Source organism: Perognathus longimembris, chromosome 15, assembly GCF_023159225.1.
Source record: "Perognathus longimembris pacificus isolate PPM17 chromosome 15, ASM2315922v1, whole genome shotgun sequence".
In the NCBI taxonomy this organism is placed as follows: Eukaryota; Metazoa; Chordata; class Mammalia; order Rodentia; family Heteromyidae; genus Perognathus; species Perognathus longimembris.
This window is the reverse complement of record NC_063175.1, coordinates 27,042,478-27,114,566: the sequence shown is the minus strand read 5'-3', so window position 1 is coordinate 27,114,566 and position 72,089 is coordinate 27,042,478.

Genomic DNA, 72,089 nt, shown 5'->3' with positions numbered 1-72,089 from the left:
CTAGCCCCACCTGGGTGATGGCTGAAGTAAAGGTATCCAGCATCTTCTGTCTTGTAATCTCCTTAGCCTTCTGTGGTACCCATGTCCTTCAGGATGGACAGATCTCAAGACCTCAGAATTCCTTTTATGCGTGGAATCCATCTGACTTCCAACAACCAAAAGAATGACTCTGTAAGAAGAATGTGTAAACCTTTAGAATATTGTCATTGTAAAAAATCTTGTAAGAAATTATCTAGAGTGCAGAAGGAGATGTGAAGTATAAAATCTAGCTTCCAAGACGAAGGAATTCTACAGAATAGTAAGCAACCGTTGAAGGTGCTCTCCATGCAGAAGAATATTGTAACAAATTAGTAGAGTTACGAAGGATGGAGCTAAGGAAACTAAAGAACAATTTCAAACAAAAATGATTTACTTATAAACCAGAGTCTTGTAGGTAAAGATTTAAAATACTGGTAGTTCCAAACCATATCATCATAAATATGTCGAGTTGCGGAGAAATGGAAGGCATGAGTACAACAGAAATTTTTAACATATAATAGTACAAAAATGGCTGTAAATGATAAAATATCATCAATGCAAAGAATGTAACAAATATCTGGAGTTGAGTACAAGAGCATGGGACATTTAGTAAGGACTGATTTCAACCCAAGAAAGTTACTTCTAATTATAGCATGATATGAAAACTTTGAAAATACTCTAAATCCAAAAGATTGTGCTAAGAAATATCTTCTATCTAGAGAGGGAAGGAGACATGAAAACTAAGGTCTGACTTCCATAGGTGGTCAGTCCAGGTCTCCTGATGCACACTGAGGGTGCTCACCTATACTTGGGTTTGGTAAGCAGGTTAGGGAGTGAAGAGGCCTATGCTTTTTCAGAGACATCACATCTGGGATACCAGCCCATGAATGTTAAAATATCATACTAATGTGCATGAACCAGCATTGTGGCTTTCACCTGGCACCACTGTGCTCATCAAAGACTCAGGCCTAGGTGTCTGGGGACAGTTCAATCAGTCTTTGCCAAAAAGACTCCACATACCATTCAGGTCCTCTGCACAAGAGCTGCACATTGGAGCATCACACAGTGCCGCAGGACCAGGCTTGGACTATCCAAACCCGGAGAAGCAGGTTTACTTCGAAAGGAGCAGGGGGATGAGTAAAGAGGTGGAATAGGAAGCAGCCCATGGGATTCTGCCTGCTTCAGAAGCCCCTGTCGTTCAGGGAGGGTCTTTCCCTGGTTCTGTCAGGAGGTCTTGAGTCACCAATTTGAAATGATAGAGAAGGCTGGAAATGAACACTCCGAATGCTGTGCAGGAGAAAGTGGAGCAGCACCTATCAGGATAAAGCAAGATTCAGGGTCATTAGTAGTGAAAGCACACAAGACGGGATCTTTGAGGATAATGCAGGAAGACAGAATAAAGGGGATCCTTAAAGAGGCAGAGGAAGAACACCACTTCTTTTCTTTTCTTTTCTTTTTTGGTACAATAATGCTTTTATTATCAGAATGTATCAAAAACTGAGCTTTTTATAAATGTGCAATATTTCAGCAGATTCCCAGTTTAACAATATTTAAGAATAAGTGAGGTTGTGTTGCAGTTTTTCAGTACAAAATAAAATCTTTAGCTTTCATGGTTCAGATCAAATGAGAAACAACATGTCTACCTCAGCCTGAGTTTCACATAGGCACAAAAGAGCATGAAGAATGAATTCACCCCAAGCACACTGTCAGAGCAGTCCAAGGACCTCACTAGACTCCCAAAAAAGTAAGCTTCAAAAATGAAAGAACTGACCAAGTTCACGTGGGTTAATTTAACTCAAAAAATCAAAGTAAATAGTCATTTCCCAGTCTTTATCGTGAGACTCACACCAAGGTCTACCAAGACTATGGAAAGTAAGTCATCATGGCATTTGAGAAGAAACACACCTCTGGGGACCTATCACCCCAACATGCTTTGTTAGAGACAGTATGTTAGAAAATTAGCAATCACAAGGGCTCAGTGCTGCCTTCACATTCCCAAAGTGTCATGAATTGATCGCTTAGATTGACGATACAGAGACACTCACTTCTTAAAGTAATTGTTAGCAGGTAAATTTAGTTATACATCTTTGTCCCAACCCATGAAATATGTACATCAGAAACCCAAGCTCCAGCAGAGCTTCCCCACCGTATAGCTCCAGAGACGATGGGAGGAGCCACTCACCATATTCTGTACTACACAAAAACATAGGAGAGCCAATGAACAACATGGACTGTTGCTGCTGAAATTCTCCTGCCTCACCTGGATTTCTGATGATGCAGGGAATCGGCTTCTGTCCTGGGATCTGTGAGTTCTCGAGGTGCCCACTTCCTCCAGAAGTGACAGGGCACAAGCTGCTAACTCTATCCCAGCCGGTTGAAGCCAGAGGTCCAGGTTCGGTTTGCTTTGTGCAGCTCCAGAGTGTGCGAGGCTCTTCCTGGTAGGTTTTGGGGTCAGAGGAGGGATGTTTGTTTGGGAGAAGGGAATGGGAGGGGCTGGGGATTACTTTATGCTAGTGTACTGCCATTGGGCCTCCGGTCCCTGGGGAGCCACACCAATGGCAAGACATGGGGCTGCGAACCCCGAAGGCCCAAGTCTCCTGAAGCCTTGGGTGGGTTTGCAGAAGCTACAACAGAGAGTCTGCTGGCAACCATAGGTAAATGGGATGGAGACTGGGACACTGAATGCTACAGAAGAGGAGCTGGTGCCTGGGGCAGCCACACTGAATCCAAAGCCTCGGGTGCCAGCTGAGGCCTCTCAGCAAACCGAGAGCAAAGGGGCCTCTGAGAAGCTGGCAAACCTGGAACCCACAGTGCTGGTGTCCTTGGCCTGAGAGGTGGTCCCACAGCCCGTGTTGAGGAGGCGGCCGAGGGAGGGCTGCTTGCTGGCAGGGGCCACAAAGGTGGAGGCTGGGCCCCCCTGACAGCTCAAAGTGGCCGGTGTAGAGTAGCCCAGAGCCATCTGGCCTGTTACTGTGGCTGGCACAAGCTCTGCATGGGTTTGTGTGGCCTGAGCTTTCCCTAGCATTAAGGAGGAGCCAAGGCGTGCAGGAAGGACTGGCTTCTTGTCCTCAAAGGCCAGCTTGGTGCGGACTCTTGGGGGGACACGCAAAGTCGGCATGGTGCGGGAGGCAGAGGGAAATTTAAAGGCAGGCCTTGCTGTGTGGTGGAAGCTTAAGCTGGCCTCTCTGGTGGCAGAGGCAGGTGAGGGGCTGCGAGAGCTGGGGAAGCCAGGGGAACTAGAGCAGGTGGCTGCAACCGAACTGGGCGAAGCCTGGATCTTGGACAGAGGGCTCTTGCCATCCATGCTAACAAGGGAGCTACCAGCAAAGGCCAGCGGAGCCCCTACAATGCCCCTTGGAGCTGTAAAGTAGGTGGGAATGGCCTTGCTCTGAGGAGGATTTGTGCCTGGGTCTGTGGCTGAGGGGACTGAAGCCCTAGGGGAGCTGGCAGTGTCCAATGCACAAAATCTCTGCCTCTTGATGCCTGGAGCAGCTGGCTGTGTGGAAAAGCCAGATAGTGGTCCTGAGTTTGGGGACCCTATGCTGCCCATGCCAGGCTCAGTGGCTGTAGCCTGGGTGCAGCTGGAGGTAGCCATGGTGGTATGTTTGGCCCTAGGTGGCAGGAAGCTTTGGCCGTGGCCTTCAGGTGGAACTGGAACAGTGGCGGGCACATAAGACTCAGCAGAGGTTGCACAGGAAGGCTGGCTGTGGTGGATCTGAAACTGCACCCTACGTTTGGGGCACGGGTTGCTGGTAGGGCAGCTGTGGACTTTGTTAGAGGCCTCCCCATGGTTGTCTGCTGATACCTCGGTGTCAAGGGGCACTGCAGCTGCTGAAGACCTGGACTGACAAGGCACCAAGTCTTCCCTGACTTTCTTGGACAACCTCTCTTCCAGCAAGGGGAAAGACACAGGCCCTGGCCTCTTGCACAGCTCAGCCATGGCAAGCGAGGAACCCAGTCCAAAAGAGAGGTCGTCCAGGCTGGAGCCGGGCTTGCCAGCGCTGTCCATGCTTGCCAGGGACCTCCCAGAGGGGGGGCACAGTTTCTCCTCCAAGGACTGATGGGAGCCCCTAGCAGGGAACCCTACCTTGGGGGCCTGAGACATCAGCACTGGCGAGGACCTTGGGACCTTCAGCGGTGGCTTTCCAGCCCCAGGACTGTCAGGGTGCTGTCTCTTGTGTTGTGGACCACAGACGGACCCTTGCTTGTCTCCAGCCACCTTGGTGCTTTCGTCTTGGAGGCCGTTGGCCAGTGGCTCCCCTGCCTTGGAATTTGGGACGTTCCTGGAGGGCGGAGCCTGTGGGCAGGAGCTGGTGGTCTGCTCCTGCCCCGAAGGCAAAGCTGTGCCCTTCCGGAGGTGGATTCTCGGGGTCACCCTGCTGCACAGTCTCCTGCTGAGAGCCTTCATCTGATGGGTCTTCCAGCACCCAGCAGCCAGCGGGCCTAGGAGGAAATGGCGGGCCTGCTGGAGCAGATAGCGTCTTCGAGGAGTGGAGAGAAGATGCCTGGTGAAAGGGGCAAGCGGGCCTCGCGATCCCCTCTTGCTGGCTCTCAGGAGAGAGATGGGGAGCCAGGAGGAGAGCAGAGGGATGCTCTTGGAGGCCGAGGGTCGTCCACAGCCTGCAGGCGCTTGGCGCTTAGACCCCTTGTGTTCCGGGTTGGCCGCAGGCAGGCAAAGGCCAGTCTTGCCCAGATGGGCGCCCATGGCAATGGTTCACAGTGGTTGGGGCTCTGCGATCAGAGTCCTTGGCAATGACAGTTCGCTTTCCCGCCAACTCGGTGAGTCGCAGGCAACGCGAATGAGCAACGTTCACTGAAGGCTCGTGCGGGAGCCACTGATGACGTGAAAGGTTCTCGTGAGCGGGAAGCACGCAGGGGCCTCGAGTCTTGGGCATCTCCCCACGAGGCCCAGGGCCTCCACAACAAGGGTAGTGCCAGAAGTACCAGGTACCGCTCTACTCATACCAGCATCTCATTTTTAGCTACTATTCAAAAAAATGTTTTGTGAATTTCTTGTCCCCCGTTTTAAAAGATTTGACAGTAGAAAAATTCAATGTATTTCTTTTTCATGTTGTAGGAAGACTCGAAACATTTCTTATATTTATTGTTATCGTAAAGGTGATGTACAGAGAGGTTACAGTTTCATACATTAGGCACTGGATACATTTCTTGTACTGTTTGTTACCTTGTCCCCCATAACCCCCTCCTCCCTCCCCCTTACCCCTTCCCCCCCTGAGGTGTTCAGTTTACTTACACCAAACAGTTTTGCAAGTATTGCTTTTGTTGTTTTTCGTCTTATTTTACCTTTTGTCTCTCAATTTTGGTATTCCCTTTCAATTTCCTAATTCTAATACCAGTATACACGGTTTCCAATATACTCAGATAAGATTACAGAAATAGTGTAGATACAATCACAAAAAGGTGATACAAGAACATCATCAATTGTAGAAACTACAGATACACATGGGATGTTGAAAGTAGTTACAACTGTGACATGACAATCATTTCCATAAAATGGAGTTCATTTCACTTAGCATCATCTTATGTGATCATAATGGTATAGCTATTGGGCTCTTGTGATCCTCTGCTTTGACTTGCCTAAACCTGTGCTAATTATTCCCAATAAGGGAGACCATAGAGTTCATGTTTCTTCGGGTCTGGCTCACTTCACTTAGTATAATTTTTTCCAAGCCCTTCCATATCCTTACAAATGGGACAATGTCATTCTTTCTGATAGAGGCATGAAATTCCATTGTGTATATGTACCACATTTTCCTGATCCATTCGTCTATGGAGGGGCATCTGGGTTGGTTCCAGATTCTCGCTATGACAAATTGTGCTGCGATGAACATTGTTGTGCTGGTGGCTTTACTGTGATTTTGTTTGTGGTTTTTTGGATAGATACCCAAAAGTGGGGTTGCTGGGTCAATAGGGGACTTCTACATTTAGCCTTCTGAGGAATCTCCATACTGCTCGCCACAGTGGCTGAACCAGTTTACATTCCCACCAATAATGAAGTAGGGTTCCCTTCTGGCCATATCCCCTCCAACAATTGTTATTGTTAGTTTTCTTGATATATCACCTTCTTACGGGGGTGAGATGGAATCTCAATGTTGTTTTGATTTGCATTTCTTTTTGGCCAGTGATGTAGAGCACTTTTTCATATGTCTCATGGCCATTCTCATTCCCTCATTAGAGAAGTCTCTTTGTAGCTCTTTAGCCCACTTGATGAGCAGGCTATTGGTTCTTTGCGGTTTTGTTTTCGAAGAAGGTAATTTTTTTCGTTCTGCATATATTTTAGAGATGAGGCCTTTGTCCGTTGAATGGCCGGTAAAGATCTTCTCCCAGTCTGTGGGCTTTCTGTTTATCTTGCAAGCTATGTCCTTTGCCGTGCAGAAGCTCTGCAGTTTGATGCAGTCCCATTTGTCCAACCTTTCTTTGATTTATAGCCTTTCTGGGTCTTTGTAAAGGAAGTTCCGTCCTGCGCCTAGGAGCCCAAGTGTTTCTCTTACTTCTTCCTTCAGTGTTTTCAGGGTGTCTGTTTTGATTTTGAGGTCTTTAATCCATTTGGAACTGATTTTGATGCAGGGTGATATATAAGGATCAAGTTTTAGTTTGTTGCATGTGTTGAGCCAGTTTTTCCAGCACAATTTGTTAAAGAGGCTATCTTTGTTACAAACTATTGTTTTAGCCCCTTTATCAAAGATTAAGTAGGCGTAGTTCTGTGGGTTCATTCCCGGGTCTTCACTTCTATTCCATTGTTCTTCAGGCCTGTTCCGGTGCCAATACCAAGCTGTTTTTATTACTATAGCTTTATAGTACAACTTGAAGTTGGGTATTGTAATTCCTCCAGCACTGTTCTTTCTGCTTAGGATTGTTTTTCCTATTCTAGGTCTTTTATTATTCCACATGAATTTCTGGATTTCTTCCTCTATTTCATGAAAAAATGGTGTTGGGATTTTAATGGGTATTGCATTGAATTCGTAGATAGCCTTTGGCAATATTGCCATTTTGATTATATTAATCCTCCCAATCCAGGAGCATGGGAGGTTTTGCCATTTCCTTAGTTCTGAGTTAATTTCGTTTTTCAAGCTTTTAAAGTTCTCCTCAAAGTGGTCTTTCACTTCTTTGGTTAAGGTTATTCCTAGGTATTTTATGTTTTGGGGGGCTATTGCAAAGGGCGTTGCTTTCCTGATTTCAGCCTCGGTCTTCGGGTCGTTAGCATAGAGAAAGGCCGTTGATTTTTGAAGGTTTATTTTATATCCTGCAACTCTCCCAAAGTTTTGGATCAGTTCTAGTAGCTTGGGGGTAGAGTCTATGGGATTCTTTAGGTATAGGATCATGTCATCTGCAAAGAGAGAGCGTGTAACTTCATCTTTACATACTTGCATCCCCTTTATATTTTCTTCTTGCCTGATTGCTCTGGCTAGGAATTCTAGTACTGTGTTGAAGAGCAGGGGAGAGAGTGGACATCCCTGCCTTGTTCCTGATTTTAAAGGGAATGGCTTTACTTTTTCCCCGTTTAGAGTTATGCTTGCTGTTGCTTTGTCATAGACTGCCTTGATTCTATTCAGGAATATTCCCTGGAATCCCAGTTTTTCCAGGGCTTTTAGCATAAATGGGTGCTGGATTTTATCAAACGCTTTTTCCGCATCCAGAGATAAAACCATGTGGTTCTTTAGCTTGCTCAGGTTGATGTGGTGGATTACATTAATTGACTTGCGTATATTAAACCAACTTTGCATCCCTGGGATGAATCCAGTTTGATCGTGGTGTATGATTTTTTTGATGACCTGTTGAAGTCGATTGGCCAGAATTTTGTTGAGAATTTTTGCATCTATGTTCATCAGGGAGATAGGTCTATAGTCCTCCTTCCGTGATGAGTCGCTGCCTGGTTTTGGGATGAGGGTTATACTGGCTCCATAGAATGAGTCTGGAAGTGAACGTTCTCTTTCAATTTCATTGAAGAGTTTGAGAAATATTGGTGTGAGTTCTGTTTTGAAGGTCTTGTAGAATTCTGCAGTGAATCCGTCTGGACCTGGGCTTTTCTTGGATGGGAGATCATTTATTGCCATTTCTATTTCAGTACGGGATATGGGTCTGTTTAGGAGGTTTAAATCTTCATGGTTCAGTTTGGGGATATGAATTTTTTCTAGAAAATCATCCATTTCTTCCAAGTTCTCGAATTTGTTGGCATAAAGGTTTGCAAAATAGTCCCTTATTATTTTCTGAATATCGGTTATTTCTGTGGTGATGTCACCTGTTTTATCTCTTATTTTGTTTATTTGAGTGTGCTGCCTTTGTTTTTTGGTCAGGTTTGCCAGGGGTCTTTCTTGTTGATTTTTTCAAAGAACCAACTCTTTGTTTTGTGGATTCTTTAGATGGTTTTTTCGTCTCTAATTGACTTAATTCTGATTTGATTTTAATTATTTGCTTCCGTCTATTGATTTGGGGTTTGGCTTGTTGTTCTCTCTCAAGGAAATTAAGGTTCTTCCTTAAATTATTGAGTTGCTGTTTCTCCAGTTTGTTGATGTATACACTCAGAGATATAAATTTTCCTCTGAGTACTGCCTTTGCTGTGTCCCAAAGGAGCTGGTACTTTGTGTCCTCAACTTGGTTGAATTCCATAAACATTTGAATTTCCTTTTTAATTTCTTCAATGACCCTCTGATGGTTCAGCAGAGTGTTGTTTAGTCTCCATGAATTTTAGCAATTTCTGTGGTGGCTGTTTGAGTTGAGCTCTAATTTTATTCCGTTGTGGTCTGAGAGAATGCAGGGAATGGTTTTGATACTTCTGAATTTGTACAGATTTTCTTTGTGCCCTAAGATGTGATCTATTTTGGAGAATGTTCCATGTGCTGCCGAAAAGAATGTGTATTCTGTCCTTGCTGGGTGGTATATTCTGTAGATGTCGATTAAGTCTAGTTGGTCTATGCAATTGTTTAGTTCTGTGGTTTCTTTGTTCAGTTTTTGGCGTGTTGATCTGTCCAGAGGCGATAGTGGAGTTTTAAAGTCCCCAACTATCAATGTGTTTGGGTCTATGAGTGTTTTTAGAGCCAGTAGTGTTTGTTTGATGAAGTTGGGTGCTCCTGCATTTGGTGTGTAGATATTTAGAAATGTTATTTCTTCCTGTAGGAGAGATCCTTTTACTATTATGTAGTAACCTTCTTTGTCTCTTCTTACCTTTTTAAATTTGAAGTCAATTTTGTCTGATAGTAGGATTGCAACTCCAGCCTGCTTATGGGGGCCATTTGCTTGATAGATTTGTTTCCAGCCTTTCACTTTTAGAAGATGTTTACTTTTGCTGGAGAGATGTGTCTCTTGGAGGCAGCAGAAAGATGGATCTTGATTTTGGATCCAACTCATGAACCTATGTCGTTTGATTGGAGAATTAAGTCCATTAATGTTGACAGTTAGGATTGAGAGATGATCGTTTGTTCCTTTCATTATCACTGTCTTGTTTAAAGCTGTGTCTTCCCATTTCTTGATCTGATGTTTACTAATTAGGGTTCATTTCTCTGTCTGTATTGGGATCTTGATTATTATGCCTGTATAGTACATCTTTGAAGACTTTCTGTAAAGCTGGTTTGGTGGAGATATTATTGTTTCACTTTTTCCTTATTGTGGAAGACTTTTATTTGACCTTCGGCTATGAAGGAGAGTTTGGCTGGGTACAGGATTCTTGGTTGATAGTTATGTTTATTTAGAGTTTGGTATACTTCATTCCAGGCTCTCCTTGCTTTCATGGTCTCTGCTGAGAAGTCTGGGGTAATTCTGATTGCTTTTCCTTTATATGTGATTGTTTTCTTTGCCCTAACAGCTTTGAGTATTTTTTCCTTGTACTCTGCTGAAGCTGTTTTGATCACAATGTGTCAGTGGGATGTCCTATTCTGGTCTGGTCAATTTGGGGTTCTAAATGCTTCTTGTATCTGTATAGGCCTTTCCTTCTGGATATTTGGGAAGTTCTCAGCTAATATTCTGTTAAATATGTTGCCTATCCCATTAACCTCTTTCTCCAGGTTTTCCTCAATACCTATTATCCTTAAATTGGGCTTCCTGATCGTGTCTTGAATCTCCTGTAGCAATCTGTTTTGTTGATTGGACTGGATTTGTATTGATTTTTGATCTTTCTCCATAGAATCTAAGGAATCTTCAGCTCCTGAAATTCGATCCTCTGCTTCAGTTAGTCGGGACTGTAGGCTAGTTACTTGATTTTGAATCTCTTTTGCTTCTGACTGGTCTTTCCTGATAATTTCCATGTCATTTCTTAGGTCTTGTATGGACGTCTTTACTTCATTAACTTCATTACTTTGGTTTTGAGAGTTGTCTCTCAAATCTTTAAGCTGGTTAGCTATCTTTTCATTTGACTCTTGAAGTTCATTTATCTTTCTATTTGTGGATGCCATGAAATTCTCCATTAATTTTTGCTTTGCCTCCTCACGCTCTAGAATAATTGACTGAAGAGATTCGAACTTTTCATTTATCATGTTAATCAGTAGACTTTGTAGAGCATTTTGAGGGTTCTCTTCTATGTCTTTGATTGACTGCTCTGCTTCCTGCTTGTTTTGAGTGGGGGATAAGACTTCATTGTTTGCCATCTTTCTTGTGTTTCTTCTGCCCATTTGAATTGGGGATGCCAGTCTACCAGCACCTGTGAGCACTGTTTAGAGACCCAACGCAGCCCTTACCAAGCACTGTTGTGTAAATCTTACAAGTTCACAATTATGTACAGATACCCTGTATACCTGTCTATAAAATTAGATTTGGTGTTCCTAAAGAATTCAATTTCAATATAAGAACTGATGCTGGGCCCCGTATTCAGTAGTTACTTATTTACTGTTACAACCCTATACACAATTCTTGTTTTTATATTAAGTTCTTTTAGGACTGGCTTTCTCTATGAACCCCTTTGATTCACTTGGATTAAGCTGGGATACCCTCTATCCAATAACCAGGAGTCATTGGAGACTGCAGGTACAGGCAGTAAGTCAGCAGGGTAAGTTGGAGGTAGTAAAGAGAATAGAGTAAAATGTATTGGGGAGGGGAGGTGGTGATTTTGGTTTAGTTTCAGTGACGTAGAAGAGTAGAATCAGTAGAAAGAATAAGGTTGCAATGATAGATAATGGAGAGTTAGCAGAAAAGAGTGGAGGTGTTCTTCATAGGAAAGTAAGTTTTAAAGAAAGAGAACGCAAAGAGAGAGATAATGTAAAAGTAGTGGGAGACAGATGCACACAACAGAGAAAAATTATTTTAAAAAATGATAAAATAAAAAAGAAAAAAAATTTAAAAAAATCAGAAAAGGAACAACCCAAACAAAAAGAAAAGAAAACAAAAACTTGATAAAACAAACAGGTAAAAGTAGAAAACATGGAAATAAAAAACGACGACGTTTCAGAATTGAAAAATATATATTTTTTTTAAAGTTGAAGAAATGTTGAAAAGATAAAGAAAAAAAAATGGAGTCTTCCTTGTTTGGGTGGTCTTTCCCCAGTCTCTGGTTTCCTTGTGATGGTCTGCAGTCTATATTCCTGATTTTCTGGGTTTGGCAGAATTCAGCTTGCTCCTCTGTCTACTGCAGGGCCGCAGCCTTTAATGCCTGCCTTTGAATAGGCTGTGGACTGAGCAGGGCGGGGCGCCTCTGGCCTGTTTTACCTGGCTGAGAGGTGCTTGCCTGTGCAAGGCTTCTGCCTCCTGCCCTGGGCGGCCTCCTTGGCGGAGGTGGCTTTGGAAAGCAGCTCTTTTTCAGGCTGGGAATTAGGCTTCCTCTGTGACGGGACCATTTAACTGTCTCAGGTTCCTCCGTCTGGTGTTTTTTTGCTGCCGGGATCTGCTGGCTGTTTTCGCGTTAAATTTAGAAGTTCCGGCGGGCAGGGTGGGGCACCTCTGACTAAGCTGAGGCCCAGGGCACGCCTCCCACCAGGGCAGGGGGGCGTTCTCCTGGGCGGAGTTGGCTCTCACTAATGGGTCCCTCTTGCCCTTTTCAAAGATGGCTAATTTGGCCTTTGTTTTCCCAGGCCCGCTTTAGTTCCAATCTGGTCTGACCCTATGCCAGTGGCAAAGGTGGCACTTTGCTCTGGCGGTGGGGGAAGGGCTGCCTTGCCGAAGTTGCTCTGTGGGCCCGAGTGAAAATATCTTTCGTGGGTACTCACGCTTTCTCTGCGATTTCAGGTCGTCCGTGCTCAGCCGCCACCTGGTCTCCGCTGTGTGCGTTACCTCCATAGAGTGCGGGTTGCTGTGATGGGCACTGTGCTGGCGCCACCGACACTGGTGTGGCGGTGGGATACCGCCCAGAGCTCGAATCTGTGTTTTCAGATGTGCAAAGTCGATTATTCCTTCCTGGGAGAATCCCTGTACTGTTACAACTTATGCTGGTTGTATTTCTAGTGGTGAAAGTTTCTATGGGGTGAGAAAACTGAGGTGCTGGAGGGAACTGAGCTAGTGCCCTGCAGCTGCTCTGCTGTCTTCCCGGAAGTTCAGTACATTTCTTTTTGAACAGTGTCATCTCTACCAATTTTTCTCCCAGGTTTTCCTTCCTGACATCGCAATTCTCCACAAATTGTATGCATTTCAATATTCTACAACAAAGGAATTATTGTAAGACCATTTGTTAGAGCAGAATTTTGTTAGGAGGGCATGATTCTCTGAGGTCTTAAGTAACCCATGAATTATTGAAAAACTAATTCCTAAAATTCCATTAAAAGCTCTCAAAAACACATATACACATACACACCCCCACACACACATACCCCACATATATAAGAAATAAATGAGTGAGTGTGGTGGCTTCTACATCCTGGATTGCCCAATTTAAAGTATACGACCCCCATGTCAACCCCAAAAGCCTGGGTGCTATGTAATCCCAGGCATATAGGAAGCATAAGCCAAATGATGGCAGTCCAGGGTAGTCTGGGCAATAAGTGAGACCCTATCTCAAAAAATGCCAGACTAAAAGTCTCAGATGGTAGATTACCTGCCTACCAAATACAAGGTCCTCAGTTCAAACCCCACTACTGTTTTTTGTTTTGTTTTGGTTTGGTTTTTGCCAGTCCTGGGAACTCAGGGCCTGAGCAGTGTCCCAGGCTTCTTTCTGCTCAAGGCAAGCACTCTGCCACTTCCTGCTTTTCTTTTTCTATATATGTGGAGCTGATCAATCGTACCCAAGGCTTTATGAATATGAGACGAGTACTTGACCACTAGGCCATACTCCCACCACCCTCACTACTGTTAATAGGTGAATTAATTAACGTCTATAGAGTCATAAATCATCATCGTGAAGGGTTAAATGAAAAGTGCTCTCTTCTGAGGTGTTAACCCCTTTGTTGTCTACATCAAAATCTAAATGACCCTGAGCATGCTTAAGTTTCAGGAACTGGTTTGTTTGTGCTAAAGCTGTTAAGCTGCAAATTCTTTAACAACCTTAAAGCCAGACTCCCTACAGCACTTGTAAATTCCTAGAACAAAGCTATCTACAAGTTAAAGAAGCTACTGTGTGCTGTGCCTGCCCTTGGCAAGGATTGCACAAAGTACAAGATAAAAGGACAGCTAGGAAACACCTTTGGTAACCTTTGACCATCCTAGAATGCCCCTAGCCCCGAGCCAATCAGCCTTCAGTCCATACCCAAATTCTGCCTAAACACCTGCTTGCTGTAAATTTCGTATTTTTTGCCTTTATAAGCCCTGTAAAAATCCAGCTCAGGGCTTCCTCCCTATCTCCACTGCGTCGGTGTAAGGGACGAGGCCTGAGTTGCAACTCGCCTGATTAAAGCCTTTCTTTTGCATTTCGGAACGTCTGGCTCTCGGTGGTCTTCTTGGTGGGTTTCTCTCGACTTGGGCATTACAATTGCTGCTCTCAAATTACAATAGACGGTAGAAAGTGGCTTGGAAGACTTGTGTAGCAAGGGCAAAAGGGCGAAAATCATGAGTGCAATGGCTGCTGAGCCCAGGTCAAAGTGGCTATAGTGCTGGGCTTCACAGAGCTGCTGCCCTGCAGGCATTCATACACCATGAGGGGGAGGATCTGCTTCTCAGGACAGCTGGGGCCCTAGTTGTCTAAAAGTAGGAACTGAATCTCACTTCTGCCCAGCTCTTGCTGGGTGTGTTGCCTCAGCATACTGGTACCTGCAAAGGGGAGGAGGCAGAAGGGAACAACATTGAGTGACAACACAGGAAGGGAGGAAAGCCAATGAGGAGCTTAGGGTAGAAGAAGCTCTACTGTTCCTTCACTTTCTGTGTAATTCATAATGTGTGATCACTGAAATCTGTCTAGTGACTTTGACTAAAAAGGTTAAACAGTAGAGGATCTGCTCTGGACACTTTATTGTCATGATGATTAATGTGTCACCAAATGTGTGTGGTTTACACAACATGCCAGGAAGTTATGTGTGAGTTGACAACTTGCACTTTAGAGAGGAAATGGGGTTTGGGAGCTTATTGAGGGAGAGGTAAGAAAGGAGGAGGGAGAAGGGAGGAAGGAGACCGGCTTGCTGTGTCCTTTCATTCCACATGGGCCCTCAGACGATGGGATGGCACCGGTCATCTTCAAGTCATATATATATATATGTATATTTACCTCTAAGAATTTCTTTATACTCTTCATGTACATTTTGTTTCATGTACTTTTTTTCACGAACGTTTCATGTACTTTTTTCATGTATTTTTAAGGAAAAGTAGCCCATAGCACATCAGCTTTGTAAGTCCAACATAAAATGTAGCTTGTGTTACTGATCTACGTGTGGCTTCAGGCTGAACAGTCATGAGTTATTTTAGTATTAAAATGTTGAAAAATTCTATATTTAGATTATTTATAGGCCTAGTTTTAGACTAGAACTAAAATTTTAGAGCATAAAGATGAAAGGATGGATTTATTTATTAATTCAGATAATTAGACTATACAAAAAGAAACCAAGTATACTAATTTATGAAGTCAGTTTAGATATTGAAGGTATTTAACTTAAAAACTGGATGCAACGTTTTGAATGATCCTCTGGAAATCACCTAAAATTATTTGTCACATATGAAATCCCATAATAAAGATAAATTAAGAAAAACGTGGGGATGATATTTGAAGCTTTTCTAAAACAAACCCAATTTTTTAAAATGGAATAGTCTTCTGAGCAGGCTTTTCAAGATTGTCCTGGGCCAGGAATGGTGGCTCCCTTGTATAATTTTGGAATGAAGAGAATATAGGTCAAGGCCAGGCTGGGCAAAAAGGTACCAAGACCCTGTCTCAACAGGCAACTTAGATATTGTGGGTTAAGCATGTAATCACGGCTACATGGGAGGCATAGGTATTAGGACCAAAGTCTGAGAATGGCCCTAGACCCATAGGAAAGCCATACTAAAAAACAAACAAACAAAATCTCTATCATTGCTTTGTAGAGTCAAAGTTTAGTACTTGTAATTAAGAAATAATCTATAAAGTAAGGATGTATGATAGTGCATACAGAGTGCCGGGAGAGAGTAATACTAATAAATGTTATTTAAGTGAAATTATTGTTTTATTGTTGGCATATTTAATAATTTAGGAAATACCTACTGTGATTATTGTACTTAGGAATGCTTTGACTGCCTAGATAAAAAGACAAAATTATTTCCACAGCTTTGTGGAAAACAACTTCCTACTGTGTGTGTGTGTGTGTGTGTGTGTGTTCTGAAGACTGATTTCGGAGGTTTGGTGTTTTCCCTTATATTTTTCACTCAAGACTGGTGCTCTATCACTTAAACAACGGTTAATTTGAGTCTCTTAGGTATTCCTGCCTGTGCTTGCTTTGAATTGTGATTCTTAGATTTCAGCCTCTTGACAAACTAAGATTACCAGTGCCTGGCCCTGCTACCATTTAGAGTTTTTCAGACAATGTGTTTTCCCAAAGACATTATAAGGAACAATGTCTACAGTGAACCTCATTTTATAAATGCCTTTCACAAGTGATATTGGAAAAACTAATGGGAGACAAAACAACAGCTACAGAAGAAAAGCTTGCAGCTATCTGTATAATGTATCTCAATAGTTAGCTCTGCTTCCTTTCCTGGTGGATTATTTTCCATTTTTCAGTGGTTCCAGGTGGAATGTCAGCGATGGAGAAGCTGAAGGGTGCGCTGTTGGGGAAGCCATCCCGGTCCAGCGCTGTCACGTTCACTTGGGGGCCACGTCCACACACACACACACTCTGCACGGGCTCCACCAGTGTGGGGAAGTTGTTATTGATGTCCTCAACGGTGATAATGACTGTGCCCGTGATGGTCTTGCTAGATTGATCTTAAACATATAAGCAGGAGGACTTCTTGCACACCCTCATCCTATAGCCAACAACAGACAGGCACAGTGTGTATTCTCTTACAGAGTTGGTAAGGACCACGCACTGTCCACTTAACTACAATTTCTGGTCTACACAGATCACGGCTGAGACCAAATCATGCCTCTTGTCACTAAAGAAGTCAAAAGAGCTGGGTGCCCGTGGCTCAGGCTTGCTTATAATCCTAGCTACTCAGGTGGCTGAGATCTGAGGACTACGGTTCTAGCCCTGACAGGAAGCTAGCCCTGACAGGAAAGTCCATGCCATTGTGGAGCGGCTGTCATCCATGGGAGTATAGAGATGGTTCACCCCTGAAATAAGGTGGGGGTACCCCCCGAAGTCAAGGTCAGTTCATCACATATCAATGCCACTTGCTCTAATTTCCTGGTTTTAAATTAAGAGGATTTTAGAGATGCTTTCGTCCATGAGACAATAATGCAATGGTGCCATTGCTGTTTGTTCCCAATAACCTAAAATACTTGGAATCTCCAGAATGACAGTGTCTTGGAGATTGAGCCCTCAACTTGTGACATCTCATACCACGTCCAGGTTGATAGGGTCAGGCTTACGATGTGCTTGACTTGGAAGACAATGCAGCCATGCCTGCTGCAGAAGTGGTCTTGCACTTGCTAGTGGAGGGAGATCCCCTCACATTGGGAGTCTGTGTCAACTGTTGTGGTATGAGAGCAGGGAGCAAAGGCAGCCTCCCTTTTCAACAGTAGTCATTTCAGACTCCCTGCCCAGGCCTTTGTTAAGCAAAGGGCACAAGTGACAGCCTATTTTGTCTTGGTTACCACAACAGAGTTGATACAGTGTTGCTGCAAGGTGATACGTTGTTGTTAGGTAGAGCGATAGGTAGAGCATGGATCAAGATATGGCCCAGAGAATGGCAAGGGATTTTAGGATGGTATTTGGTGCCATTGTTCAATGCACATTCTTTCCCTGTCATGAACGACTCTATTTCCATTTCCCTTGCAACACTCCTCCCTTCTTGTTTTTCCTCCATTGCTGAGTCCCATTTCCATCCTGCACACAAAGGCTCTGCTCCTCACAGGTGGGGACTCCCAGCTGGAAGATGAGTGAACTGCACTTTAAGCATATTTTCTACAAGTTACTTTGATAACTTCTGCTGGATTCACACCCATCAGATCCAAGAGACTATGTCCAGTGGCAGCTGAGTCTTAGAAATCCATTCTTTCATTTTGTGTGTATGTGTGTGTGTGCTGGTCTTGGGGCTTGAACTCAGGGCTGTCACTGAGCTTTTTTTGCTCAAAACTCATGTTCTACCACTTGAGCCACAGCTCTCCTTCTGACTTTTGGGTAGTTAATTGATCCTTGTCCACTTTAATCCTGCACCCAGCAATCTTGGTCATGCATATATTGCTTGCTTTTGATTGGGAAAGAATTCAAATTTAGCAGAAAGATCACAAATCAAACCTCAGTATCTTCTGCCCACAAAGCATTTGTCAGAAAATGTGCAAGAAGTATAGACATTTTGAATTCCTGAATAGTGTACCTAGATTTCACCTAATTTTTAGTATTTCTCTATATCTGCCATTTATTTTTCCATTGTTTTACATGTACTACATGCACACGTGTATATATGTAGGAAAACACACATAATAAATATATGGCAAGAACACACATACACATGCATGCCTATGCCTATGTGCACACATGTTCAGATGTATGCACACACGCACATCCATGCATAGTTGCACACAATATCTACAGTTCCATATAGTGCCATTCACAAATTTACCAACTTTTTTTTTTGCCAGTCCTGGGGCTACAACTCAGGGCCTGTTCACTGTCCCTGGCTTCTTTTTGCTCAAGGCAAGCACTCCATCACTTGAGTCACAGCACCACACCTGCCATTTTCTGTTTATGTGGTGCTGAGGAATCCAACCCAGGGCTTCCTGCATGCTAGGCCAGCACTCTACCACTAAGCCACATTCCCAGCCCATATTTAGAAACTTAAAATTGGCACATGCTATATATGATTTCTGCCAATTATAGGATTGCATTTCTATCCATGATCCTGTTCACATCCTTTATTAGATTTACTTGTCATGGCCATTTATTCTCCATCAATATAAAAGCCCTCCTTCCTTTCTTTGTTTAATTTGCTTATATTCATAGATTTCAATCTGATGCATACATGTATATGTACTTTGATTATACCACCACCTTTGGGTGCTCGATTTTTTTTTTCTTTTTTTTGGCCAGTCCTGGGCCTTGGACTCAGGGCCTGAGCACTGTCCCTGGCTTCTTCCCGCTCAAGGCTAGCACTCTGCCACTTCAGCCACAGCGCCGCTTCTGGCCGTTTTCTGTATATGTGGTGCTGGGGAATCGAACCTAGGGCCTCGTGTATCCGAGGCAGGCACTCTTGCCACTAGGCTATATCCCCAGCCCGATTTTTTTTTTTCTTGGTGCTGAAGTCTTGCATTTGCCAGTCAAGTGTTCTACTTCTTCAGCCAGGCCTTCAGCTCATCTTCACATTTGAGGTACTTTATTTTTAGATAAGATCTTGCGTTGCCTGACTTACTATAGCTAGGCCAGCTGACTTGTTGAGATGGGATCCTACTGATGTTTGCCCAGGCTGTCCTCCAATTTTGATTCTCCTGATTTCCATCTCACAAGTAGCTTTGACTATAGTCATGAGCCAGGTTTGGCAGATCTCCACAGAGTGTGTCCCTATCACCACACCTTCAAGGTGTTCGCAATCACCTGGAAATGACAGTTCACAAGCAAAGGCCATGGGAGTAAAATGGAGATGTCTAGGAAGCTGGAAGGACAAGAATGAAGGAGGAGGGAAGAGGGATAAAGTAATAGAGAGATAAAAAGGATCCAAGTGCATTATATGTACGTATGGAAATGCTATGATGGAACTACTTCCCGTGTATGCCTTACTAGACATTAATACAAATAAGTACGATGGTGTGTTGCAGACACAAGTAAGTATGTGAATGTTACATCTTTGAACACACCAAAATCTCCTACTCCTATTTCACTGTCATTCAAATCATCTCGTATTACTGATTTTTTAAGTCTAATTTTATTTATTAGCTACTGAAAAATGAACTGTTACAATATCCTACCCATTGGGGTTTTGTTTATATGCTTGATTCTTTCTAACATTACTTCCTGAATTATAAGCATTCATATCATGTTATTAGTAACCTTTGAAACTACGTGGAATATCTCTCCCTCTGGTGATTGTGAAATCTGGTTTAGCGGACAATAAAATGAAATAACTTTCTTTTTCTGCTTCTTTTCTGTTGGTTTTGTTGCTGCTGTTGTCACTGTTTTTGCTGCTTGGCAAATTGAACATAGGGACTCGGGTTTACTAGGCAAGTACTGAACCTACTTCAGCCATTTTTCCAGTCCCATGTTTAGGGTTTTTACTATTTTCAGCTAGAGCCTCACACTTTTGCAGGTCTGGCCTTGGAACATGACCCTCCGTCATCTACCTCCTAAGTAAGTGCGATTACAGATATGCACTACCATGCCTAGACTCAGCTTTCTTCTGTTTGGCACTTTCACAGTTTAACTTTTTCTTTCTTTTCTTTCCCACCTGTCTCTAGCCTGTGATGATGTCTCAATTCCCCAAGGTAGGCTTCCCTTCTTGGGGCTCCCATCAGTCCTTGGAGGATGGTGCATCTTATGCTGAGGATAATGTGCCGGTCACGCCGAGGCCCACTGTTCCAGTTCTACCTGAAGGCCACGGCCACAGCTCCCTGCCACCTAGGGCCACACACACCTCCGTGTCTCCCTCCAGCTGCACCCAGGCTGCAGCCACTGAGCCTCTTCTGGACAGCACAGGATCCCCATACTCAGGGCCACTATCTGGCTTTTCCACACAGCCAGCTGCTCTAGACAACAAAACGCAGGTCTTTAGTGTACTGGACACTGCCAGCTCCCCTAGGGCTTCTGTCACCTCTGCCACAGACCCAAGCACAAATCCTCCTCAGAGCAAGTCCATTCCTACCTACTTTACCCCTCCCAGGGGCATTGTAGGGGCTCTCCTGGCCTCTGCTGGTGGCTCCATGGTGAGCATGGATGACAAGAGCCCTCTGTCCAAGATCAAGGCTTCGCCCAGTTCGGTAGCAGCCACCTGCTCTAGTTCCCCTGGATTCCCCAGCTCTCCCAGCCCCTCGCCTGCCTCTGCCACCAGAGAGGCCAGCTTAAGCTTCCACCACACAGCAAGGCCTGCCTTCCAATTTTCCTCTGCCTCCCACAACAAGCCGGCTTTCTCTGTCCATCCAAGAGTCCACACCAAGCTGGCCTTTGAGGACCAGAAGCCAGTCCTTGCTCCCGGCATTGGCTGCTCCTTGATGCTAGGAGAGGCACAGGCCACACACACCCCTGCAGAGCCTGGGCCTCCCTCAGTAGTAGGCCCGAGGGCTCTGGGCTACTCTAGGCAGGCCACTTTGAGCTGTCAGGGGGTCACAGCTTCCACCATTGTGGCCCCTGTCAGCAAGCAGCCGTCCCTCAGCTGCCTCCACCCCACGGGCTGTGGGACCACCTCTCAGGCCAAGGCCACCGGCACTGTGGGCACCAGGATTGCCAGCTTGTCCCAGGCCCCTTTTTTCTCAGGTTGCTGGGAGGCCTCAGCTGGCACCTGTGGCTTTGGATTCAGTGTGGCTGCCCCAGCTACCAGCTCTTCTTCTGGAGCATTCTGTGTCCCAGTCTCCATCCCCGTTACCCATGGTTGCCAGCATAATCTCTGTTGGAGCTTCTGCAGAACCACCCAAGGCTTCAGGGGATTTGGGCCTTTGGGGTTCGCAGCCCCTGTCTTGCCATTGGTGTGGCTCCACAGGGACTGGAGACCCAATGGCAGCACACTAGCAAAAAGTAATCCCCACCCCCTCCCATTCCCTTTTCCCAAACAAACATCCCTCGTCTGAATCTGACCCCAAAACCTACCAGGAAGAGCCTCGCACACTCTGGAGCTGCACAAAGCAAACCTAACCTGGACCTCTGGCTTCAGCTGGCTGGGATAGAGTTAGCAGCCTGTGCCCTGTCACTTCTGGAGGAAGTGGGCACCTCGAGTACTCACAGGTCCCAGGACAGAAGCCGATTCCCTGCATCATCAGAAATCCAGGTGAGGCAGGAGAACTACAGCAGCATCTGTCCATCTTGTTCATTGGCTCTCTTGCATTATTGTGTAAGGCACAACATGGTGAGTGGCTCCTCCTTCAACCTCGGAGCTACACGATGGAGAAGCTGTGCTGCAGTTTGGGTTTCCGACATGCATTTCTTGGTTTCGGACAGAGGAAGTATTCCTACATTTACCTGCTAATACTTACTTTAAGATGTGAGAGTCTCTTTTATCCACTATCTACGTGATCAATTCATGACACTATGGGAATGTGGAGGCAGCATTGAGTCCTTGTGATTGTTGTATTTCTAAAATACTGTCTGAAACAAAGCATGTTGGGGTGATGGGTCCTCAGTGATGTGATCCTTCTTCATTTTTTTCATTGACAATATTATATCATTTAGAGCCTTTCTGTAGTTATTATAAGTTAATAGTTTCTGTTGTATTCATGTCTTCCAGTTGTTCTCAACTCGACATGCCACGATGACTCACTTTCTATACACATCTTAGACCTTGGTGTGAGTCTCACGATAAAGACTGGGATATGACTATTTACTTTTTTTTTTTTAAATGAACATAAGTTAACATGTTCAATTCTTTCATTTTTGAAGTTTACTTTTTTGGGAATCTAGTGAGGTCTTTGGAGTGCTCTGACAGTGTGCTTGGTGTGAATTCATCCTTCTTGCTCTTTTGTAGCTATGTGAATCTCAGGCTGAAGTAGACAGGTTTCTTCCCATTAGATCTGACCCACCAAAGCTAAAGATTTTATTCTATTCTGAAAAACTGCAATACAATCACACTTATTCTTAAATGTTGTGAAACTGGGAATGTGCCACGATATTGCAGAACTATATAAAGATCAGTCTTTGATACATTCTGGTAATAAAAGCATTATAAGTCCAAAAAACAAAAGAATAAAAGAAGTGGGGTTCTTCCTCTGCCTCGTTAAGGATCCCTTTTCCTCTGTCTTCTTACTTCTTTGTCCTCCTCGAGTCCCTATTTTGTCTATCCACTTCTAATATCCCTGAATCCGGCTTTGTCCTGCTAGGTGCAGCTCCACTTTCTCCTGCACAGCATTAGGAGAGTTCATCTCCAGCCTTCTCTACCATTTCAAATTGGTGACTCAAGACCCAATCTCAAGGACAGAGTCTTCTGAAGCAGGCAGAATCCCAGGGGCTGCTTCTTGTTCCTCCTCTTTTCCCAGCCGCCTATTCCTTTTGAAGCAAACTTGCCTCTCCGGGTTTGGATAGTCCAAGCCTGGTCCTGCGGCACTGTGTGATGCTCCAGTGTGCGGCTCTTGTGCAGAGGACCTGAATGGTATGTGGGGTCTTTTTGGCAAAGCCAGATTGAACTATCTCCAGACACCTAGGCCTGGTTCATTGATGTGCAATTTTGTGCCAGGTGAAAGCCACAATTCTGGCTCCTGCACATTCAAATGATTTTGTAAGACATATGGGCTGGTATCCCAGATGTGATGTCTCTTAAATAGTATAGGCCCCCCTCCTGCTTAACCCAGCTATAAGCGAGCACCCCAGTGCGATTATGAGACCCCGAGTGACCAAGTATGGAAGTCAGACCTTAGGTGTCATGTCTCCTTCATTCTCAATATAAATAGAAGATATTTGTTAGGACAATCTTTTGGATTTAGACTATTTTAAAAGTTTTCATATCATGCTATAATTAGAAGTCACTATATTGGGTTGAAAATCAGACCTTACTAGATTTCACATGTGCTAGTTCTCAACTTTAGATATTTGTTCCTTTTTTTTCATTGACAATGTTTTATCATTTAGAGCCTTTTCTGTAGTTATTATAAGTTAATAGTTTCTGTTGTACTCATGTCTTCCATTTGTTCTCAACTCGACATATTTATGATGGTATGCTTTGGAACTGCTAGTATTTTAAATCTTTACATAAAGCTCTCTGGTTTATAAGTAAATCCTTTTTGTTTGAAATTGGCCTTTAGTTTCCTTAGCTCTATCCTTTGTAACTCTACTAATTTCTTACAATATTCTTCTGCATGGAGAGCATCTTAAGTGGTTGCTTACTATTCTATAGAATTCCTTTGTCTTGGAAGCTAGATTTTATACTTCACATCTCCTTTTGCACTGTAGATAATTTCTTACAGGATTTTTTACAATGACAATATTTTAAAGGTTGACACATTTTTCTTTCACTTACAGAGTCTTTCTTTTTGTTGTTGGAAGTCAGATGGATTCCGTACATAGGACTCAGTCTGAGGTCTGGAGATATGTCCATGCTGGAGGACATGGGCACCACGAGAAGGCGAAGGAGGTTACAAGACAGAAGATGCCGGACATCTTCACTTCAGCCATCACCCAGGTGAGGCTAGAGAGCTTAGGTACATTTGCACATAGTGGTCACATGCACTTCTGACTTTCTGTGTAGTGCAGAACTCAGTTAGGTGGGTCTCTTCATTTTCTCAAAAGCTGCAAGTTAGGGAAGCTTTGCTGGGCTGTGTGTGTGATGAGCATTTCATGGGGTGGGACAAGTCAAGCATTCCTAAGCTTAACCTGCTGTGATTGACTGGAAGTAGTGGTTCTCTCCCTCTCTCTTATTCACTGATACAATACTCTTGTATTTTGCTGCTTTGTGATCATCGATTTCCTATTGCCTTCACCCTTGCAATGACAATGAATCTTGCTTTTTCCCAGTAGGTGCAGCTCCATGAGCACAGTAGTATTCATCTGCACTCCTCTGTACCAGTTCAGAACCTGTAGGTTACTTGGTGACTCAAGACATCCAGACAGAACTAGGGAGAGAAACTTCCTTAAGGACAGAAGACGTGGAATCAGGCAGGTTGCCATGAGCTGCTTCCAGTTGCTCCTCTTGATTCAACCACCTGCTGTGGTGCGGACAATATCTGCCTCTCTGGGTTTTCATTGTGCTAGCTGTGTCCAGTGGCACAGTGTGATACTCACATGTGCTGGTCCTTTGCAGATAGAGTGAATGGTATGTGTGGAGGCCTGTTGGAAGTGCAATGTTTAACTGCCTCCAGTGTCCTAGGATTGACTAATGCGGAAAGAGGTGCCATATGAACACCAAAGTGTTGGCTATAAATTTTGGAGTGCCGCTTTGACTTATATGCTCTGGTAACCATGCTATGGTGTTCCTGAGAAAGCAATGCTCTTCCCCTCACCCCACCCCACCCCCACACATATTACCTGGTTACTCAACCTAGCTATAGTTGATATCTCCCAATGTCTAATGGGGAACCTCTACTGACCCCATTTGGAACTCAGACCTGATTCGTTTTCGTATTCTTTGGTATATACAATATTTTAAAAATTTGTATACGATGCTATAATAACAAGTAACCATTTGGGGTTGGAAATCAGTCCTTACTAGATTGCTCAGGCCCTCATTCTAAACTTGAGATATTTGTTACCATGTTTTTGCATTGGCAATAACTCATTATTTCCATATTGTTCTGTAGTAAATATTTTGTTGGAAAATAAACTTTTACATTATACATTGCCTTCAGTATTAACTCTGGAAATTTGTTACAAAAATCTTTTACACTGACAGCATTTTCAATATTTGACCACTCTTTCAAGCATTTAAGTCCTTCATGTTGGAGGTCAGAATTTAGACATCACATATTCTTTGCTCTCAGCTCTATATGTTTGTTACAGTAATTTTTCGCATTTGAAATATTTTACAATTTGGGTACTATTCTATAAGTATAAGCAAATACTTTGGTTTTGCTCTCGAATACCCGGAATAATGTAATGCCACAAAAAAGTTTAGTATGTTGACCAGTGGGCACAAGATGCATTGTAGATGGCATAGAGACTGATAGGAAATAGGATGCAACCTATAGTATGAACGCTCACTCTACCTCCATAGTCTCACAGACTATCTTTTCTCCTCGGTTCCTGGACATGCTGTAAACTTGACTGTTGAACCTGGGTAACTGCAGTCGAAATCAGGACACGGGGGATGCAAGGCGAGTGAACCAATCCATACTTTATTCCAAGAGGGCCAGGGTTTATATAGGGTTAGAAACCAATATTACAATTACAGGGTAAAAGATCAATACAGCATGACATTTGTCTCAAATACAGAAGTGGAGGAAATTTCCTACTGTGAGGGCAGGAACTTGATACAAATGCCTTTCTAATTACAGGAGGTAGTGACTACAAAGATTATTGATATCAAAACAAGGAACTGTATACAACCGAGGTAGAACTATAATTATCTCCTAGCTACTATCTCCTTAAGGCTAGATAACATCAATCTTGACTTCTCCAAATACTTGTGAAGTAACAGTGAGGAGACTTTCCTGTTTACAGTGAGAATCTAACACTAAAGGCAGCTGGTCTAGCAAGTCTCCTCAGGGAGACTTGCTAAGTAGGGGGAAAAAGGAGATTCTCACAACAACTGGTGGCTTCCTTTGGCCCACAAACACCAGAAATTCCTTACTGGGAATGAGTTCCCAAGGGCCTATTAGTGTGCTAATGAGGCATCGGAGTAACCGTGCCAGGGCTAAATTTTTCCACTGGTTGGAGACTTTAATTCTCCAACAATTCCCCCTTTTTTATTAATTTTATTAATTTTATTAATTTTCCACAGCCGCTTCTCTAGAAAGTTTAAGGGCAGTGAGTAAAACATCAGAGGAATTATTTCTAGTGTAACGCTTCATTATAGCTATGATAGAACAATATCCTAAGAAAAAGACACATATCATAAGTATTAAGGCAATAAAAGCACTTCCAACACTATGGGTAATACTTTGCCACCACCCCCTAGGGTCTAGTCCTTCTAAGGTCTGAGCTAGTCCTTGGGCTATGTCATCAATAGAGGAGGCATCTGGCAATTCCTTTTGAAAAGCTTCAAAAACCTCCCTATACAAGCTTTGTTCACTTAACGTACCATTTAGTAGGGCTCCATCTATAAGCATTTGTATATCATTCCATTCACATTCAGAGGCATTATATTTATAAGGTGTTACACAGACATGACTAGAATTCCAATCACAAGTCAAAAACAATCGTTGCTGCAAAGCCAGATATTTCTGTCCAAGCCAAAACACTCCTCCTTTAACAGCTTCTATCTCATCTTGAAGTTGGGCATTTACTTCCAGCTGGTGTTGCCACAGATTGTGGGAGTCCTGGTGCCACTGCACCATAAAGTCATGAGTTTGTACAGATTGTCGCAATGCGGCTCCGGATACTGCTGCAGTTGTAGCAATGGCAATCAGTCCAACGAGTCCTGCAATAATCAGTTCAATGGCACGACGACTCCTCTTCAGAAGCCGCTTAAAAAAACTGCATTACTAATCCTTGTACAGGTCCTCCAGCCCAGGGACGATGCATACGAACAGGAACCCAAAGTGAGTTGCGCTGGGTTAAAATCATGATCCTATCTTGACTAAAATTAAAGGTGACATTGTTATTCAAGCAAGTATACAATTTACAATTTATGCAGGTAATGGCATTCTTAGTTATGTTTATGGGGCCTACCATCAGTACTTGTGGAAAATGAACACAAGCAGAGATATTATAGGTCTTTACAACTGTGAAGTTGTAGGAGGCGGAGGATCCTTTAGTTCCTGAGTAAGTTCCATTGGCCAGCAATACAGGAGCCTGAGAAGCTGCTAATTTCCAGAGATGACGTTGTGGAGGAAATAGCCTGCTTCCATGGGCAAGAGCAGGCCGGGGGGCACTAAAGCCTGCCCCAAACCACCCTAAAAGCTGTTTAGCAGACATGGCATTGGACATGTTCATAGATAAAGTAGGGTCACAAGATGAGTTATATTCAGTGCAGTTTTTCAACCACACACCAAAAGGTCCCCAATCATACCAAGTATGCTGGGATGTATTCCAAATAGTTGGAAAAATTCCTCGACAACTTTCCCAATGTCTTTCAGTAAAGTTTAGGTTCAGATAAGTAAAATTGTCACATTTAGGCAGGCCAGCAGGGCTAGGATAATTATCTAATTTATAGGTATGAGATCCCACAGACCAGGAAGACAGTCTAATCAGCCGAGTTCTACTGGAGTTATATGAACCTCCATGCTGAATCCAATATTGATATCTAAAAGGGTAACATGGGGAACGGCCTTGACAGATAGCTTTAGAGAACTGAGAATAAGAGAAGTTAAATGATCTTTCCTCTTCCATAGGAAAGACTGGAATGCCAGACCCATAGAGGGAGAGAGTAAATTAAGAATAGATGTAAAAACAGAGACAGGGGCTTTTGTCCATAAATATGGACATAAAGGAGGGTTAGAAATATAGGCCCAATACATTACCTCTGATGTAGCCCCTACAGGTTACCAGTGCACACCTGTCCATTAGAATGGCCTTATCACTTGGATGAGAATGTTTCACCCCCTAGATGGACAGAGGGGTGTTTGTTGCTGGATCCACTGGAGCAGGTGCTAGAAAGATGGGCTGTCTTCTGTAGAAACATAAGCATACCCTCGCCCCTGGGTTAACAACTCCCCGGGGACCCAATCTAGCCCAACCCCCAATCTATTCCAAACTGGCTGGGGTTTGTTTAGCATAGGTGGAGCTAGGAAGTGTCCCTCAGCTCTTGCTAAAACATCTTCTTGAGGCAAATTTAAAAAGTTAAGGACAAATAATGCTTCTGCAATAACAGCTCGGGCTGTTTTATAAATACTTTTCATAGAAGTTGCATATCCCTCAGTACTATCCATACTCCCCCTCTTTAGTTTTGTAATTTGTGTTTTTAATGTATAATGAGTTCTTTCTACTATACCTTGACCTTGAGGATTGTATTCAATTCCTGTAACATGAAAAATGTTATGAAATTCTAAAAATTTTCGTACTTGTTTACTGGAATAAGCTGGTGCATTGTCAGTTTTTATTTGAGAAGGAATCCCCATGACTGCGAATGTTTCTAGTAAATGTTGAATGACATGAGTCCCTTTTTCCCCTGGTAGAGGTGTTGCCCAAATAAAAGAATGTGTATCAATGGATACATGCGCATATTGTAAGCGGCCAAGTTCAGGGATGTGTGTTACATCCATTTGCCAAATTTTATTAGGAGCAGTTCCTGACGTGTCAATTAATTTTTGAGGGCTATATAAATCCGAATCTCCTTGAAGAATGGAAAATAGGTTAGGAATTCTGGGAATTCCTAAGGAAGGGCAAAGCCAATTGATGTCCCTAGTAACTTTTGAAAATTATTAAGAGTTTTAAACTCTTCAGTACGAATTTTTATTAATTGGGGGGTAATTACTTGTCTTCTAACTAAATATCCCAGATACTTAAATGGTTCTTTTGTTTAAATGAATTTTATCAGGGGCAATTATTAAATTATACTGTTGAAAGTCTAAAGGCAAAATTTGTAACAATTTTGATACAATATTTTTATCAGGTGCAGCAAATAATAAATCATTTTATTGAAAACCTGTAAAACAAACTGGAGTAGTAATTAAACAATCATCTTGATAGCCATCGTTTTCCTATATCCAACTTAAAACAAACATTTTAAATTTCATATCTCAGAATACATTTTTGATCTCAAGTCTTTTACCAAGCCTGGTTGTATTAAAAGAAATCTGGAGCCTAGGTATCACCCATTGCTTCATGCTGCTTGTTTTTCACTTCCAAATTTCTTATCTAGAAAGGCATTCTAAAACCTTTTAAAGTAGAGGCTTTCACACCTTTACCTTAGCCTGTATTTGCATAGAAAAACTGAAGCCCAGGGGGCACATTGCCTCCTGGTTGTCTGCTTTAAAAGAGCCATTTTCCTATATACAGAGAGTTAATGAAAGTTGTGTACTTCTATCCCCCATTAGTTTATATACTTTAAAATATTTACCTGATTATATGTGACTTAAGATAGTTAATCTTACTATTACAGTACAGTTTACACTTAAAAAACTTAGTACCTGATTCATTAAAGTGATACCCAAAACAATTGTAACAAGAGTACACTTAGCAGTGTGCCCCAGAATTATAACCATGAGATTTCAGAGTTAGCATATTTGCCTTTTTGATACATCCAAATTGCAAACCTGTACAGAAATTGAGTTATATCAGGTAAATAAACTTTTAACTCTCCTTTAAGATATTCCAATTTTAATCCATCCTAAGGGGCAGTTTTAGAAGTATCAGTCAAATCATACATTTTACCCTGAGGTTTCCAATGTTTACCTGAAAACAAAAGAAATAAAAGAAAGGCCTCCATTGGCCTGTCCTATAGAATGGGCCTATCTCCATCCTACTCCTTAGAGCTTGATGAACTGCCTTGTGGCCAGCTTGCCCTCTCCCACTATGAATGGACGACACCCTACGGCTGTCCCATCACGTGGATCGGCTAAACTGCACTTTTGTCACTTTACCCCTCACTACTGAGGATAGGTTCAAGGGCCCATGCTAAGTTCTTATTTATTTATTTATTTATTTATTTATTTTTAACCATGAATTAAAGAATTTTTTAACTATAGTTCCTTTTAAAATAAAGTAATAATCCTTTAAAGCTTTTTTTTTTGGCCAGTCCTGGGCCTTGGACTCAGGGCCTGAGCACTGTCCCTGGCTTCTTCCCGCTCAAGGCTAGCACTCTGCCACTTGAGCCACAGCGCCGCTTCTGGCCGTTTTCTGTATATGTGGTGCTGGGGAATCGAACCTAGGGCCTCGTGTATCCGAGGCAGGCACTCTTGCCACTAGGCTATATCCCCAGCCCCGCTTTAAAGCTTTTGGTAAAGCCCAAACTCGATGATCTTTTGAAGTTTAAAGTTAAACTAACCTATTTTTACATCATACATTTTTAATCTTGAACACATTCACACCCACATACATTTGTGCGTGCGCACACACACATACATACATTCACATATGTAGGTATTAATGTAAACAGAACTTAAAAGCAGTCCAAACAACTATCAGCCGTACATTTTTTAGTGGCAAAAGGTATATTTTCCAATCTTACTCTTGTAATGACCAAAACTTAAAACAAAACCTTTAGAATGATTTTAGCATTGTTTAGTCTTATTCGCTAGGGCCTATTAGTTTTAGCAAAGTATCTTAGCATACTAAACACTGAAGATAACTGGGTTGGGGTCCCCTGGAGTATTACCTAGCACTTGACTCTTACTCTCAGGCTAAGATTAGCCTAGCCAGCTGTTTGAACTCAGCTCTTAGCAGCCTGTACTTTTTCTGCCTTCTTGCAGAAGGAGACACAGTACCTAGTAAATGTTTTGCCCATAGACATGTAAATGGACAACAGAAATAAGGGAAACAAAAGTTTATGTTTAAAACTGGTGCCAATCTCAAAGACAAAACTAGTCAAGACAAAACAGAACATAGAAACAGAGGCTTTTACGCCTTGGATGGCATGTCCAGCGTCCACAAGCTGCCAGCCAGAGTGATGGAAAGTCCATAGGGCCCTGAAAATTCTCAGGGGGATCCTCCCCAGTGGAGATTTCCATCCCCTGGCAATCAACCTGCCGAGGCCGCCCACCAGAGGACTTCTTTCCCAATTTAGCACCCCACACGAAACACAACTAATCAAACAAGGACAAAGACACATGAAACATGTAGCGCAGGCGCAAATTAAAAGTGTAATTGCAGTAAAAATTCTCTTGAGAAGTAAAAGAAAAATCACTAGTCCTTCCCCAATTCCAGGCTGATGGACTAAAACAGGGAGTGTCAGCTCCCCTGCTAGTGCCTGGTTGTAAAGAAAAGATGATGGGGAAGCCTCCTTCACTGGAAGGGAGCCATGAGACGGCCCTGTATTACAGCTGTCCTAAATTGAGTGAATCTGGTCAATATCTTGATAATGACGGGGCTGTGCCACACCTCTGGTTGGAGGGGGTTCAATGACAGGAAAAGTTTGATAGCAAGAGAGAGAAGCAGAACCATAGGACTTAGATTAATTAAAGTAAAAGTGGGCTCCGCGGCCGCAATTATTTGTTCTTTACTTTCACCTTCCTGACTGCCCCTGGCAGATCGAAAGAGCATCTGTAGCACTTTGACTGCACTGCTGAGCTGCCTAAATTAGCATCATTCTCTGAAGGAGCATAGGTAGAGGCTGAAGGCTTATTTGATGTTAATTTTTCTTTAACAAAACTGACAGGAGATAGTTCAGGTGTTGCCATGTCTTTTAGCTCCTGCCCAATTTGAGTTTTTACCTCCCCGGACAAATTATAAGCCTTCATAGCTTTTTCCACATCAGCCTCTGGCTCAGCAGCTGATGTTACGGCTGTATGTATTAATGCCCAAACAGACCAAAATGTAACTGGAACCTTGTCTCCATACCGATATTCATTTTCCATATTATTCTCTACTCGTTCCCAGACTTCTAAATCTAAAGTATCTCCCTCTGGGAACCATAGATTATACTCCACTACCTGTACACACTCATCTCTTTGTGAACACGAGACCATAGCTCCGTCCCGTTTCAATACATGGTGGATAAAATTAGAAAATGGAGTTGGTTTAGCTTGTCCCATAACCCCGTAATTTTTTAAGAATAGGAGCTCACCACACAGATCCCTTGTCTCCTGTGAATTACACACAGATCCCTTGTCTCCTGTGAATTAAAAATATCTCTCACCTCACTCGAGAGCTCGGCAGTTCCGCAATCTCCTGTGGATCAATGGTCAGGTCCCTGGGTCCGGACGCCAGATGTTGAACCTGGGTAACTGCAGTCGAAATCAGGACACGGGGGATGCAAGGCGAGTGAACCAATGCATACTTTATTCCAAGAGGGCCAGGGTTTATATAGGGTTAGAAACCAATATTACAATTACAGGGTAAAAGATCAATACAGCATGACATTTGTCTCAAATACAGAAGTGGAGGAAATTTCCTACTGTGAGGGCAGGAACTTGATACAAATGCCTTTCTAATTACAGGAGGTAGTGACTACAAAGATTATTGATATCAAAACAAGGAACTGTATACAACCGAGGTAGAACTATAATTATCTCCTAGCTACTATCTCCTTAAGGCTAGATAACATCAATCTTGACTTCTCCAAATACTTGTGAAGTAACAGTGAGGAGACTTTCCTGTTTACAGTGAGAATCTAACACTAAAGGCAGCTGGTCTAGCAAGTCTCCTCAGGGAGACTTGCTAAGTAGGGGGAAAAAGGAGATTCTCACAACAACTGGTGGCTTCCTTTGGCCCACAAACACCAGAAATTCCTTACTGGGAATGAGTGTGCTAATGAGGCATCAGAGTAACCATGCCAGGGCTAAATTTTTCCACTGGTTGGAGACTTTAATTCTCCAACACTTGACACTGATATAATAAATTATAACCTATTTTACATGTTTTGTTTAAATTGTATTTTCCATTGTGTAGGAATGAAGTTTTCATTTTTATAGTTTAGGGAAAGAGTTTCCCTTTCATTTGTCTGTGTTTTTATTTATTTACTTACCTATTTTTGTAGTCCTGGGGCATGAAGTCAGGGCCTGAGCATTATTCCTGCTTCTTTTGGCTCAAGGCTAGGACTCTACCACTTGAGCCACAGTGCCAATTCTGACTTTTTCTGTTTATGTGGTGCTGAGGAATCAAATTCAGGGCTTCATGCATGCTAGGCAAGTACTCTACCACTAAAGCCACATTCCCAGCCTCTTTTCTTCTCTTTCCTTTTCTTTTTTTTGCTTCTTTATTGTCAAAGTGATGTACAGAGGGGTTATAGTTTCATATGTGAGGACATGAGTACATTTCTTTTACAATTTGTTACCTCCTTCCTCATTCCCTCCTCTCTCCCCCCTTTTCGCTCTCCCCCCAACAGTTGTTTATTTGGTCACACCAAATGGTTTGGCAAGTATTGCTTTTGGTGCTGGTTGACTTTTTAATTTTTTCTTGTCAAACTGATGTACAGAGAGGTTACAGTTTCATATGTTATGCATTGGATGCATTTCTTGTACTGTTTGTGACCTCCTCCCTCATTCCCCCTCCCCCACAACCCCCTTTCCCTCTCCCTCCATGAAGTTCTCAGTTGGATGACACCAAACAATTTTGCAAGTATTGCTTTTGTAGTCGTTTGTCTTTTTATCCTGTGTCTCTCGATTTTGGTATTCCCTTTCACTTTGCTAGGTCTAATACCAGTATACAAAGTTTCCAATGTACTCAGATAAGATACAGTAGTAGTGTAGGTACAACCACAGGAAGGCGATACAAGAGGATCATCAACAATACAAGCTATGCTTTCACAGGGCATGTTGAATGTAATTATAACAGTGATATAAAAGTCGTTTCCATAACATGGAATTCATTTCACTTAGCATCATCTTATGTGTTCATAAGGGCATAGTGATTGGGCTCTTGTGATCCTGTGCTGTGACTAGCCTAAACCTGTACTAATTATTTTCTATTAGGGAAGCCATTGCATTCATGCTTCTTTGGGTCTGGCTCACTTCACTTAGTGGAATTGTTTCCAAGTTCTTCCATTTCCTTATGAATGGGGCAATGTCATTCTTTCTGATAGAGACATAAAATTCCATTGTGTATATGTACTCCATTTTCCTGATCCGTTGGTCTCCTGAGGGGCATTTGGCTTGGTTCCATATTTTAGCTATGCCAAATTGTGCCGCGATTAACATTTTTGTGCTGGTGACTTTTGTGTATTCTTCTTTTTAGTCTTTTGGGTAGATGCCCAAAATTGTTGCTGCTGGGTCCTAGGGGAGCTCTATGTTGAGCCATCTGAGGAATGTCCATACCGATTTCCAGAGTGGCTGAACCAGTTTATATGCCCACCAACAAGGAAGTAGGGTTTTCTTTTGGCCACATCCCCTCCAAAATTTGTTTTTGTTAGTTTTCTTGATCATGGACCTTCTTACTGGGGTGAGGTGGAATCTCAGTGTTGTTTTGATTTGCATTTCTTTTATGGCCAGTGATGTAGAGTACTTTTTCATATGTCTCTTGGCCATTGTCATTTCCTCATCAGAGAAGTTTCTTTTTAAGTCTTTAGCCCACTTGTTGAGGGGGCTGTTGGTTCTTTGTGGTTTGGTTTTGGTGGAATTTAAGTTTTTTAGTTCTGCATATATTTAATTTAATTTTTAATTTTTTTCTGCATATATTTTAGATGAGGCCTATGTCCGTTTAATGGCCGGTAAGATCTTTCCCCAATCTGTGGGCTTTGTTTTTCTTGCAAGCTATGTCTTTTGCCCTGCAGAAGTTCTGTGGTTTGATACAGTCCCATTTGTCCCTTTGTTTGATTTGTTGCAATTGTGGGCCTTTATTAAGGAACTTTTGTCCTGTGTCCAAGGAGCCCAAGTGTTTTTCCTACTCCTTCTTGTAGTGTTTGCAGGGTGTCTGGTGTTTTTATTTTTTATTTATTTTTTTTTTTTTAGGTCTTCGATCCATTTGCAATTGGTTTTGGTGCAGGCTGATGTATGAGGATCTAGTTTAATTTGATGCAGGTGTTGAACCAGCTTGGTCAGCACCATTTGTGAAAGAGGCTATCTTTCTTCCATCCTATTGTTTAGCTTTTTTATCAAAGATTAAGTAGGCATTGTTCCGTGGGTTCATTCCTGGGTCTTCAGTTCTGTTCCATTGGTGCTCAGGCCTGTTCTTGTGCCATTACCAAGCTATTTGTATTACTATAGCGTTATAATACAGATTGAAGTTTGGTAATTGTAATTCCTCCAGCTCTATTCTTTCTGGTTAACATTGTTTTTGCTATTCAGGATCTTTTACTGTTCCACATGAATTTCTGGTTTGCTTCCTCTATTTCATTAAAAAGTGGTGTTGGGATATTAATGGGTATTGCATTGAATTTGTAGATAGTCTTTGGCAATATTGCCGTTTTAACAATATTAATCTTACCAATCCAGGAGAATGGGAGGTCTTTGCATTTCCCTAGTTCTGCCTTAATTTTGTTTTTCAGGTTTTTACATTCTCATCATAGTGGCTTTCACTTCTTTGGTTAAGGTTATTCCTAGGTATTTTATGTTTTTTGAGGCTATTGCAAAAGGTGTTACTTTCCTGATGTCGGCCTCACTCTTCATTGATTTTTGAGGGTTTATTTTATATCCTGCTATTTTGCCAAAGTTTTGGATCAGCTCTCGTAGCTTCAGAGTGGAGTCTATGGCGTTCTTTAGGTATAGGATCATGTCATCTGTGAAGACAGAAAGTGTCTTTTTGTTTTTGTTGTTTTTTGGTGTTTTTTTCTGTTTTGTTTATTTTTTTCTTCAAATGTTTATTATCAAACTGATGTACAGAGAAGTTACAGTTTCATACATTAGGCATTGGATACATTTCTTGTACTGGTTGTTACCTTGTCCCTCATACTCCCCTCCCTCCTCCCCCTTTCCCTTTCCCCCCCTGAGGTGTTCAGTTCTCTTACACCAAACAGTTATTGCAAGCATTGCTTTTGTAGTTGTTTGTCTTTTTTACCCTGTGTCTCTCAATTATGGTATTCCCTTTCTATTACCTAGTTCCAATACCAGCATACACGGTTTCAAATATACTAATATAAGATTACAGAGATAGTCTAGCTACAACCACAGGACGGTGATACAAGATCATCACCAAGAATAGAAGCTACAGGGGCTGGGGATATGGCCTAGTGGCAAGAGTGCCTGCCTCATATACAGGAGGCCCTGGGTTCGATTCCCCAGCAACACATATACAGAAAATGGACAGAAGTGGCGCTGTGGCTCAAGTGGCAGAGTGCTAGCTTTGAACAAAAAGAAGCCAGGGACAGTGCTCAGGCCCAGAGTCCAATCCCCAGAATTTTGTTGAAAATTTTTGCATCAATGTTTAACAAGGTAATCGGTCTACAGTTCTCTTTCCTTGATGAGTCCTTGCCTGGTTTAAGGATGAGGGTTATACTGGCATCATAGAATGTGTTTGGTAGCGAACTTTCACTTTCAATTCAATTGTGGAGTTTGAGAAATATTGGTGTGAGTTCTGTTTTGAAGGACTTGTAGAATTCTGCTGTGAATCCGTCTGGATCTGGGCTTTTCTTGGATGGGAAAACTCTTATGTCAGTTTCTATTTCAATGCTGGATATTGGTCTGATTCGAAGGTTTAAATCTGTGTGGTTGAGTTTGTAGATATCAATTTTTTGCTAGGAAATCGTCCATTTCCGGGTTCTCGAATTGTGGGTGTAAAAGTTTGCAAAATAGTCCCTTATGGTGTTGTGAAGTTTGGTTGTTTCTGAGGTGATGTTACCTGTTTCATCTCTGATCTTCTTTATTTGGGTGTGCTGCCTTCGTGTTTTGGTCAGGTTGGCTAGGGATTTGTCTACCTTTTTAATTTGTTCAAAGAACCAACTCTTTGTTTTGTTGATTCTTGTGATGTGTTTTTTTTTGACTCCAAATCATTGAATTCTGATTTGACCTTAATTATTTGCTTCTGTCTGCTGCCTTTGGGTTTGACTTCTTGTTCTCCTTTGAGGTGCTTAAGGTGCTTCCTTAAGTTGTTGAATTGCTGTTTCTCCAGTATGTTGGTGTAGGCCCTCAGTGATGTAAATTTTCCTGGGAGTATGGCCTTCACTGTGTCCCAAACAGCTGGTCCTTTCTGTGCTCCTCTTGGTTTATTTCCATAAACATTTGAATTTCTGTTCTAATTTCTTCAATGACCCACTGATGGTTCAGCATTGTGTTGTTTAGTCTCCATGAATTATAGGATTTTCTGTGGTGGCTGTTGGAGTTAAGCTCTAATTTTCTTCCATTGTGGTCTGAGAGAATGCTGGGAATGATTTCAATACTTGTGAATTTATACAGATTATCTTTGTGCCCTAAGATGTGATGTATTTTCGAGAATATTCCATGTGCTGCTGAAAAGAATGTGTATTCTGGTGTTGCTGGATGGAATCCTCTGTAGTTGTCGCTTATGTCTAGTTGGTCTGTGCAGTTGTTTAGTTCTGAGGTTACTTTGCTCTGTTTTTGGCATGATAATCTGTTCAGACATGACAGTGGAGAGTTAAAGTCTGCAACTATCAATGTGATTGGGTCTGTGAGTGTTTCTAGAGTCAGTAGTGTTTTTTGGATGAAGTTGGTGGCTCCTGTATTTGGGGTGTAGACATTTAGGATGGTTATATCCTCCTGTAGTCAAGATCCCTTTATTAGTATGTAGTAACCTTCTTTGTCTCTTCTAACCATTTTTAATTTGTAGTCGATTTTATCTGATACTAGGATTGAAACTCCAGCCTACTTGTGGAGGCCGTTTGCTTGGTAGATTTTATTGTAGCCATTGACATTTCGAAGATGCTTGCTTCTGCTGGATAGATGTGTGTCTTGGAGGCAGTAGAAAGATGGTTCGTGATTTTTGATCCAACTTATGAGCCTATGTCATTTAATTGAAAAGTTAGAGATTGTCATTTGTATAGCTATCTTGTTACTAGCTGAGTCTTCCCAATTCTAGATCTAATATTCTAGTTTTCTATGTAGGGTTTATTTCTCTGTCTGTATTGTGATCTGGATTATTTTCCATATGTAGTACATCCTTGAGGATTTTCTGTGAAAGTGGTATGGTGAAGATACATTTCTTCAGTTTTTCCTTGCTGTGGAAGACTTTTATTTGACTTTCAGCTATGAATGAGAGTTTAGCTGGGTACAGTATTCTTGGTTGATAGTTATTTTTCTTTAGGCTGTGGCATATCTCATTCCTTGCTTTCATGGTCTCTGCTGAGAAGTCTGGTGTAATTCTAATTGGTTTTCTTTTATATGTGATTATTTTCTTCTCCCTAGCAGCTTTAAGGATTCTTTCCTTGGGCCCTATTGATCCTGTTTTGATCACAATATGGTGGTGGGAGGCCCTATTCAGGGCTGGTTGGTTTGGTGTTCTGAAAGCTTCTTGACTCTGGATAGGCCATTCCTTCTGGATATTTGGGAAATTTTCAGCTAATTATCTGTTAATATAATTGCCTGTTGCATTGAGTTCTTTTTCTAGGTTTTCCTTGATATCTAGTAGCCTTAAATTGGTCTTCCTGATTGTATCTTGGAGCTCCAGGAATGATCTCGTTTGCCAGTTGGATTGGTTTTGTATTGTTTTTGTTCTTTCTCCATATATTCCATGGAATCTTCAGTCCCTGAGACTCACACCACTGCTTCATCTACTTTGCTCTGTAGGCTAGCTACTTGATTCTGAATCTCCCTTCCTTCTGACTGGTCTTTCTTGATGGCTTCCAAGTCTTTGCTGTAATTTTCTCTTAGGTCCTGTATGGACTTCTTTACTTCATTTATTTGGTTCTGATTGCTGTCTCTCAAATCTTTTAGCTGGGTAGCTCTCTTTTCATTGGGCTCTTGAAGTTCATTTATCTTACTGTTTGTTGAGGCCATAAAAACCTCTATTAATTTTTGGTTTGCCTCCACACACTGTAGAATAGGTATCTGAAGGGATTCAAACTTTTCATTTAACATCTTTATCAGTAGACTTTCTAGGGAATTTTGAGGGTCCTCTTGTAGGTCTTTGACTGACAGCTCTGCTTCTTTCTTGTTTTGAGTGGGAGATGATATTCCCTTGTTTGCCATCTTTCCAGGGCTTCTTCGGCCCATTTGGATTGGAAATGCCAATCTACAAGCACCTGTGAGCACCATTTAAGACCCAAAGCAGAACTTACCAAACATTGTTGTATAAATTTTAGAAGTTCACAATTATATACAGCTCCCTCCCCTATCTTTTTCATATATACAAGCAAATTTGGTGTCCCCAAACAATCCAATATCAATACAACAACCAACCTTGAGCCCTATATTCAGTAGTTACTTATTTACGGTTTTAACCATCAGGGCAATTTTTGTTCTTATATGTAGTTCTTCTTGGACTGGTGGGATTTCTTTATGAACCCCTTTGACTCACTGAGATTGAACAGGGATACCCTCCATCTGATAACCTGGTCCATGGAGTGGAAAGGTGGAGAAGAGTAGAATCAGTAGAAAGAAAGAGGTTAAAATGATAAAACAATGGAGACTCACCCGACAAGAGTAAAGGTGTTACTCAAGGGAAGGTAATTTTAAAGATACAAAGTGTAAAAAGGAAAACAAAGAAAAATATAGGAAAAGAAACACACAAAAGAGGGACAAGGTAACAAAAAATACAAGAAATACATCCAATGCCTAACGTATGAAATTGTAACCTCTCTGTACATCTGTTTTATAATAAAAACTAAAAAAAAAAAGTATGTACCCAAAAAATAAAAATAAAAAATAAAAAACATTACCATAACCCCTCCAATAAAACAGACAAATAAAAAACAGAAAATATAAAAAGTAGAATAGTTTAAATCAAGGTTTATAAATGGAGTCTTCCTTGTTTAGGCGGCCTCTTTCCAGTGTGTTTTTCGTGGGACGGTCTAGAGTCTATTTTACTGCTGCTTGGCTGGTTTGATTTGCTTTCAGTTTTCAGGGGGTGTATCTACTCTGACCCTCCTCCCCTCTTAATTAAGTCCTGGGGCTCTGTGGTTTTCACAGCTTGTGGGTAGGACTTGGGAGTCCTCTGTAGTTTGGGGACACTGAACAATCTGGGGAACAGTGGCTCCTCCCATCTGCTGTGGGGCTGCTGCCTTTAAAGCCTGGCTGTGACTAGGCTCTGGACTCAGCAGGGCAGGGCTCTCCCAACCTGGTTTACCTGGCTGAGAGCCATTTGACCTGAGAGAGTTCCCTCCCTCCTGGGCAAGGTGACCTTGTTCCTGGGTGGAGCTGTCTGTGGAAATCAGCTCTGTTGGCTAGTGGGAGTTGGGCTTCATCTGTAAAGGGGCTGTTTATCTGTCCCAGGAACAGTTTTCTCTCCCATCTGATTGTTCAGAGTTGCTGGTAGCTGCTCACCACTTGCGGTTTGATTTGACATTTTGCGGCTGCTGGAGAGTCAGCAGCTGCAGCATCAGTGGGGCAGGACATGAAGGGGCAGGGGGAAGTGTGGATAGGCACCTCTGGCTGATTATCCTTGAGTCTGTGAGCCTTGGCCTCGGAAGGAGCCTCCTGCCTGAGGGAATGGGGTGGTAACTTTCTCCTGGGCAGAGCTGGTTCTCACCACTCAGTCACTCTTGCCTTTTTCAAAGTTGGCCCCTTTGTCCTCTCTTTCGCCTGGCATGCTTGAGTTCCAGTCTAGGGAGACCTGGTCAGTGCCAGAGTCTGAGATGGCGCTTTGATCTGGCCGTGAGGGAAAGGCTACCTTCCAGATGCTGCTGTGGGCCGAGTGAGAATGTCTTTCTTGGGGTACTCATGCTTTTTCTGCAATTTCGGCCCTTCCGTGCTCAGCCTGTGATCCGTGTGTGTCTGCCACCATCTGGAGGATTTCTTCCTGGTTGCCACTGTGTGCTTTAGGTGTATGGACTGCTAGGGGCTGTGCCGGCACTAGCACCAGCAGGTTGGCGGGACACTTTCCCTGAGCTCAAAGCTGTGTTTTCAGGCCAGGAAAGTTCATTTTTCCTTTCTAGCCAAAATACGTATACTGTTCTAACTTCCTTGACCTGTGTTCCTAGGAGTACCAATTTCTCTGGAGCAGTCAAGTCAAACTGGGATGTCAGAGGGAGCTTAGCTAGGCCTCTGCTGCTCTTTGGCTGTCTTCCCAGAAATTCTACTTCTTTTCTTGTCTTTTCTTTTTCCTTTGAGGGGAAAAATAATGGAGGTCCTGGGGCTTGAACTCAGGGCTTGGGTGGTGTCCATGGGCTTTCTTGCTCTAGGCTAACAATTTACCTGTGAGCTCCAGCTCTCACTTCCTGCTTTTTGGTGGTTTAAGTTCAGAGTAGAATCTCAGGACTTTCCTGCCCGGGCTTGCTTGACCCTCAGATCTCAGCCTGAGTACCTAGGAGTCCATGTGTGAGCAGTAGTGACAGACTTTTCTCCTTTGGATGGTGGTACATTTCGTATAGACATCTGGCTTCCCACCTCTAGAGAAGTTGGGCACTAGTGGCTAACACCTGTAATTTTGGTTTTTCAGGAGGCTGAGATTTGACGATCCTGTTTTGAAGCCACACCCTACAGAAAAGACTTTGAGACTTATTTCCAATGAATCCCTCAAGGCCAACATGGGATGTGTGGCTCCACTGAGCCTTGAGTGAGGAAGCAAAGGAATCCCCCCTCCCAAGTCTTGAGTTCAAGTCCAAGACCAATTCAAGCACAAAAAGAAGGAACTTCAGAAAAAGGTTACTAAACATCCACAAAAGGGAAAAAGAAAAGGGAAGGAAAAGGAAGCTCCTGGGCAGATAAGGCAGCGGATTGCGGGGGAGGAATTCAACTGCCCCATAGAATCAATGGAGCTTCTTTTCTTGTGATTGCATCATGCCTCCTGGCCTCATTTATTTAATGTGATGGTGGGGTGGGGATTATCCTAAAATTTAGAGGCTTAGGGAAGATGTCCATTTACCCCCTCACTCTACACGCACCCCACCCTTTGCTGGGCCACTTGTCAGGGCCCTGTGATGTGGTTGCAGATTTACTTACCTGGGCATTCACGGGGCCAGCATGGCTCAATGCTCCCTCTGGGGCTCGCAGCTATGCCAGCTGTGTGCTGTGGAGTCAGTGGGCCTCTTTGCTGGATGGAGTAGGTACACTCACTCGTTTTGTGTGGCTTGAGCTTTTCACAGTGTGCTAGGTGAGTTCCAAGAGTCTCCCGAGAAGCATCTTGGAAGCTAACAATCCCAGTGATTCCATTTCTTAAAGTGAGCTTGGCTTTTGTAAGAAAAGGAAAAGAGCAGAAAGGGCAAACTCCACTAACCAAGAGGATTTATTCCAGAGCAGTAAAGTCTAGGAAGGGCAACCAAGTCTCCTTCAGCCACACATATGAGGTTGCCTTGGTCTAGAGCTCTCCTTTCCAAAACTACTTGTTCATCCAGAACGAGGGGAGATTATGGTGTAGGCATCTGCTGCCAAGACAATTCTAAGAGGTGGCTGTTGGGTGGGGGTGAGGTGGAAGGTGATACTTTCAGTTCAAGTCATTTTCCTTAAAAGTGACAAGTACTGTGTTTAATAATTTTCTTTATTCAAAGAAACAGCAATCCTCTAGGTACCTAAGAAGGTAAATATTTACTACTTAGAGGTAGAGTTGAGGAGAGCCAGGGTACTATGGTGACATTCGCATTTCAAAAATGTGGCCTCAGGCCATTCAGAAAGGCACCCCTGAAAGTTAGCCAAAGTTTGCCTCTCAAATGGGAAAAAGAAGAGCAATTGCAAATTAATTTAAAAGCAATACTTCAAGAAAGTGAAGAAGAAAACTGAGATGGGGGAGAGGGAAAGTTTTTAGTGTACCTGGCAAAATATATTTAACCTCTGTTTTAGTTTGGAATTGACCCTTTGGAGGTAGCAATTGGACAGCATAAATACAAAACATTGTGAAAGTTTCCTCTGGGGTGAAAACTTGATGATTGAAGCTTATGGTATGAAATGACAACAAATTAACAAGGAAAAAGCCTGCAGAAAGGCACTGGGAAAGTATAAATCTGGAAGACAGAGGCTGACTCAGTGACTCAGAACTGTCCCTAGCTACTTAGGCGGCTGAGATCTGAGGACTGTGGTTCCAAGCCAGAAGTGGAGCTTTGGCTCAGGTTGCAGAATGCTAGCCTTGAGTGCAAAAGCTCAAGGACAGCACCCAGGGCCAGAGTTCAAGACCCAGAAGTAGCACGCATGCGTGTGAGTGCGCATGTGCACCTGTGTACAAACACACACACACACAGACACACACACAGACACAGACACACACACACACACACACACCTGAAAGACAGGCAGGATTCTGAGTCATATCCAGAACTAAAGAAAGGGAAAGGACTGAGAATATCTGGGAGAAAGGAGAGGCTCTGGACTGTTGGGGGAAGAAGTTCACAGTGAGCATGGGGTATGGCATTTCAGTGGAGGACTTATGTAGTAAAACATTACAATTACTGCTTTTTGTACTTTTTCAATGTAGTTTTTGTTTCCTGCTTATGGTGGGAATGACAGTGAATATATTAAACCTACAGTAACATAGCCAGAACAGTAAAAGTTTGGTGTCAGAAGTCTACATAGTCTCTGCTATCAAACAACTTCATGCATTACCTTTATAATAATTTCATTTTTCTGTAACATACCTTAATCATCAGTTTCATGATTTGTACTTTTAAGCAATTGTATAACCTAAAAGACTCTGGCTCATCATTTGCCTTCAATCTTCCCTTTTGGGCTATTTAGACCTACCTCCGGTTCTCTTTTTTTAATATTATTAATGTATCTGCCTCACGACTGCCATTGAATACCTCTAGTGAGTGTTGTGTTGCAGTTCCTGTCTCTGCATCCACACGTGTGGTTCCAGTTCATCATGTTTATCTCCTCGCTTGCTGAAATGACCTCTTCTTAATTTCCTGGACTTCTTTGTGCATCGCGAGTGTTTATCAAGTCATTGAGAATATTTGACCCTGGTGATTTGCTGTCTCTGACTGCTCAGCCCAATGTGTGGGCTTCCATGAGGATTGCTTTCATCAAAACTCTGATATCTGTGAAGGAGCCATTCTCTTCCACACTTTGCAGTTGTTGAGAACGGATCATCGAATCTTACAATGTAGTCACTCTGGAAACTAGATTGGGCTTCCTGAGGAGTTGCTTGAGCGCCTTGTTTGCAAACCATTTTTGTCATGCCTGCCTGGATTCCTCACTGAGTTTACTCACCAAATGTCCTGTTCCATTGTCTTGTCAGCACCAAACAACAAACAATCCCTTCACTCTGTAAGCTCAGCAGCAGCATTTCTCCCCATGAAGAGCTCCCCTGGTGATTAAGTCTTGGCTTCTTGTAGAGGCTACGAGGTGTAGGTTCTCCTATCCACCTCCCTGGCCCTCAGGATGGTGGCTGTTACCCTGAAAAGACTGGGCCTGAACAGTCCTACGCTGGTGTTTGGATTGCAATTGTTATTTTTTTTTATGATACCTTCAGCCTGGATCGCAAGAATTTCGAGGCTGTGTTAGGGCAGTGGCCTGTTCAGTGAAACTGAAATGCACAGTAGTTTTGCGCAGCATGGACTGGCCATCGTTTCATTAAGGTTGAGAGGGGTGGCAGCATTTCCAACCTGTACAAAAGTCCACCATCATCCCATAAAGTTCCTATTCCACACCAAATGACAGAGGGTCTTATAAACACTAGAAATGAACAAATTAAACAATGACTAGACAACAGTAGAAGCAGAATTTTAAGGTCATATCCATATTCAAGGCGGTTATTCTCATAAGTCCTAGTATTGGCATGTGTACATGTATGCACACACATAGGCTTGCGTGAACACACACCCACAGACACACACACACAAATGACCTGAGATGCACTAATGTCACCTTCCCAAGGGCTCTACAAGGTCCAAGTTCTTCCAGGTCTATGATTTGTCAATGTCCTGATGTTGGCCCAGCTAGCAGGGAAGCACAACTACTTGCATATCCTAGAATATAGAATGGCCCTCCTCTCCTGGGGAAGGTCATGTATCCATCCAACCGAGAAGAGCTGCAGAAGCAATGGAAAGAATGGATACACAGCAGTTAGGGGGAAAAGTCGGGCAGATCACCCCTGACAATAAATGGGATGATAAATGCTACAGCTCTCTCACCCTCATCTCCAGGAATCTGCATTGGAAGAAAGCTTCAAATCATCTTCTCTCCCTTCTTGGCTCCCTCCGTCCTGTCAGTACTAGGGTTTGAAGTCAGGGCCTTGATCTTGCCATGCTGGTAGTCTACCATTAAGCTGTGCCTCCTGCCTTTGAGATCCCAAGTAATTCTTTATGGCCTGTCCCTGATGGCCTTTGGGAAACTCTGTTCTAGAGCCCACCACTTTGCTCTGGCATATTATTATGTGATAATAAAGCTGTTATTACGTTGCTAAAAAAGAAGTGATTATCTACCTAGTACCTTCCTCCTCCCAATCAGTACATATTTTAATTTCTACTATTCATTCATATAAACTATGACTGACCAAGAATCTCACATGCCCACACATTCAAATCTCCCATGGTCACCAGTGCCAAGGATGCAGTCTCTGAGGACACCAGGCTTCTCGACCTACCATGATGCTTCTGTAAATCAGTCCTGTGTCCTCCATGCATGCTCCCCCGTCCTCCGATGACACAAGCTTCCCTGCCTGCTTGTGGTACCCAGGCATGTTGGAGCAGTCACTGCTCACCCCTGACGCACAGCTCTGGTTGTTGCCTGTGGGGGCCTCAGGTATGATGGAGGCTGAGGGTAAAGCTTGGCTGGTAGAGGCCAAGGTGATCCTGCAAATCCCTGGAGATGCTTGGGAGGCTGCCCCCCTGACCTGTGGGGAAGCCAGGACACTAAAAACCACCCCAATGTCAGAGCCAGGTGTACGGGCTTCCAGAAACTGTATGCCGAAGCTGCGCTTTTCTGGGCTCTTGTATGGACCACAGGAGAGAAAGGATCCTAGTTAATAACCAGTTCCTCTCCTGCTCATCCACCTGAGTGAGGGATTACAGAGATATGAAAGAGAAGGCAACTTAGGCCCAGAGAATTGTGGTCCTTCAGTGTAGGAGCAGGGCTGCTCAGCAAGGAGGCCTCAGCATCAGCCTTCCTGACTCCTGAATCTCAGCTTAGTATCTTCCCTGGTTTCTGCCCACCAAGACCCAGGTAGTTCTGCACGTTAGCCATCCCTAAGAGTTTCTTGGTATGGAGGCTTTTACTCTTTACCTGACAGGTTGTAGGTAAGGCCATGGTTGGATATGAGATGAACACGTGGCGTGTTTAAGTCGCTCCTAGGGTCAACCTGAAATTCAGAGTCTTTTGCCCGCCCCCCCCCCCCCCAGCAGGCCCTACGTAGTACCACAATGTGCCAGGTACAGACCTCAGGACCCCGTCCTTGTGACAGCTTACTCTCATTGCCTCAGTGCCTCGCAATGCACCTGGCATCCCAGCTGAGCCTTCTCTGTACACTGACCCAGGCCCCAAAACCCCCTTCTGCTACTATATTGTCATAGATGCAATTCATCGGTAGCTGCTTCAGCTGCTCAACGCTAGTACATTCCTGGCCAGGGTGAGAACAAGGGTAGTGACAGGGCCATGCTGTGATGGCCAGGCAGGACCCAGGCTTGGACCACAGCTGGAGCTGTGGACAGCTAGGTTCCTTAAACCTTTGCATGCCTTGCAGTGGGCAGTAACTCATACCTGTAATCCTAATTAATGAGAAGCCTGAGATCTGAGGTTCAGTGTTAGAACCCCATCTAGGCAGACAAATCTTTGAGAGTCTTATGTTCAATTAATTATAAAAGCTGGGAGTGGAGCTGTGGGCAAGGTGTTAAAGCACAGGCCTTGAGGGAAAAGGTAGGGAACCACACCGGAACCCTGAGTTCTATCTCTAGAGCTGACCAAAACATTTTAAAAAGGGGTTGCCAAACTCATTGAGTATCTTTCCTGATGTCTCCAGCAGCAACCACATGAAGCTCTGCCCAGTATTATAGTGGGATGATTGAAGGTGCCCAGGTAAAGTCGCCATCACAGGTGCATAGAGGCAGAATTTCCTCTCAAGGCCCTGGGCCTTGCTCATCAGCTACCCAATCCTACAGGTTATAAGCAATGACATGGTTACCTTCCTGGGAACATTCCTAACATACCTAATGGTGATTAATTCTGCCAATCAGGACCCCTTGGATGTGAGTAGCTGGAGGTGGAGCCCTGAGACTCGAGGAGAAAGACCCCTGTGAGCCCTGAGCTCTAGCACTCCTGAGAGCCTGCAGGCCATCCTGTGAGCTATTCACTGCCCCCATCTTACCTGGTGAGAGCCAGAGTTGCCTGGCCACTAAGCTGCAGGCAGCCTAGCCTGGGCCACAAATCCCTTAAGGGTGTAGAGTGGGGAGAAATTTAAGCCAGGTTTGCATGAGATAAGTGACCCATGGTCCAAGGGAGGCCTTTTCCCCAGAAGCCTCAATCTCATATCACCAGAGGCGTTAGACAAGATGTCTCTGAACCTCACCCTGGGTGCCTAGTCCTACTCTAAAAGATGATCACAGTGCTATGTATGTATATATCATCCCCTGGGATAGAGTGTGCCCCGGCCGAGATGTAAGAAGGTAGGGAAGGGACACTTTCTGACTATATTGCTGTCTACCTTCTAGAAAAGAGCAAATTTCATGAAGTTGATGAAGGTGAGTGGCAGCGGCCTAGACAGTGTGGGCAGGGAAGTGGAGGGTACTCATATTTGAAAATATTTCCAATGTGAAAAATTATTATAACAAACAGATAGAGCTCGGAACAAAGATTATGTGAACTCTAAAGTCTGACATGCAACATGAAGGACTTAAATGTTTGAAAGAGTAGGCAAACATTTAAAATACTGTCAGTGTAAAAGATTTTTGTAACAAAATTCCAGAATTAATACTGAAGGCAATGTATAATGCAAAGTTTATTTTCCAACAAAATATTTACTACAGAACAGTATGGACTTAGTGAGTTATTGCCAATGCAAATAAAAATGGTAACAAATATCAAGAGTTTAGAATGAGGGCTTGAGCAATCTTGTTTGGTTTGATATCCAACACAAATGGATACCTGCATTATAGCATGGTAGACAAATTTTGAAAATATTGTAAATACAAGAGAATATTGCAATGAAAATCTACTCAGGTCTCACTTCCAAATGAGATCAGTACAGGTTTCCTGGTATATACTGGGTGGGCTCAACTATAGCTGGGTTGGCTAATCAGGTAATGTGGGGGGGTGGGGGGGGAGGGGAAGAGCATTGCTTTCTCAGGAACACCATAGCATGGTTACCAGAGCATATAAGTCAAAGCAGCACTCCAAAATTTATAGCCAATATTGTGGCCTTCACATGGCACCTCTTTCCATATTCAATGTGCCAAGCCTAGGGCACAGGAGACTGTTCCACATGGCACCGACAACAGGTCTCCACACATACTTTTCAGTCAATCTGAAAAGGGCCAGCACACGTGAGTATCACCCAGTGCCTCGGGACACGGCTGGCACAATGAAAACCGAGAGAGACAGATGTTGTCTGGACAGCAGCAGGTGCTTGAGTAAAGAAGAGCAACTGGAAGCAGCTCATCTCAACCTGCCTGAAGGTCTTCTGTCCTTGAGAAAATGTCTCTCCCTATTACTGTCTGGATGTCCTGAGTCATCAAGTAACCTATAGGTCCTGAACTGGTACAGAGGAGTGCAGATGAACACTTGACTACTGTGCAGGAGGAAATTCAGGAGGAACTGCACCTACTGGGAAAAAGCAAGATTCGTTGTCATTGCGAGGGGTAAAGGCAACAGGAAATCGATGATCACAAAGCAGCAAAATACATGAGTATTTTATCACTGAATAAGAGAGACGAAGAGAACCACTTCTTCAAGTCAATCTGAGCAGATAAAGCTTAGAAATGCTTGACTTGTCCCACAACATGAAATGCTCATCAGACTCATGGCCCAGCGTAGCTTCCCTAATTTCCAGCTACTTACAAAATGTAAAGGCCCCTGTAACCGAATTAGGCACTACACAGAAAGTCCGAAGTGCAAGTGACCACTATGTGCAGATGCATGTTAGCTCTCTAGCCCTACCTGGGTGATGGCTGAAGTAAAGGTATCGAGCATCTTCTGTCTTGTAATCTCCTTCGCCTTCTCGTGGTGCCCATATCCTTCAGGATGGACAGATCTCAAGACCTCAGAATGAGTCCTATGTATGGAATCCATCTGACTTCCAACAACCAAAAGAATGACTCTGTAAGAAGAATGTGTAAACCTTTAAAATATTGTCATTGTAAAAAATCTTGTAAGAAATTATCTAGAGTGCAGAAGGAGATGTGAAGTATAAAATCTAGCTTCCAAGACGAAGGAATTCTACAGAATAGTAAGCAAACGTTTAAGGTGCTCTCCATGCAGAAGAATATTGTAACAAATTAGTAGAGTTACGAAGGATGGAGCTAAGGAAACTAAAGAACAATTTCAAACAAAAATGATTTACTTATAAACCAGAGACCTGTATGTAAAGATTTAAAATACTGGTAGTTCCAACCCATATCATCATAATTATGTCGAGTTGAAAAGAAATGGAAGGCAAGAGTACAACAGACATTTTTAACATATAATAACTACAAAAATGGCTGTAAATGATATAATATCGTCAATGCAAAGAATGTAACAAATACCTGGAGTTGAGTACAAGAGCATGTGACATCTAGGAAGGTCTGATTTTCAACCCAAGAAAGTTACTTCTAATTATAGCATGATATGAAAACTTTGAAAATACTCTAAATCCAAAAGATTGTCCTAAGAAATATCTTCTATCTAGAGAGGGAAGGAGACATGAAACCTAAGGTCTGACTTCCATAGGTGGTCAGTCCAGGTCTCCTGATGCACACTGAGGGTGCTCGCCTATAGTTGGGTTTGGTAAGCAGGTTAGGGACTGAGGAGGCCTATGCTTTTTCAGAGACATCACATCTGGGATACCAGCCCATGAATGTTAAAATATCATACTAATGTGCAGGAACCAGCATTGTGGCTTTCACCTGGCACCACTGTGCTCATCGATGACCCAGGCCTAGGTGTCTGGAGACAGTTCAATCTGGCTTTGCCAAAAAGACTTCACATACCATTCAGGTCCTCTGCACAAGAGCTGCACATTGGAGCATCACACAGTGCCGCAGGACCAGGCTTGGACTATCCAAACCCGGAGAAGCAGGTTTGCTTCGAAAGGAGCAGGGGGCTGTGTAAAGAGGAGGAATAGGAAGCAGCCCATGGTATTCTGCCTGCTTCTGAAGTCCCTGTCCTTCAGGGAGGGTCTTTCCCTGGTTCTGTCAGGAGATCTTGAGTCACCAATTGAAATGGTAGAGAAGGCTGGAGATGAACACTCCGAATGCTGTGCAGGAGAAAGTGGAGCAGCACCTATCAGGATAAAGCAAGATTCAGGGTCATTAGTAGTGAGTGGAAAGACACAAGACGGGATCTTTGAGGATAATGCAGGAAGACTGAATAAAGGGGATCCTTAAAGAGGCAGAGGAAGAACACCACTTCTTTTCTTTTCTTTTTTCTTTTTATTTTGTTACTATAATGCTTTCATTACCAGAATGTATCCAAAACTGATCTTTTTATAAATCTGCAATATTGCAGCAGATTCCCAGTTTCACAATATTTAAGAATAAGTGAGATTGTGTTGCAGTATTTCAGTACAAAATAAAATCTTTAGCTTTCACGGTTCAGATCAAATGAGAAGCGACATGTCCACTTCAGACTGAGCTTCACATAGGCACAAAAGAGCACGAAGAATGAATTCACCCCAAGCACACTGTCAGAGCAGTCCAAGGACCTCACTAGACTCCCCAAAAAGTAGGCTTCAAAAATGATAGAACTGACCAAGTTCACGTGGGTTCATTTAACTCAAAAAATCAAAGTAAATAGTCATTTCCCAGTCTTTATCGTGAGACTCACACCAAGGTCTACCAAGACTATGGAAAGTAAGTCATCATGGCATTTGAGAAGAAACACACCTCTGGGGACCGATCACCCCAACATGCTTTGTTAGAGACAGTATGTTAGAAAAACAGCAATCACCAGGGCTCAGTGCTGCCTTCACATTCCCAAAGTGTCATGAATTGATCGCTTAGATTGACGATACAGAGACATTCACTTCTTAAAGTAATTGTGAGCAAGTAAATTTAGGAATACTTCTTTTGTCCCAACCCATGAAATATGCACATCAGAAACCCAAGCTCCAGCAGAGCTTCCCCACCGTATAGCTCCAGAGACGATGGGAGGAGCCACTCACCATATTCTGTACTACACAAAAACATAGGAGAGCCAATGAACAACATGGACTGTTGCTGCTGTAATTCTCCTGCCTCACCTGGATTTCTGATGATGCAGGGAATCGGCTTCTGTCCTGAGATCTGTGAGTTCTCGAGGTGCCAACTTCCTCCAGAAGTGACAGGCACAGGCTGCTAACTCTATCTCAGCCGGCTGAAGCCAGAGGTCCAGGTTCGGTTCGCTTTGTGCAGCTCCAGAGTGTGCGAGGCTCTTCCTGGTAGGTTTTGGGGTCAAATGAGGGATGTTTGTTTGGGAGAAGGGAATGGGAGGGGGTAGGGATTACTTTTTGTTAGTGTACTGCCATTGGGCCTCCTGTCCCTGTGGAGCCACACCAATGGCGAGACGTGGGGCTGCGAATCCCGAAGGCCCAAATCTCCTGAAGCCTTGGGTGGGTTTGCAGAAGCTCCAACAGAGAGTCTGCTGGCAACCATAGGTAAATGGGATGGAGACTGGGACACTGAATGCTCCAGAAGAGGAGCTGGTGCCTGGGGCAGCCACAGTGAATCCAAAGCCTCGGGTGCCAGCTGAGGCCTCCCAGCAACCCGAGAGCAAAGGGACCTGAGAGAAGCTGGAAAGCCTGGAGCCCACAGTGCTGGTGTCCTTGGCCTGAGAGGTGGTCCCACAGCCCGTGTTGAGGAGGCGGCCGAGGGAGGGCTGCTTGCTGGCAGGGGCCACAAAGGTGGAGGCTGGGCCCTCCTGACAGCTCAAAGTGGCCGGTGTAGAGTAGCCCAGAGCCATCTGGCCTGTTGCTGTGGCTGGCCCAAGCTTTGCATGGGTGTGTGTGGCCTGAGCTTTTCCTAGAATCAAGGAGGAGCCAAGGCGAGCAGCAAGGACTGGCTTCTTGTCCTCAAAGGCCAGCTTGGTGCGGACTCTTGGGTGGACACGCAAAGTCGGCATGGTGCGGGAGGCAGAGGGAAATTTGAAGGCAGGCCTTGCTGTGTGGTGGAAGCTTAAGCTGGCCTCTCTGGTGGCAGAGGCAGGCGAGGGGCTGCGAGAGTTGGGGAAGCCAGGGGAACTAGAGCAGGTGGCTGCAACCGAACTGGGCGAAGCCTGGATTTTGGACAAAGGGCTCTTGCCCTCCATACTCACAAGGGAGCTACCAGCAAAGGCCAGGGGAGCCCCTACAAAGCCCCTTGGAGCTGTAAAGTAGGTGGGAATGGCCTTGCTCTGAGGAGGATTTGTGCCTGGGTCTGTGGCTGAGGGGACAGAAGCCCTAGTGGAGCTGGCAGTGTCCAATGCACAAAATCCCTGCCTCTTGATGCCTGGAGCAGCTGGCTGTGTGGAAAAGCCAGATAGTGGCCCTGAGTTTGGGGACCCTATGCTGCCCATGCCAGGCTCAGTGGCTGTAGCCTGGGTGCAGCTGGAGGTAGCCATGGTGGTATGTGTGGCCCTAGGTGGCAGGAAGCTTTGGCCGTTGCCTTCAGTTGGAACTGGAACAGTGGGCTCCGGCCTGGCCGGCACATAAGCCTCAGCAGAGGTTGCACAGGAAGGCTGGCTGTGGTGGATCTGAAACTGCACCCTACGTTTGGGGCCTGGGGTGGTGGCAGGGCAGCTGTGGACTTTGTTAGAGGCCTCCCCATGGTTGTCTGCTGGTACCTCGTTGTCAAGGGGCACTGCAGCTGCTGAAGACCTGGACTGACAAGGCAGCAAGTCTTCCCTGACTTTCTTGGACAACCTCTCTTCCAGCAAGGGGAAAGACACAGGCCCTGGCCTCTTGCACAGCTCAGCCATGGCAAGCGTGGAACCAAATCCACAAGAGAGGCCGTCTAGGCTGGAGCCGGGCTTGCCAGCGCAGTCCCCGTTTGCCAGGGACCTCCCAGAGGAGGGGCACGGTTTCTCCTCCAAGGACTGATGGGAGCCCCAAGCAGGGAACCCTACCTTTGGGGCCTGAGACATCAGCACTGGCGAGGACCTTGGGAGCTTCAGCGGTGGCTTTCCAGCCCCAGGACTGTCAGAGTGCTGTCTCTTGTGTTGTGGACTACAGACGGACCCTTGCTTGTCTCCAGACACCTTGGTGGTTTCGTCTTGGAGGCCGTTGGCCAGTGGCTCCCCTGCCTTGGAATTTGGGACGTTCCTGGAGGGCGGAGCCTGTGGGCAGGAGCTGGTGGTCTGCTCCTGCCCAGGAGGAGGCGAAGCTGTGCCCTTCCGGAGGTGGATTCTCGGGGTCACCCCGCTGCACAGTCTCCTGCTGAGAGCCTTCATCTGATGGGTCTTCCAGCACCCAGCAGCCAGCGGGCCTAGGAGGAAATGGCGGGCCTGCTGGAGCAGATAGCGTCTTCGAGGAGTGGAGAGAAGATGCCTGGTGAAAGGGGCAAGTGGGCCTCGCGATCCCCTCTTGCTGGCTCTCAGGAGAGAGATGGGGAGCCAGGAGGAGAGCAGAGGGATGCTCTTGGAGGCCGAGGGTCGTCCACAGCCTGCAGGAGCTTGGCGCTTAGACCCCTTGTGTGCCGGGATGGCCGCAGGCAGGCAAAGGCCAGTCTTGCCCAGTTGGGCGCCCATGGCAACGGTTCACAGTGGTTGGAGCCCTGCGATCAGAGTCCTTGATGATGAGAGTTCGTTTTCCCGCCAACTCGGTGAGTCGCAGGCAACGCGAATGAGCAACGTTCACTGAAGGCTCGCGCGGGAGCCACTGATGACATGGAAGGTTCTCGTGAGCGGGCAGCACGCAGGGGCCTTGAGGCTTGGGCCTCTCCCCACGAGGCCCAGGGCCTCCACTCTCTCCACGCCCTGCGGGATGTTCAACAAGGGTAGTGCCAGAAGTACCAGGTACCGCTCTACTCATAGCAGAATCTCATTTTTAGCCACTATTCAAAAAAATGTTTTGTGAATTTCTTGTCCCCCGTTTTGAAAGATTTGACAGTAGAAAAATTCAATGTATTTCTTTTTTATGTTGTAGAAAGACTCGAAACTTTTCTTATATTTATTGTTATTGTAAAGGTGATGTACAGAGAGGTTACACTTACATAAATCAGGCAATGATTACATTTCTTTTTGAACAGTGTCATCTCTACCAATTTTTCTCCCAGGTTTTCTTTCCTGACATCGCAATTCTCCACAAATTGTATGCATTTCAATATTCTACAACAAAGGAAGTATTGTAAGACCATTTGTTAGAGCAGAATTTTGTTATGAGGGCATGACTCTCTGAGGTCTTAAGTAACCCATGAATTATTGAAAAACTAGTTCCTAAAATTCCATTAAAAGCTCTCTAAACCACATATACACATAACCCCCCCCCACATACCCCACACAAATAAGAAATATATGCATGGGTGTGGTGGCTTCTACATCCTGGATTGCCCAATTGAAAAGTATACGACCCCCATCTCAACCCCAAAAGGCTGGGTGCTGTGTAATCCCAGGCATATAGGAAGCAAACGCCAAATGATGGCAGTCCAGGGTAGTCTGGGCAATACGTGAGACCCTATCTCAAAAAATGCCAGACTAAAAGTCGCAGATGGTAGATTACCTGCCTACCAAATACAAGTCCTCAGTTCAAACCCCACTACTGTTTTTTGTTTTGTTTTGTTTTGGTTTGGTTTGGTTTTTGCCAGTCCTGGGAACTCAGGGCCTGAGCAGTGTCCCAGGCTTCTTTTTGCTCAAGGCAAGCACTCTGCCACTTCCTGCTTTTTTTTTTTTTCTATATATGTGGAGCTGAGCAATCGAACCCAAGGCTTTATGAATATGAGACGAGTGCTTGACCACTAGGCCATACTCCCACCACCCTCACTACTGTTAACAGGTGAATTAATTAACGTCTATACAGTCATAAATCATGATGGGGCTCTCAAATTACAATAGAAGGTAGAAAGTGGCTTGGAAGACTTGTGTAGCAAGAGCAAAAGGGCGAAAATCATGAGTGCAATGGCTGCTGGGCCCAGGTCAAAGTGGCTATAGTGCTGGGCTTCACAGAGCTGCTGCCCTGCAGGCATTCGTACACCATGAAGTGTAGGATCTGCTTCTCAGGACAGCTGTGGCCCTGGTTGTCTGAAAGCAGGAACTGAATCTCACTTCTCCCCAGCTCTTGCTGGGTGTGTTGCCTCAGCATACTGGTACCTGCAAAGGGGAGGAGGCAGAAGGGAACAACATTGAGTGACAACACAGGAAGGGAGGAAAGCCAATGAGGAGCTCCAGGTAGAAGAAGCTCTACTGTTCCTTCACTTTCTGTGTAATTCATAATGTGTGATCACAACAAAACGCAGGTCTTTTGTGTACTGGACACTGCTAGCTCGCCTAGGGCTTCTGTCACCTCTGCCACAGACCGAAGCACAAATCCTCCTCAGAGCAAGTCCATTCCCATCTACTTTACCCCTCCCAGGGGCATTGTAGGGGCTCCCCTGGCCTCTGCTGGTGGCTCCATGGTGAGCATGGATGGTAAGGGCCCTCTGTCCAAGATCAAGGCTTCGCCTAGTTCGGTAGTACCAACTGCTCTAGTTCCCCTGGCTTCCCCAGCTCTCGCAGCCCCTCGCCTGCTTCTGAGGAAAGAGAGGCCAGCTTAAGCTTCCACCACACAGCAAGGCCTGCCTTCAAATTTCCCTGTGCCTCCCGCAACAAGCCGGCTGTCTAAAACAAAGCATGTTGGGGTGATGGGTCCCCAGTGATGTGATCCTTCTTCATTTTTTTCATTGACAACATTATATCATTTAGAGCCTCTTTTGTAGTTATTATAAGTTAATAGTTTCTGTGTACTCATGTCTTCCATTTGTTCTCAACTCGACATGCCATGATGACTCACTTTCTTTACAGTTCTTAGATCTTGGCGTGAGTCTCACGATAAAGATTGGGATATGACTATTTAGTTTTATATTTTTGGTTAAATGAACATAAGTTAACATGTTCAATTCTTTCATTTTTGAAGGTTACTTTTTTGGGAGTCTAGTGAGGTCTTTGGAGTGCTCTGACAGTGTGCGCGGTGTGAATTCATCCTTCTTGCTCTTTTGTAGCTATGTGAATCTCAGGCTGAAGTAGACAGGTTTCTTCCCATTAGATCTGACCCACCAAAGCTAAAGATTTTATTCTATTCTGAAAAACTGCAATACTATCACACTTATTCTTAAATGTTGTGAAACTGGGAATGTGCCACGATATTGCAGAACTATATAAAGATCAGTCTTTGATACATTCTGGTAATAAAAGCATTATAATTCCAAAAAACAAAAGAATAAAAGAAGTGGGGTTCTTCCTCTGCCTCGTTAAGGATCCCTTTTCCTCTGTCTTCTTCCTTCTTTGTCCTCCTCGATTCCCTGTTTTGTCTATGTACTTCTAATATCCCTGAATCCTACTTTGTCCTGATAGGTGCAGCTCCACTTTCTCCTGCACAGCATTAGGAGAGTTCATCTCCAGCCTTCTCTACCATTTCAAATTGGTGACTCAAGACCCTGTCTCAAGGAGAGAGTCTTCTGAAGTAGGCAGAATCCCAGGGGCTGCTTCTTGTTCCTCCGCTTTTCTCAGCCGCCTATTCCTTTTGAAGCAAACGTGCCTCTCCGGGTTTGGATAGTCCAAGCCTGGTCCTGCGGCACTGTGTGATGCTCCAGTGTGCGGCTCTTGTGCAGAGGACCTGAATGGTATGTGGGGTCTTTTTGGCGAAGCCAGATTGAACTATCTCCAGACACCTAGGCCTGGTTCATTGATGTGCAATTTTGTGCCAGGTGAAAGCCACAATTCTGGCTCCTGCACATTCGAATGGTTTTGTAAGATATATGGGCTGGTATCCCAGATGTGATGTCTCTTAAAAAGCAAAGGTGCCCCTCCTCCCTAACCCAGCTCTAAGCGAGCACCCTAGTGGGATTAGGAGACCTGGACTGACCAAGTATGGAAGTCAGACCTTAGGTTTCATGTCTCCTTCATTCTCAATATAGATAGAAGCTATTTCTTAGGACAATCTTTTTGATTTAAAGTATTTTAAAAGTTTTCATATCATGCTATAATTAGAAGTCACTATATTGGGTTGAAAATCAGACCTTCATAGATTCCACATGTCTCCTTTGTGGCATCTGGCTTGGTTCCATATTTTAGCTATGCCAAATTGAGCCGCGATGAACATTTTTGTGCTGGTGGCTTTAGTGTATTCTTCTTTTTAGTGTTTTGGGTAGATGCCCAAAAGTGGTGCTGCTGGGTCCTAGGGGAGCTCTGTGTTGAGCCCTCTGAGGAATGTCCATTCCACTTTCCAGAGTGGCTGAACCAGTTTATATTCCCACCGACAATGAAGTAGGGTTTTCTTTTAGCCACATCCCCTCCAGAATTTGTTATTGTTAGTTTTCTTGATCATGGACCTTCATACTGGGGTGACGTGGAATCTCAGTGTTGTTTTGATTTGCATTTCTTTTATGGCCAGTGATGTAGAGTACTTTTCCATATGTTTCTTGGCCATTCTCATTTCCTCATCAGAGAAGTTTCTTTTTAAGTCTTTAGCCCACTTGTTGAGGGGGCTCTTGGTTCTTTGTGGTTTGGTTTTGAATGAATTTAAGTTTTTAATTCTGCATATATTTAATTTTATTTTTAATTTTTTTTCTGCATATATTTTAGATGAGGACTATGTCCATTTAATGGCCGGTAAAGATCTTTCCCCAATCTGTGAGCTTTGTTTATCTTGCAAGCTATGTCCTTTCCCCTGCAGAAGCTCTGTGGTTTGATACAGTCCCATTTGTCCAACCTTTGTTTGATTTGTTGCAATTGTGGGCCTTTATTAAGGAACTTTCGTCCTGTGTCCAAGGAGCCCAAGTATTTCTCCTACACTTTCTTGTAGTGTTTACAGGGTGTCTTTTTTTTTTTTTTTTTTTTTTGAGGTCTTCCATCCATTTGTAATTGGTTTTGGTGCAGGGTGATGTATAAGGATCTAGTTTAATTTGTTGCAGGTGTTGAACCAGTTTGGTCAGCACCATTTGTGAAAGAGGCTATCTTTCTTCCATCATATTGTTTAGCTTTTTTATCTAAGATTAAGTAGTCATAGTTCCGTGGGTTCATTTCTGGGTCTTCAGTTCTGTTCCATTGGTGCTCAGGCCTGTTCTTGTGCCAATACCAAGCTATTTGTATTACTATAGCTTTATAATACAGCTTGAAGTTTGGTAATTGTCATTCCTCCAGCTCTATTCTTTCTGCTTAGCATTGTTTTTGCTATTCGGGCTCTTTTACTGTTCCACATGAATTTCTGGTTTGCTTCCTCTATTTCATTAAAATGTGGTGTTGGGACATTGATGGGTATTGCACTGAATTTGTAGATAGCCTTTGGCAATATTGCCATTTTGACAATATTTATTCTCCCAATCCAGGAGCATGGGAGGTCTTTGCATTTCCCTAGTTCTGCGTTAATTTTGTTTTTCATGTTTTTACAGTTCTCATCATAGCAGGCTTTCACTTCTTTGGTTAAGGTTATTCCTAGGTATTTTATGTTTTTTGATACTATTGCAAAATGTGTTACTTTCCTGATGTCGGCCTCAGTCTTCATTGATTTTTGAGGGTTTATTTTATATCCTGCTATTTTGCCAAAGTTTTGGAACAGTTCTAGTAGCTTCAGAGTGGAGTCTATGGGGTTCTTTAGGTATTGGATCATGTCATTTGTGAAGACAGAAAGTGTTTTTTTGTTTTTGTTGTTTTTTGTTTTTTTCTGTTGTGTATATTTTTTTTCTTCAAATTTTTATTATCAAACTGATGTACAGAGAGGTTACAGTTTCATACGTTAGGCATTGGATACATTTCTTGTACTGTTTGTTACCTTGTCCCTCATACCCCTCTCCCTCCTCCCCCTTTCCCTTCTCCCCCCTGAGGTGTTCAGTTCACTTACACCAAACAGTTATTGCAAGTATTGCTTTTGTAGTTGTTTGTCTTTTTTTACTCAGTGTCTCTCAATTATGGTATTCCCTTTCAATTACCTAGTTCCAGTTCCAGCATACAAGGTTTCCAATATACTCAGATAAGTTTACAGACATAGTCTAGCTACAACCACAGGACGGTGATACAAGAACTTCACCAAGAATAGAAGTTACAGATACACATGGGACGTTGAAAGTAGTTACAGCTGTGATATAACAATTGTTTCCATAACATGGAGTTCATTTCACTTAGCATCATCTTATGTGATCATAAGGGTATAGCTATTGGGCCTTGTGATGCTCCGCTATGACTTCCCTAAACCTGTACTAATTATTCCCAATAAGAGAGACCATAGAGTTCATGTTTCTCTGGGTCTGGCTCACTTCACTCAGTATAATTTTTTCCAAGTCCTTCCATTTCATTACAAATGGGACAATATCATTCTCTCTGTTAGAGGCATAAAATTCCATTGTGTATATGTACCACATTTTCCTGATCCATTCGTCTACGGAGGGGCATCTGGGTTGGTTCCAGATTCTCGCTATGACAAATTGTGCTGAGATGAACATTGTTGTGCTGGTGGCATTACTGTGATTTTGTTTGTGGTCTTTTGGATAGATACCCAAAAATGGGGCTTCTGGGTCATAGGGGAGCTCTATATATACCCTTCTGAGGAATCTCCATACTGCTTGTCAGAGTGGCTGAACCAGTTTACATTCCCACCAATAATGAAGAAGGGTTCCCTTTTGTCCACATCCCCTCCAACAATTGATATTGTTAGTTTTCTTAATATATGACATTCTTACTGGGGTGAAATGGAATCCTAATGTTGTTTTGATTTGCATTTCTTTTATGGCAAGTGAAGTAGAGCAGTTTTTCTATGTCTCTTGGCCATTTTCATTTTCTCATCAGAGAAGTCTCTTTGTAAGTCTTTAGCCCAATTGATGAGGAGGCTATTGGTTCTTTGAGGTTTTGTTTTGGAAGAAGGTAATTTTTTTAGTTCTGCATATGTTTTAGTGATGAGGCCTTTGTCCTTTGAATGGCTTGTAAAGATCTTCTCCCAGCCTGTGGGCTTTCTTTTTATCTTGTGAGCTATGTCCTTTGCCGAGCAGAAGCTCTGCAGTTTGATGCAGTCCCATTTGTCCAACCTTTCTTTGATTTATAGCCTTTCTGGGTCTTTGTTAAGGAAGTTCCGTCCTGCGCCAAGGAGCCCAAGTGTTTCTCTTACTCCTTCCTTTAGTGTTTTCAGGGTGTCTGTTTTGATTTTGAGGTCTTTAGTCCATTTGGAATTGATTTTGGTGCAGGGTGATATATTAAGATCTAGTTTTAGATTGTTGCATGTGTTGATCCAGTTTTGCCAGCACCATTTGTTAAAGAGGCTATCTTTCTTCCAAACTATTGTTTTGGCTCCCTTATCAAAGATTAAGTAGGCGTAGTTCTGTGCCTTCATTTCTGGGTTTTCAATTCTGTTCCATTGGTCTTCAGGCCTGTTCCGGTGCAAATACCAAGCTGTTTTTATTACTATAGCTTTATAATACAGCTTGAAGTTGGGTATTGTAATTCCTCTAGCACTGTTCTTTCTGCTTAGGATTGTTTTTGCTATTCTAGATCTTTTATCGTTCCATAGAATTTCTGGATTGCTTCCTCTATTTCATTAAAAAATGGTGTTGGGATATTAATGGGTATTGCATTGAATTTGTAGATAGCCTTTGGCAATATTGCCATTTTGAAAATATTAATCCTCCCAATCCAGGAGCATGGGAGGTTTTTCCATATCCTTAGCTCTGACTTATTTTCGTTTTTCAAGCTTTTAAAGTTCTCCTCAAAGAGGTCTTTCACTTCTTTGGTTAAGGTTATTCCTAGGTAGTTTATGTTTTGGGGGGTTATTGCAAAAGGAGTTGCTTTCCTGATTTCAGCCTCGGTCTTCGGGTCGTTAGATACAGAAAGGCCATTGATTTTTGAAGGTTTATTTTATATTCTGCAACTTTGCCAAAGTTTTGCAGCAGCTGTAGTAGCTTGGGGTAGAGTCTATGGGATTCTTTAGGTATAGGATCGTGTCATCTGTGAAGAGAGAAAGTTTAACTTCATCTTTTCCTATTTGGATCCCCTTTATATTTTCTTCTTGCCTAATTGCTCTGGCTAGGAATGCTAGTACTATGTTGAAGAGCCGGGGAGAGAGTGGACATCCCTGCTTTGTTCCTGATTTTAAAGGGAATGGCTTTAGTTTTTCCCCATTTAGAGTTATGCTTGCTGTTGGTTTGTCATAGACTGCCTTGATTCTATTCAGGAATGTTCCCTGGAATCCCAGTTTTTCCAGGTCTTGTATCATAAATGCCCTGGATTTCATGGAATGCCTTTTCTGCATGTAGATACATAACTGTGTGATTCTTTTCATGCTTGGGTTGATGTGGTGGATTATGTAAATTGACTTGCGTATATTGTACCAACTTTGCATCCCTGGGCTGAATCCAGTTTGTTCACGGTATATGATTTTTCTTGATGAATTGTTGAAGTCTATTAGCCAGAATTTTGTTGAGAATTTTTGCATGAATATTTAACAAGGTAATCGGTCTACAGTTCTCTTTCCTTGATGAGTCCCTGCCTGGTTGAGGGGTGAGGGTTATACTGGCATCATAGAATGTGTTTGGTAGCGAACTTTCTCCTTCAATTCCATTGAGGAGTTTGAGAAATATTGGTGTGAGTCCTGTTTTGAAGGCCTTGTAGAATTCTGCTGTGAATCCGTCTGGATCTGGGCTTTTCTTGGATGGGAGAACTCTTATGTCAGTTTCTATTTCAATGCTGGATATTGGTCTGTTTAGACGGTTTAAATCTGCATGGTTGAGTTTGGGGATATCAATTTTTTGCTAGGAAATCGACCATTTCTTCAGGGTTCTCGAATTGTGGGTGTAAAGGTTTGCAAAATAGTCCCTGATGGTGTTGTGAAGTTTGGTTGTTTCTGAGGTGATGTTACCTGTTTCATCTCTGATCTTCTTTATTTGGGTGTGCTGCCTTTGTCTTTTGGTCAGGTTGGCTAGGGATTTGTATACCTCGTTAATTTTTCAAAGAACCAACTCTTTGTTTTGTTGATTCATGTGATGTTTCTTTTTTGACCCCAAATCATTGAATTCTGATTTGCCTTTAATTATTTGCTTCCGTCTATTGCCTTGGGGTTAGGCTTCTTGTTCTCCTTTGAGGAGCTTAAGGTGCTTCCTTAAGTTGTTGAATTGCTGTTTCTCCAGTTTGTTGGTGTAGGCCCTCAGTGATGTAAATTTTCCTCTGAGTACTGCCTTCACTGTGTCCCAAAGCAGCTGATCCTTTCTGTGCTCCTCTTGGTTTATTTCCATAAACATTTGAATTTCTGTTCTAATTTCTTCAATGACCCACTGATGGTTCAGCATTGTGTTGTTTAGTCTCCATGAATTATAGGATTTTCTGTGGTGGCTGTTGGAGTTAAGCTCTAATTTTCTTCCAATGTGGTCTCAGAGAATGCTGGCAATGATTTCAATACTTGTGAATTTGTACAGATTTTCTTTGTGCCCTAAGATGTGATGTATTTTGGAGAATATTCCATGTGCTGCTGAAAAGAATGTGTATTCTGGTGTTGCTGGATGGAATCCTCTGTAGTTGTCGCTTATGTCTAGTTGGTCTGTGCAGTTGTTTAGTTCTGAGGTTACTTTGCTCTGTTTTTGGCATGATAATCTGTCCAGACTTGACAGTGGAGAGTTAAAGTCTGCAACTATCAATGTGATTGGGTCTGTGAGTGTTTCTAGAGTCAGTAGTGTTTGTTGGATGAAGTTGGGGGCGCCTGTATTTGGGGTGTAGACATTTAGGATGGTTATATCCTCCTGTAGTCAAGATCCCTTTATTAGTATGTAGTAACCTTCTTTGTCTCTTCTAACCATTTTTAATTTGTAGTCGATTTTATCTGATACTAGGATTGAAACTCCAGCCTACTTGTGGAGGCCGTTTGCTTGGTAGATTTTATTGCAGCCTTTCACATTTAGAAGATGCTTGCTTCTGCTGGATAGATGTGTGTCTTGGAGGCAGTAGAAAGATGGTTCTTGATTTTTGATCCAACTTATGAGCCTATGTCATTTAATTGAAGATTTAGAGATTGTCATTTGTATAGCTATCTTGTTACTAGCTGAGTCTTCCCAATTCTAGATCTAATATTCTAGTTTTCTATGTAGGGTTTATTTCTCTGTCTGTATTGTGATCTGGATTATTTTCCATATGTAGTACATCCTTGAGGATTTTCTGTGAAGGTGGTATGGTGAAGATACATTTCTTCAGTTTTTCCTTGCTGTGGAAGACTTTTATTTGACTTTCAGCTATGGATGAGAGTTTAGCTGGGTACAGTATTCTTGGTTGATAGTTATTTTTCCTTAGGCTGTGGCATACCTCATTCCTTGCTTTCATGGTCTCTGCTGAGAAGTCTGGGGGTAATTCTAATTGGTTTTCCTTTATATGTGATTATTTTATTCTCCCTAGCAGCTTAAGGATTCTTTCCTTGGGCCCTATTGATCCTGTTTTGATCACAATATGTTGGTGGGAGGTCCTATTCAGGGCTGGTTGGTTTGGTGTTCTGAAAGCTTCTTGACTCTGGATAGGCCATTCCTTCTGGATATTTGGGAAATTTTCAGCTAATATTCTGTTAATATAGTTGCCTGTTGCATTGAGTTCTTTCTCTAGGTTTTCCTTGATACCTAGTAGCCTTAAATTGGACTTCTTGCTCGTATCTTGGAGCTCCAGGAGTGATCTGGTTTGCCATTTGGATTGATTTTGTATTGTTTTTGTTCTTTCTCCATAGATCCTATAGAATCTTCATTCCCTGAGACTCAATCCTCTGCTTCATCTACTCTGCTCTGTAGCCTAGCTACTTGATTCTGAATCTCCCTTCCTTCTGACTGGTCTTTCTTGATGGCTTCCATGTCTTTGCTGTAATTTTCACTTAGGTCCTGTATGGACTTCTTTACTTCATTTATTTGGTTCTGATTGCTGTCTCTCAAATCTTTTAGCTGGGTAGCTCTCTTTTCATTGGGCTCTTGAAGTTCATTTATCTTTCCATTTGTGGAGGCCATAAAATCCTCTATTAATTTTTGGTTTGCCTCCACACACTCTAGAATAGGTATCTGAAGGGATTCAAACTGTTCATTGAACATTTTTATCAGTAGAGTTTCTAGAGAATTTTGAGGGTCCTCTGGTAGGTCTTTGATTGACTGCTCTGCTTCTTGCTTGTTTTGAGTGGGAGATGAGATTCCCTTGTTTGCCATCTTTCTTGGGCTTCTTCGGCCCATTTGGATTGGAAATGCCAATCTACAAGCATCTGTGAGCACCATTTAAGACCCAAAGCAGAACTTACCAAGCACTGCTGTATAAATCTTAGAAGTTCACAATTATATACAGCTCCTTCCCCTCTCTTTTTTGTATGTACAAGCAAATTTGGTGTCCCCAAAGAATCCATTATCAATACAACAACCAACCTTGAGCCCTATATTCAGTAGTTACTTATTTATGGGTTTAACCATCAGGGTAATTTTTGTTCTTATATATAGTTCTTTTTGTACTTGCGGGATTTCTTTATGAACCCCTTTGACTCACTGAGATTGAACAGGGATACCCTCCATCTGATAACCTGGTCAATGGAGTGGAAAGTTGGAGAAGAGTAGAATCAGTAGAAGGAAAGAGGTTAAAATAATAAACAATGGAGAGTCATCCGACAAGAGTAAAGGTGTTACTCAAGGGAAAGTAATTTTAAAGATAGAAAGTGTGAAAAGGAAAACAAAGAAAAATACAGGAAAACAAACACACAAAATAACAAACATTACCATAACCACCCCAATAAAACAGAGAATAAAAAACAGAAAATATAAAAAGTAGAATAGTTTAAATCAAGGTTTATAAATGGAGTCTTCGTTGTTTAGGTGGCCTCTTTCCAGTGTGTGGTTTTCATGGGATGGTATAGAGTCTATTTTCCTGCTGCTTGGCTGGGTTGATTTGCTTTCAGTTTTCAGGGGGTGGATCTACTCTGACCCTCCTCCCGTCTTAATTAAGTCCTGGGGCTCTGTAGTTTTAACAGCTTGCAGGTAGGACTTGGGTGTCCTCTGAAGTTTGGGGACAGTGAACAATCTGGGGAACCATGGCTCCTCTCATCTGCTGTGGGGCTGCTGCCTTACAGCCTGTCTGTGACTAGGCTGTGGACTCAGCAGGGCAGCGCTCTCCCAACCTGGTTAACATGGCTGAGAGCCGTTTGACCTGGGAGAGTTCCCTCCCTCCTGGGCAGGGAGACCTTGTCTCTGGGTGGAGCTGTCTGTGGAAATCAGCTCTGTTGGCTAGTGGGAGTTGGGCTTCATCTGTAAAGGGGCTGTTTATCTGTCCCTGGAACTGTTTTCTCTCCATCTGATTGTTCAGAGTTGCTGGTAGCTGCTCACCCCTTGTGTTTTGATTAGACATTTTGCGGCTGCTGGAGAGTCAGCAGCTGCAGCATCAGTGGGGCAGGACATGAAGGGGCAGTGCGAGGTGTGGATGGGCACCTCTGGCTGATTTTCCTTGAGTCTGTGAGCCTTGGCCTCAGAAGGATCCTCCTGCCTGAGGGAATGGGGGCTAACTTTCTCCTGGGCAGAGCTGGCTCTCACCACTCAGTCACTCTTGCCTTTTTCAAAGATGGCCCCTTTGTCCTCTCTTTCACCTGGCACGCTTGAGATCCAGTCTAGGCCGACCTGGTCAGTGCCAGAGTCTGAGATGGCGCTTTGATCTGGCCATGAGGGAGGGCTACCTTCCAAATGCTCCTGTGGACCGAGTAAGAATGTCTTTCTTGGGGTACTCACGTTTTTCTGCGATTTCGGCCCTTCCGTGTTCAGCCTGTGATCCGTGTGTGTCTGCCACCATCTGGAGGATTTCTTCCTGGTTGCCACTGTGTGCTTTAGGTGTATGGACTGCTAGGGGCTGTGCCGGCACTAGTACCAGCAGGGTGGCGGGACACTTTCCCTCAGCTCAAAGCTGTGTTTTCAGGCCAGCAAAGTTGATTTTTCCTTTCTGGCCAGAATACCTATATTGTTCTAACTTCCTTGACCTGTGTTCCTAGGAGTACCAGTTTCTCTGGAGCAGTCAAGTCAAACTGGGATGTCAGAGGGAGCTTAGCTAGGCCTCTGCTGCTCTTTGGCTGTCTTCCCAGAAATCCTGCTTCTTTTCTTGTCTTTTCCTTTCTTTTCTTTTCCTTTGAGGGGAAAAAGGATGGAGGTCCTGGGGCTTGAACTCAGGGCTTGGGTGGTGTCCATGAGCTTTCTTGGTCTAGGCTAGCACTTTTCCTGTGAGCTACAGCTCTCACTTCCTGGTCCTTGGTGGTTAATTTCAGAGTAGAATCTCAGGACTTTCCTGCCTGGGCTTGCTTGACCCTCAGATCTCAGCCTGAGTACCTAGGAGTCCATGTGTGAGCAGTAGTGACAGACTTTTCTCCTTTGGATGGTGGTACATTTGGTATAGACATCTGGCTTCCCACCTCTAGAGATGTTGGGCACTAGTGGCTCACACCTGTAATTATGGTTTTTCAGGAGGCTGAGATCTGATGATCCAGGTTTGAAGCCACACCCCACAGAAAAGACTTTGAGACTTATCTCCAATGAATCCCTCAAGTCCAAAATGGGATGTGTGGCTCCACTGAGCCTTGAGTGAGGAAGCAAAGGGACCCCTCCCCCAAGTCTTGAGTTCAAGTCCAAGTCCAATTCAAGCACAAAAAGAAACAACATAAGAAAAAGGTTGCTGGGCTGGGGATAGGGCCTAGTGGCAAGAGTGCCTTCCTCATATACATGAGGCCCTGGGTTTGATTCCCCAGCATCACATATACAGAAAATGGCCAGAAGTGGGGCTGTGGCTCAAGTGGCAGAGTGCTAGCCTTGAGCAAAAAGAAGCCAGGGACAGTGCTCAGGCCCTGAGTCCAAGCCCCAGGACTGGCCAAGAAAAAAAAAAAGAAAGAAAGAAAAAGGTTGCTAAAGCTCCACAAAAGGGTAAAAGAAAAGGGAAGCAAAAGGAAGCTCCTGGGCAGATAAGGCAGCGGATTGGGGGGGAGGAATTCAACTGCCCCATAGAATCAAAGGAGATTCTTTTCTTGTGATTGCATCACGCCTCCTGGCCTCATTTCTTTAATGTGGGGATGGGGTGGGGATTATCCTAAAATTTAGAGGCTTAGGGAAGATGTCCATTTACCCCCTCACTCTACACACACCCCACCCTCTGCTGGGCCACTTGTCAGGGCCCTGTGATGTGGTTGCAGCTTTACTTACCTGGGCATTCACGGGGCCAGCATGGCTCAATGCTCCTTCTGGCTGGCAGGTATGCCAGCTGTGTGCTGTGGATTCAGTGGGCCTCTTTGCTGGAGTAGGTACACTCACCCTTTTTGTGTGGCTTGAGCTTTTCACAGTGTGCTAGCTGAGTTCCAAGAGTCTCCAGAGAAGCATCTTGGAAGCTCGCAATCCCAGTGATTCCAGTTCTTAAAGTGAGCTTTTGTTTTGTTGTAAGAAAAGAAAAAGAGCAGAAAGGGCAAACTCCACTAACCAAGAGGATTTATCCCAGAGCAGTAAAGCCTAGGAAGGGCAACCAAGTCTCCTTCAGCCACACATATGAGGTGGCCTTGGTCTAGAGCTCTCCTTTTCAAAAGTACTTGTTCATTGGGAAGGAGGGGAGATTATGGTGTAGGCATCTGCTGCCAAGACAATTCTAAGAGGTGGCTGTTAGGTAGGGTAAGGTGAAAAGTGATGCTTTCAGTTCAAGTCATTTTCCTTAAAAGTGACAAGTACTGTGTTTGCTAATTTTCTTTATTCAAAGAAATAGCAATCCTCTAGGTACCTAAGAAGGTAAATATTTACTACTTAGAAGTAGAGTTGAGGAGAGCCAGGGTACTATGCTGACATTCGCATTTCAAAAATGTGGCCACAGGCCATTTAGAAAGGCACCCTGAAATTAGCCAAAGTTTTGCCTCTCAACTGGGAAAAAGAAGAGCAATTTCAAATTAATTTCAAAGAAATACTTCAAGAAAATGAAGAAGAAAAATGAGATGAGGGAAAGTCTTCAGTGTACCTGGCAAAATGTATTTAACCTCTTTTTTAGTTTTGAACTGACCCTTTAGAGCTAGCAATTGGACAGCATAAATACAAAACATTGTGAAAGTTTCCTTTGGGGTGAAAACTTGGTGCTCTAAGCTTATGGTATGAACTGACAACAAATTAACAAGGAAAAAGCCTGCAGAAAGGCACTGGGAAAGTACAAGCCTGGAAGACAGAGGCTGACTCAGTGACTCAGACCTGTCCCTAGCTACTTAGGCGGCTGAGATCTGAGGACTGTGGTTCCAAGCCAGAAGTGGAGCTTTGGCTCAGGTTGCAGAATGCTAGCCTTGAGTGCAAAAGCTCAAGGACAGCACCCAGGGCCAGAGTTCAAGACCCAGAAGTAGCACGCATGCGCGTGAGTGGGCATGTGCATGTACACACACACACACACACACACACACACACACACACACCTGAAAGACAGGCAAGATGCTGAATCATATACAGAACTAAATAAAGGGAAAGAATTGAGAATATGTGGGAGAAAGGAGAGGCTCTGGACTGTTGGGGGAAGAAGTTCACAGTGACCACGGGGTATAGCATTTCAGTGGAGGACTTATGTAGTAAAACATTACAATTACTGCTTTTCTTATTTTTCAATGTTCTTTTTGTTTCCAGCTTATGGTGGGAATGACAGTGAATATATTAAACCTACAGTAACATAGCCAGAACAGTAAAAGTCTGGTTTCAGAAGTCTACATAGTCTCTGCTATCACACAACTTCATGCATTCCCTTTATCTCCTTGCTTGCTGAAATGACCTCTTCTTAATTTCCTGGACTTCTTTGTGCATCGCAAGTGTTTATCACATCATTGAGAATATTTGAATCAAGTGATTTGCTGTCTCTGACTACTCAGCCCAATGTGTGGGCTTCTATGAGGATTGCTTTCATCAAAACTCTGATATCACGGGCTGGGGATATGGCCTAGTGGCTAGAGTGCCTGCCTCCTATTCATGAGGCCCTGGGTACAATTCCCCAGTACCACATATGCAGAAAATGGCCAGAAGTGGCGCTGTGGCTCAAGTGGCAGAGTGCTAGCCTTGAGGAAAAAGAAGCCAGGGACAGGGCTCAGTCCCTCAGTCCAAGCCCCAGGACTGGCAAAAAAACAAAACAAAACAAAAAAAACCAAAACTCTGATATCTGTAAAGGAGCCATTCTCTTCTGTACTTTACAGTTGTTGAGAACTGATCATCGACTTTAACAATGTAGTCACTCTGAAAACTAGATTGGGCTTCCTCAGGAGTTGCTTGAGTGCCTTGTTTGCAAACCATTTTTGTGATGCCTGCCTGGATTCCTCACTGAGTGTACTCACCAAATGTCCTGTTCCATTGTCTTGTCAGCACCAAACAACAAACAATTCCTTCACTCTGTAATCTCAGCAGCAGCATTTCTCCCCATGAAGAGCTCCCCTGGTGACTAAGTCTTGGCTTCTTGTAGAGGCTACGAGGTGTAGGTTCTCCTATCCACCTTCCTGGCCCTCAGGATGGTGGCTGTTTCCCTGAAAAGACTGGGCCTGAACAGTCCTACTCTGCTGTTTGGATTGCAATTGTTATTTTTTTTATGATACCTTCAGCCTGGATCGCAAGAATTTCGAGGCTGTGTTAGGGCAGTGCTCAGTGTTCAGTGAAACTGAAACGCACAGTAGTTCTGTGCAGCATGGACAGGCCATCTTTTCATCAAGGTTGAGAGGGGTGGCAGCATTTCCAACCTGTACAAAAGTCCACCATCATCCCATAAAGTTCCTATTCCACACCAAATGACAGAAGGTCTTATAAACACTAGAAATGAACAAACTAAACAATGACTAGACAACAGTAGAAGCAGAATTTTAAGGTCATAACCATATTCAAGGAGGTTATTCTCATAAGTCCTAGTATTGGCCTTTGTATATGTATGCACACGCATAAGCTTGCGTGAACACACACACAGACACACACACAGACACACACACAAATGACCTGAGTTGCACTAATGTCACCTTCCCAAGGGCTCTACAAGGTCCAAGTTCTTCCAGGTCTATGATTTGTCAATGTCCTGTTGTTGGCCCAGCTAGCAGGGAAGCACAACTACTTGCATATCCTAGAATAAAGAATGGCCCTCCTCTCCTGGGGAAGGTCATGCATCCATCCAACCGAGAAGAGCTGCAGAAGCAATGGAAAGAATGGATACACAGCAGTTAGGGGGAAACGTCAGGCAGATCACTCCTGACAATCAATGGGATGATAAATGCTACAGCTCTCTCACCCTCATCTCCAGGAATCTGCATTTGAAGAAAGCTTCAAATCATCTTCTCTCCCTTCTTGGCTCCCTCCGTCCTGTCAGTACTAGGGTTTGAAGTCAGGGCCTTGACCTTGCCAGGCTGGTAGTCTACCATTAAGCTATGCCTCCAGCCTTTGAGATCCCAAGTAATTCTTTATGGCCTGTCCCTGATGGCCTTTGGGAAACTCTGGTCTAGAGCCCACCACTTTACACTGGCATATTATAATGTTATAATAAAGCTGTTGTTATGTTGGTAAAAAAAAAAAAGTTATCATCCACCTAGTACCTTCTTCCTCCCAATCAGTACATATTTTACCTTCTACTATTCATCCATATAAACTATGACAGACCAAGAATCTCACATGCCCACACATTCAAATCTCCCATGGTCACCAGTGCCAAGGATGCAGTCTCTGAGGACACCAGGTTACCCAAACTACCATGATGCTTCTGTAAACCAGTCCTGTGTCCTCCATGCACGCTCCCCCCTCCCCCGATGACACAAGCTTCCCCGCCTGCTTGTGGTACCCAGGCATGGAGGAGCAGTCACTGCTCACCCCTGACGCACAGCTCTGGTTGCTTCCTGTGGGGGCCTCAGGTATGATGGAGGCTGAGGGTAAGGCTTGGCTGGTAGAGGCCAAGGTGATCCTGGAAATCCCTGGAGATGCTTGGGAGGCTGCTCCCCTGACCTGTGGAGAAATCAGGCCACCAAAGGAGGCCCCAGCGTAGGAGCCAGGTTTACGGGCTTCCAGAAACTGTGTGCTGAAGCTGCGCTTTTCTGGGCTCCTTGTATGGACCACAGGAGAGAAAGGATCCTAGTTAATAACCAGTTCCTCTCCTGCTCATCCACCTGAGTGAGAGATTACAGAGACATGAAAGAGAAGGAAACTGAGGCTCATAGAATTGGGGTCCTTCAGTGTAGGAGCAGGGCTGCTCAGCAAGGAGGCCTCAGCATCAGCCTTCCTGACTCCTGAATCTCAGCTTAGTATCTTCCCTGGTTTCTGCCCACCAAGAGCCAAGTAATTCTGCACGTTAGCCATCCCTAAGAGTTTCTTGGTATGGAGGCTTTTACTCTTTACCTGACAGGTTGTAGGTAAGGCCATGGTTGGATATGAAATGAACACGAGGCGTGTTTAAGTCGCTCCTGGGGTCTCCCTGAAATTCAGAGCCTGTTGCCTTCCCCTCCACCCCTACCCTTAGCAGGCCCTACGTAGTATCACAATGAACCAGGTACAGACATCAGGACCCCATCCTTGGGACAGCCTACTCTCACTTCCCAAGTGCCTCACAATGCACCTGGCATCCCAGCTGAGCCTTCTCTGTACACTGACCCAGGCCCCAAAACCCTCTTCTGCTAGTATATTGTCATAGATGCAGCTCATCGGTAGCTGCTTCAGCTGCTCAATGCTAGCACAATCCTGGCCAGGGTGAGCACAAGGGTAGTGACAGGGCCATGCTGTGATGGCCAGGCAGGACCCAGGCTTGGACCACAGCTGGAGCTGTGGACATCCAGGTTCCTTAAACATATGCCTGCCTTGGGGTGGGCAGTAACTCATACCTGTAATCCTAATTAATGAGAAGCCTGAGATCTGAGGCTCAGTGTTAGAACCGCATCTAGGCAGACAAATCTTTGAGAGTCTTATGTTCAATTAATTATAAAAGCTGGGAGTGGTGCTGTCGGCTGGTGTTAAAGCACAGGCCTTGAGGGAAAAGGTAAGGAACCCCCCCGGAACCCTGAGTTCTATCTCTAGAGCTGACCAAAAAAATTTTAAAAAGGGGTTGCCAAACTCATTGAGTATCTTTCCTGATGTCTCCAGCAGCAACCATATCAAGCTCTGCCTAGTATTATAGTGGG